The following is a 69,863-nucleotide window of genomic DNA, read 5'->3' as shown; positions in this document are numbered from 1 at the left end:
TTAAAATGGCCCAACCCACTATCACACACACAAACATCACCAAACATACATACACACCCACAGTCTCATGCTCACTGTTACACTCAGACACACATCCTGTGTGGACACACAATACCCACTGGCAACAGGCATTCACAAGTATAACATACAGTCACACACAGAACAAATACACAATACTCCATACACACAACATATCTTCACATACAACCACAGACATGGATAATATGTCATACATGAATGCATGCAAATACCCCATAAAATGCAGATACATACACACAATCACACACATACATAGCACAGATATTCATTATGTATACCACAGACATGCAACACCCACAGACACACACAACATATGCATATAATCATACCCAGATACACACACACCATACTCCCAGACACACACTCACATACACACACAGGAATCACAGACACACCAGGTGATGTGGTGCACGCCTTTTAATCCCAGCATTCAGGAGGTGGAAGCAGGCAGATCTCTGAGTTCAAGGCTAGCCTGATCTATATAGAGCGAGTTCCAGGACAGCCAGGGATATACAGAGAAACCTTGTCTTGAAAAACCAACCCAAAAAGAAGGAAGGAAGGAAAGGAGAGAGAGAGAGAGAGAGAGAGAGAGAGAGAGAGAGAGAGAGAGAGAGAGAGAGAGAGAGAGCACAGACACATACATGCATGCTTAGGCCCTCACACAGATACACAGCCCTCACACATACAAACCAGGGCAAAGCCTGAATTTGGGGGGCACCGAGAAATCTGCCTCCCAGAGTCTTGCAGGCACCGTCTCCGAGCCCCTAGATCCCTGTCTGCTCCCTCTTCCGCATGACAGCCCTGCAGATGCACGATGACAGCCCGCCCACCCCTGAGCCTCATCTGCCCCAGGCCTTCTTGTCACCAGCTCCCTCAACCATTCCTCAGATGACAATTTCCAGATCGCCAGACTCCCAGAACCCCTCTTGGTCTAACTTGAGCTTACCCGATGTCCTCTGCGGGGACAGGGCGAGATTCACACTGAGGCTGCAGGTGAGGCCTCTCTCGTGCAGACTGCTGCTCGAGAGCCCAAACACAACACAGACGCCAGCCCCTATGTCTCAGGGGGGTCCACTGACCCCCTCAGGTCGTCTGAGTTGCTGTGCAGTTGCTCAGATGGGAAAGGCTTACCTCTGGCCCCCAGGTGAATGAACTCACACGGAACTTGCTCTGGTCCGGCCAGCTAAGCCTGCCCACATCCTAAACTCCTCTTGGCTCCCCAACTAAAATCAACAGCTAACCTTCCGGGCTTTGCGGCACACTCCGAGAACTGGCAACTCCTCCTGGGACAACTGACAAGTGTCACAGCCAGCATCGTTTGTGATCACTTACAGCATGCCAGGCACCTAGTCACAACCCAGAGCAGCAAGCATAGGTGCTCTCTCCTGAAAAGAGGAAACTGAGGCATGGAGAGAAAAAAAAAATGGGTCTTTCCCAAGGTCAAAGACTGCTTAGGGGAAGAACTGGGAGGCCTATCTGTGAGTTAGGAGTTAAAATGTGGGCCAGGTGCCCCTGCCCCGTTAACGCACCTGTCCACCTGGCCCCAGACATTGTGTTTGTTTCCGGTGGTCCTTGGCCTTATGATGAATAGGAGCAAGTGAGGCTGGACCTGAATCGCCACCATTTGCACATCTCCCAGCAGGTGTCTCTGCTGATTGCTTTCCTCACTTTGCAGTAATTAGAGCTTTGGGTCTTACTCCAGCTAACAACTTGGGGTGCGGGCGGTCCCTGATGGGAGTGAGGTGGGTCCCACGAAAAGGATCGCTGGACCGGGAGTCCCAAAGCCCGGGCTGTGCCCAGCACCCCTTCCCTCTCTCCCTTTTCATCTCCACCTGTGAAAAACACGGAGGATGGTGCCTCTCTCCCTCTCAAAGCAGATAACAAATGGAGAGAGATTGGGAAAGTACCTTAACGAAAGGAAAACAGCTTCCCCCTCCGAGGCCCCATGCTAGGTACTGCAGAGACACTTCTAAGTCTAGCAAAAAAAAATCCTTTAAGGTAGAAGCATTATCCCAATTACAACAAGCTGAGCTCGCCATGCTGAGTGGCCTGCCCCTCGGAGTCCCCAATCACAGGCTCGCTTATTCCTTTCACGGCTGGGATAAAAGCCTGGGTGGGGGCACTCGGGCCTCAGCCCAGCGCTTGGTGCTCAGTAGGTCAGGCGGCACAGCAGGGGGGTGGAACAAGAGCCCAAATGTCCGTCTCAGGATGCATCACTAGCCAAGGCCAGCAGAAGGGGGACAGCTGGCCCAGGGAGGACCCTGGAGACCAAGGTCTCTTCTGATTCCAACCCCAAAGAGACACTGGCTCCAGGGCCCTCTACTCTCCCGTACACACTTCTCCTCCCTCTCTCCTGTTCAAGAGCCCCAAGTTGCCAGCACCTGCTTAGGGCGTCCAATGACCATGTGTCCAGCACCCCCATGAGTCATGCACAGCCTGGGTCTCACTCCCAGAGCACAAGAGGGTATGGAGACTTACAGCTATGTCTCCACGGTGCCCTCAGCAAGGAAGCCAGACCCTCCCTCAAGGCATGGAAGCCCCTAGAAGCCCCCATTCAGCCTGTTCTCTGCTCTCACCTCTGGGTCCTAGAGACCAGAATCAGGCCCGGCACTCAGTAGGTGCTTAATAACTCAGAAATCCGGGTTTATTGTCTTCTTGTTTCCAGCTGGCAGCTTAGGACTGGGAAGACTAGTCCTGCGTCTTTCAGATTTCAGGACCCACAGGCCTGCAGACCAGGGATCTACAGATGTTCGCACAGGAGCATGCACCCACACATCTGTGTAGTCAACGGCCCCAGCCCGGGCCTAACACTCTGGAGGACATCGGGGGGGTGAACGGAGGGTACTATGCAAGGCACACTCTGGGAACACGTGGGAAGAAAATATTCTCCAGAAAGGAGAGCGGGAGGGAAGAGATGAAGTGGGGGAAAAGAGAGAGGGAGGAGGAGGGAGAAGAGACAGAGGTACCAAGGGTGGGAAGTGGGCCTTGATTTCCCCTCCTCTGGCCCTCCACCCCCAACCCAGCGTTCACTCTTGGCAGACAGTTTTGAAGCACCCCAGACGCAGCAGCGCTGGAGAGTCAGAGAGCGAGGCAAGGGTGGGAGACCGCACAGATCAGGAAACCACACCAGCCTTGAGAACGAGCTCCGAGCTGCTGGGGGTGGGAGCGGATCTCTGCGGGTGGGGGAAGGGTAGGGCCCAGAGTCTGCCCTGGGGGCTGCACTTGGGGTGTGGGGTGAACACTGGAATTGGGCAGGTAATGGGGGTTATGATGAAGGGACTGGGGACAGGGAGGCAGAGGTGGCCAGGTTGTGTGCTCAGAGCAGGTCTCTGAGTTCAGAAGCTTCAGGCTCTGGCTTCAGGATGGTACTTGCGGTAACCGCGCCCCAGTCTCAGTGGGTGATAGGCAGGCCCTCCAGGGCCAGGTCTAGAACCAGCTACAGTGGATGAGTGAGCCGGAGGTTCCAACAGCAAAACCCCACCCACCTGCCCAAGGTCAAGGGGAGTCAACCAGCGGGGATGAAGACTTCCTGGCGCCCTCTGGCGGGCTTAGAAGATACCCTCTCTGGCCCAGCCTAGCAGGAGCTACTGATATAAAGAGACCGAAGTGGAGGAGACAGGCAAGGAGGCTAGATAGAAACTCAGGTAAGGAGGTTAAAGAACTTTGTCAAGGGAAAGAGGTCTCCAGACAGGCTTCCAGCCCCTCCCCCGAGCTGATCTGGCTGCTTGAAGAGCCTCCCGCTGGCTGGCACAGCTCTGAACAGTCAGAATGGATCCTGCAGGACAAAGTACGATGAGGCCCAGGCCTTCGAGGGTATGGAAGGTTCTCCAGTTCAGTGCCAGGCCAGCACAGTGTCCCCAGGATATTCTCTTCCTGTCTCTGCATTCACCCCTAGACTGCTGCCCCAAGCTTGGTTTCCAGCTCGGTATCTCCCTATCCCATCCTGAACTCTCTCTCACCTGCCAACACCCCTTGCCTGGGATCACCGTTGCCTAGCCCAAGGACTTAGAGCTCAAACAGAAAGTTTGTCCTGAGGGGTGGACAAGAGTTTTGAATGAGTCCTTGGAGCTGAGTGGGGATGTTAAATCAAGCGGCGATTCCCGCTTCGTGAGTAAGGACAGGGAGAAGACAGGCCTGAGCTCCCGCATCAAACCCCCTCCCCTCCACCCTGGACCCTGGACCCTTTTCTGTGTGGCATCAGCTCCTCCAGGCAGTGGCAGAGTCTGCAGGGACAAACCCCTCAGGCAGCGAGGCAAAGGACTGACAGACTGCTCAGGCCAGCCGGAGCCCTCCAGCCTAGGACACTGTTCACATGCGATTCAGACCCTGTCAGCACGCAGACACAGACAGGCTTGAGCTCAAGCTCGGTGCTTGCTCGCTCTCTCTCTCCCTCCCTCTCTCCCTCCCTCTTTCTGTATCTCATACACACACACACACACACACACACACACACACACACACACGCATACAGCCCAAAACAGATTCCAAAGGCCAGAACAAATCTCAGGGGTCTCTCCTCGGACCCCGATCTCATCCACAGCCTACGATCCTGACGAGAAAGGACACAGCACAGGAGCTGGTGGCTGTCTCAGCTGGGCCTATCCTGAGCCCCCCTCCCCCGGGCATCATGACCTCCCCCAAAAGAGACCTACCCACCCCCCTGCCAAGCCCTCTTGCCCCTTTCACCCCACACACACCACTCAACAGACAATTAAACCTCAATCAACACAAATGCTCATTATATAACCATTTCTCTGGCAGCTGAGGACTCCTCTTGGCCCCTGGAGTGCCCGCTCCAACCCGACCTGGCTTCATGCAGCGCGACCTGGGTGGGCACCCGGGGTACTGGCCAAGGAGGGGCCCTGCGCCACCCGGCCTGGAGGAAAGTTAAACCCTGCCTGGGGTTCTCGCACTCAGTCCTGCCGCGGTTCTCCCTCCCTAGCCAATGCTCCTAGCTCAGCCCTGCCGGACACTGGCACCAGCTCTGATCCAGCTGGTCGCAGAGCCGCAGCAGCAGAGGGACAGCAGGATGGACAGACAGACAGCCCCGGCCCCCGCCAGCAGCCTGACTTGTTGAATAAATTTCTGCAGCGCTGGTTCAGCCGGCTTTGGGCTTCAGTATTGGCACCAAGAGAACTTTCGTGGCCTTGGAGAGGGGCCCGGTCAAAGTTCCCTGTCCTTCCTCCCAATGCAGGGTCCCCACCCCCAAGCACAAGATGTGGCGCCCACCTGATGGGTACGCGCGGGCAGATGGGGGGGGGAGGATCAGTTCCCCAGAAATAATAAATAAATAAACGCCTCTATAAAGAAAAAGCCCGACGCGCCAAGAAAACGACCAGGGGGCTCAGCCTTTTCTTCCCTTCCGCCTCCATCCACTGCCTCACCTACCTTGGCATGGACGTGGCCGGGCAGCTGGGTCGTCCCGGGCAGAGATGTGGGGGTGACGCGTGTCCCCGAAGCCGGCGTGGAGAGGGACCCCGCGCCCCGCCGGCTCCACGCCTCTGGATTCCGGGATCAGCTGCGCCCCCGGGGCGAGGGGGGCGGCGCGCGCAGGGTGGCGGGCCCGGGGGCGCGGGCCATGGCGGGCGGGTCGCCGCGGCTCCGGGCGGGCGGGCGGCGCGGACGAGCGGCTAGCCGCGCGGAGTTGGAGCGCGCGGCGGGAGGCGGGCGCGCGGCGCTCCGGGCCGGGGGCGGGGGCGCGGGCCGCGGCGGGGCAGGTGCGGGGCGGCGGGCGCGGCGGGGCGCGGGGTCGGGCCGCCTGGGTCCCCGGCTCCGGCGCCGCTCGCGCCCCCGGCCCGTACTCGAGGCGCAAGGGGGCTGCGCTCGGCGGGGGCTGCGGAGGAGCCGGAGCGCCGGGCGGTGCGGGGACGTGCGGCGGCGGCGAGACCGAGCCGCGCCGCGTGCGAGGAAAAGCCGTCCTTATACTGACACCAAATGTCTTCGGGGAAAGCTGCAGGCTTGGGAGGCTGGAGGGGGAGGCGTGCGGGCGACAGACTGAGTGACGGCGGCGGCGAGTGAGCCCCCTCCGGAGGGGCGGGAGCCCCCGGGAGTGCTGCCACCTCCCGACAATTTAGGGTCGCGCCCCTGGAGAGGGTCCTGACCCCTTTGGCACCGGACTGCGTCATGCGTAAAAAAAAACGGGAGACCCTATGAATGAGCGGCCCAGGTGCCATTGGTCCTGTCACACTTCAGATTCTCACTGGGCTTCCCCTTGGGGTGCTTGCTCCACTACCCAGTGACCAGCTTAGCGGTGGAACTCAGCCTCACCGGTCTTCAAAGGTCCCTCAGAGACTCAAGTTCGCACCAAGCTTCGCATTCCGGCCCCTCTTCTTCCTGCCCTTCAAGACTGACTCAAAGATCACCAGTAATGGTGTTGCACGCCTGTAATTCCAGCAGAGGCAGGCGGATCTCTGTAAGCTCGAGACCAGCCTTGGTCCACAAAGCCAGTTCCAGGCTACATAATAAGATCCCCTTTTATTGATTCACTTATATATATGCAAATTAAAGGCATCAAGATCCTGCCAAATACCAATCAAATGCTCGTTTTCCTGACACTGTGACATAACACCTCACTTTCACTGTCAACAAAACTGAGGCCAGAGATGAGTGTGAAGCCAGAGGTCACTCATCTGGGAAGCAGCCACCCCATATATGAATTGGGTGCTCCCCAGTCCATACCCACTGTCCACTTGTCTTAGTTATCTTTCTACTGCTGTGAGGAACGCTAACCAACAGCAACTTGGGGAAGAAAGGATTTATTTGGCTTCCACGTTGATCATAAAGGGAAGGTAGGAACCTGGAGGTGGGAGCTGAAACAGAGGCTGTGGAAGAATGTTCCTTACTGACTTGTTCCTGGTGGCTTGCTTGGCTTGCTTTCTTATACAACCCAGGACCACTTGCCCAGGGGTAGGACCACAGCAGGCAACCGTTAATCAAGAAAATACCCCATAGATATGTCCACAGGCCAGTCTAAGGAGGCAGTTCCTCAACTGAGCGTCCCTCTTCTCAGGTGGCTCTAGTTTGTGTCAAGTTAACAAAAATAACAACTAACTAACCAGCTCCCCACCACCACCGTGCTCAGCCCTTCCGACTTCCGTGGAGGGTGTATGGCAGGGTTTCTTCACGAGGCTGGAGCTCCAGGAAAGATACAGTGACTGCCCCGGGGACCAGTTGTTCTGGCAGAGGGGTCTGACTGTGGAGGCAAGACAACCTTTCATAAAAGACTCTAATGGAGAGTCCTGTAGGTGCACACAAAGCTAAAGTTGTTCTGCAGCGTGAACTGAACCAACCAGAGAGCAGCCGCAAGGTGGATGGGTGGGCTTCAGATCATCATGGATTCCAAGGATGGCTCGTCAAAGGTGAGACACATGAACTGGGTCTCGGAGGCTATGCAAGACCGAGTTAGGAGGAGAGATGGGTGATGAGGAAAAAGGAGAGAAAAGACACTGGGGCAGGAGTAGGTGGTAAGGGCAGGATGCCCAGCTCTGGCCAGCAGGACACACAGCGGAAAAGACCAGGGCATGGAGAACAAAAGACTTCAGGGTGGGAAGAAAATCGCATCTGTTCTCTCCTGACAACACTGTTGTCACACTCCAGAGGCTCCCAGGGACTTTGAGAACCCACCAGGTAATAAGTTGAGGGTCTAGGCCCTTGGTACAACCTCCTGAAGGGCTACCCAGCCCTAGATTGCATTCCCTAGGGTGATGTACACCTCACTTCCTTCCGGGCAATTCCTTTGTTTCTCTGGGCACCTCTGATCTTCAATCCATCCAGCCTATCCTACCACATCCCCAGGACAGTGAGTGGATCCTAGAGACATGGAGAATTCAAATAGCGGCCAGGATGGAAGTGGAAATAAGAGGTGCCATCGACCTAGGGCAGGCTGGGAGTGCAACTCTCGTCTCCACAAGAAGCAAGGCTGGGGCGGTCCCTCTCAGAGGCCTCGCTGGCTGCGGGAGCTTCATTTATTCATTATTGCTATTTATATTGTGCCTGGTATTTGCAGAAGGCTGCATCAGCCGCACACACTCATTAGGCCCCACCATGCCCTGGGAACTGAGCCTGCCAAGTCCTGCCAGGAGGTGGGTGAAGCAGATGACGACCGGGGGTCCCCCAACATACCCACCTGACAGCCAGCAGGCTCCCCATTGCTTCTGCATAAGCTGGTTCCCAGGGACAAAGCCTAGCTTGTTCAGTATTCTAGTACCACTGGACAGAGTGCGCGCGCGCGCGCACACACACACGCACACACACATAGAGTCACCCTGTTGGAGAACTTTCTTACAATTGCAATAACCAGACAGTCATCTATTGCTAGAGAGCTGGAGAAAGCTGGGGAAGAATTCTGACCCTAGGATCTAAAATTAGGTCCTTTCTGGACTTAAAAATCATAAGGGCATGGAGATAGATATTTCAATATCCTCACAATCATGCTGATTTGTCTCTCAGATATTCACAGTTTAATCTATCTGTGCCTGGCTCTGATGGGAGCCCCTGGCAAGTGCTAACACTTTTAATCCTTGCCACAATCTTGCAAAATCCTTGCTTCTGTTTTACAGACGAGGGTCAATTTGGCACAGAGAGATCAGGTGACATCTTGGAGGACACATACCTAAGTGGCAGAGCTGGAACTCAAATTTGGAGCATCTGCTCTTAACTAGAATTCTAAATCCAAAGCACTGAAGAAACAGGCCAGCAAGATGTCTCAGCAGGTTAAGGCACTTGCTGCCAACTCTGACAACCTGAGTTCAATCCCCAGGACCCATATGGTGGAAGGGGACACCAATTCTCAAGAGTTGTCCTCTGACCTCTACACACATACTGTGGCGCGCGCACACACACACACACACACACACATTAAATAGACAAATAAAAATGTAACAACATTTTAAAAAACACAAAAACTCCCATAGTCAAGCTTTCCAGGACTCCAAACCAAGAGCGGCTTTGACAGCTAAAGAAGGGAAGACTCCTGGCCCAACGGGTATCAGTGTGAAGAGGGGGTGCACTGCCCAGTCCCCATCGCCCTCAGTTATCCTCCAAACAGAGATGTACCCTGACACCTAAGAGCAAGATCCAGACAGGAGCCCTGGGGCCTGCTAGTGAGACCCTGGGAGCAGCCCATTGCAGGAGCAGAGACTGGAGACATCCACAGTGGAAACTGAACTCCAACCTTCCCAAAGCTCCTGCTTGGTTCTGGGTCTGAGCCAGGGTAGAGGACACTTCAAAAGGAAAAGCTGGAAGTGCTGACTCCAGGAAACATGGGGGAAGTTTGGAGCTAGAGGCGGAGAAAGGGAGGGAGGGAGGGATGGAGGGAGGGAGGGAGGGAGGGAGGGGGGAAGGGAGAGAGGGAGGGAGAAAGCGAGGGAGAGAGAAAGGGAAGGAGGGAGGGAGGGGGGAAGGGAGGGAGGGAGGGAGGGGGAAGGGAGGGGGAAGGGAGGGGGGAAGGGAGGGAGGAAGGGAAGGAGGGAGGGAGGGAAGGGAGGGAGGGAGGGAGGAACTAGCTTCCCATACAGGATGGACAGGCTGAACCGACACCTCATGGGGCCCACAGAGGCCCTGGAGGCCTCGGAATCCGCTGTTTAGGGTAGAGAAGGAAATGAAGACACGGGAGAGGAGAGATCATAAGAAGGAGAGGGAGGTGCCCCAAGAGAACCCCAAAGGGCCCCAGGACCTCAAAGCTCCAGATGAGACTATTTATGTAGATACGGTGTTGTTCCTTCCCACAAGGGTCTGTCTGGTAGGGGTTTCTATGAGTCCCCTCCAAGCTGATATGGCCAAGAACAGCTCTGGGTGGGTCAGCCAGTGTACCCCACCTCCAAATGGCCCAGCCAGCAAGAAGCAAAGAGCCAAAGGCAGGGCCCAGAGAAGGTGGGGTGCAGTTGGCTCACCCAGCTAAGGAGTAGGGGATGCCTCCTCTCCTCTGGCAGGTACCACTTGCTTCTTTAATCCACTTAACCCCGCCCCCACGGCCCAAGGTGACAGGGTTGGGAACCTCCACATATGACAGGGAGAGCCAGAGCCCATCAAAATTAAATGAATGGCCTAGGGTCACATGGCTAATGAGCAGTAAAAAGCTGGATCCTGTGCCAGGGTGAACAAAGGTGAGTGTGTGCAGGTATGGGGAGGGGGATCCTTCTCATACCTCCTTGAGATGCAAGACAGAAGGGGCAGAGGGCAAGTGGGAGAGGGGAGCTGTAAAGGACCTCGGGTCCTGCCGGGTGGGAAACACCTGACATTCAGCCAGACATGAGAGCTGATGGCCCAGAAGCCTGCTGGAATGAGGTCTGAAACACCCAGTCTGGACACATCTAAAAGGGCTTCCTGGTACCCAGCACCTGCCACTGGCAGCGGGGAGAAGAGTGACAGGAAGGGCTGTCTGACCCCCACCTGGGCCAAAACACCAGCCTCCACCCCCCCCCCAAACTGCACCTGACAGTTGGCAGACTGTTCCTGTTTGCCTCACACTAGCCTAGGCTCCAGCATACAGTAGGCACTCAATATTGGCTGGGTGCCTCTCTCTTTTCTTTTCAAGACAGTTTCAAGTAGCTCAGGCTGGCCTCAGATTTGCTTTGTAGCTGAGGATAACCTTGAACTTAAGATTCTCCTACCTCTGCCAGCAGAAAGCTGGGATGACAGGCGTGGACACCATGTAGGGGTTTCTGCCGTACCAGGAAAATAAAAAAAAAAAAAAATAAAAAAAAAAAAAAAAAAAAAATAAAAAAAAAAAAAAAAAAAAAAAAAAAAAAAAAAAAAAAAAAAAAAAAAAAAAAAAAAAAAAAAAAAAAAAAAAAAAAAAAAAAAAAAAAAAAAAAAAAAAAAAAAAAAAAAAAAAAAAAAAAAAAAAAAAAAAAAAAAAAAAAAAAAAAAAAAAAAAAAAAAAAAAACAAAAAAAAAAAAAAAAAAAAAAAAAAAAAAAAAAAAAAAAAAAAAAAAAAAAAAAAAAAAAAAAAAAAAAAAAAAAAAAAAAAAAAAAAAAAAAAAAAAAAAAAAAAAAAAAAAAAAAAAAAAAAAAAAAAAAAAAAAAAAAAAAAAAAAAAAAAAAAAAAAAAAAAAAAAAAAAAAAAAAAAAAAAAAAAAAAAAAATAAAAAAAAAAAAAAAAAAAAAAAAAAAAAAAAAAAAAAAAAAAAAAAAAAAAAAAAAAAAAAAAAAAAAAAAAAAAAAAAAAAAAAAAGGACTGAACTCAGAGCTTTGTGTACCTAGGCACCTTCCCCAGCCCTCTGTTCGCCTTTCTTGAATACAACCCTGTAGAAGTCATTTCCAGACTTATTTATCGATAAAGAAGTGGAGAGGGGAGGCTGGTAAGATGACTCAGCTGATGCCTGAGTTCAGTTCCTGGAACCCACATCGTGGAAAGAGAGAACCAATTCCCACAAGTTTTACACACACACACACACACACACACACACACACACACACACACACTTAAAATGTTATTCAAAAAAAAACTTAAGAAATAAAACAGCAGAAGAAGTGGAGAGATGTTCTATTACAAGCCAACTGGTCACTCAATACCGTTTCTTGAATACCCGCCGCATGCCAGGTACCCGGGACACAAAGATGCAAGCCAGCAGGGAGACAGCCATGTTTATACAACCTGAATATACATTTGCAGAAGAGAGCTGGAGGGAGCCCTAGATGGGGAGGGGGGCGTCACAGCAGGCAGAAAGACATCTTGGCCTGGAGTAGAGGAAGGTCATCCCAGTAAGGTAATGGCAGAAGTTGTTGGGGCCTGAAGAGCCAAAGACACCACAGGAGAGGAGAGGGTAAGGGGCAGGACGGATGAAGCCTCAGGCTTGCCGTGGTGTGGTAAGATGAAAGATCACTCTGGGAAGACAGGTGCAAAGCAATCCCCACTTCTCTCTACCTCTTGGTCCGTCTCCTTGGCTCCGCCTTTGCCTGGCTTTGCTCTCCCTGTCCTGGGGCTGCGTGTGCGTGTGTAAGTCTCACACACAAACGTGTGGCTCCTCTCTGTCTCCTCCACGACTCCTGCTGCTTAAAGAAAGAATAATGGAACTGGCAACTCTCCCTTTTATCCTGGACGGACAAAGGCTGGCTCCATCAATTAGACCTCCAGGAAGCTGCCTCCAACGCCACCATCAAGGAGAGACAGTGTAGTGCAGTGTGGGTGGGAACAGGTCCAGGGCTGGCCATTGTCATGATCGCCGGAATGTAAGCCCTGACCCCCCGGTCCCGCAGCTTGTCCTCCTTGACAGTTCTGCTGGGCATTGTAGGCCTGCAGGCTTTGCTCAGAAACAGGGTGGCCATCACCCAGCCTCCTGGGGCTCCTGAAAGTCTCTCATCCAGGATGCTTTGTTTTAAGATTTCCGTCTTTTCTATTTTATGTGTACCAATGTTTGCGTGAATGTACATCTGTGCGCCGTGTGCATGTAGTGCCCACAGAGGCCACTGCAGGGACCAGAAGAGGGTGTTGGATCCCCCAGGACTGGAGAGTTACAGCCAGTTGTGAGCTGCCATGTGGGTGCTAGGAACGGAACCCAGATCCTCTGGAAGAGCAGCCAGTGCTCTTCACCACTGAGCCATCTCTCCAGCTCTGGTCTCATGGTGGGTAGTAAAGGCCACGCTTGAGGTTTCCACCTTGCTTCCCTTGACCCTGCTCTGACACAGCCCCAGCCAAGCTCTGACCATCAGAGTCTTCCTGGCTCCAGACCACCCACTCTGCCTTGCTGGCCCTGCCTCTACCATGCCTTACCAGGCTCAAGACCTACAAGGAGGGCTTGCTTGTCTGTTAGGGCCAGAGCTCAGCCTAGAGTCACCGCTTGGAGGTCTGCCAAATAAATGAATGCATGAGTAAATGAATGAATGAATGAATGAGCAATGATCAGCAAGGAGGAAGTGATGGGTCACCATGGGACTAAATAGGTTTTTAATGAGGGGAGCATATACCTTAATGAGGGAGTTAAAAGGGGGGGGAAAAGAAAAAAATAAGTGAGGGGTTAGAAACCTACAGATGATAAACACCTAGTGAGTCAGATGGTGGCCAGCCTGTAAGGGAAAATAAAACCAGGGGACGAGACAGGAAGTGAAGACAGGGCTGTCCTCTTTTATGTTTTAATTACCAAGTGTTCAGTTGGAGCCTCATGCTTGCTAAGCATGTACTCTACCACTGAGCCACACCCCCAGTCCCGAGGTTGTCATTTTAAATACAGTGGTCAAAGCACCAACGAAACTCTGATGTTTTAACAAAGGCCCTGACTCCTGCGAAGAGAATGGCTGAGGAGAGCATGTATGTCATCTACACACACACACACACACACACACACACACACACACACACACACACACCTGCTCTTAGGTAATTGTCAAGGGACCCCTACCACAGACAACCTTGACCAACTGAGGTATTGCCCCATCCTCCATCCCGAGACAGCCACAGGCCTGTCTCACCAAGCCCTCACCCCCACCCCCACGCACACCTTCCCTGAGACCTTTCCAGGAATCACAGAGGCACGCACAGACTGACATGAGGGGATAGAAAAGGATAGGAAACAAGCAATGCCTGGAGGAGGCCATGTGCACCCTCAGGGTGCTCTGGGCAGCGTCCTGCAGAGCAGTTTGCAGGGAGTGCTCTGTAAGCTCCAGTGAGCCCTGCTGGAAGGGAACCTGGCTGCTGACTCTGTTTGAAAGTCAGTGTATGGGCTGGAGAGAGGGCTCAGTGGTTAAGAGCACTGTCTGCTATCCCAGAGGACCCAGGTTCAATTCCCAGTGCCCACATAGCATCACAACTGTCTGTAACTCCAGTTCCAGGAGATCTGACACCCTCACACCAATGCACATTAAATAAAATTAAATAAATTTTTTTAAGTCAGTGTAAATTCTATGTAAGCAGTGGGGAATCAACATGGACCATCCCACACTAAAGCAGAAGCCAGATGAGGGACCTTACATGTTCCAGGTGGCCAGTATGTCCTCACTGCCACCCAGGTACCCACACACAACCAGGCTGGAGAGGTAAATGGGACTATCACACACCCCTGACGGATGCAAGGCAGGGGGGTGGACGGGACCAAGTTCACTCAGCAGGAAGTGTGAGGTATGAGAACAAGGTCCAAAAAGCCAAGTCCATGTCCACTCCACTTTCTGCAGCCTGCCTAGGCCCATATGACCTGGAGCCTACAAGTCACAGAAGCCCATGGGTCCTCCTGTGCCCTGACCCTCCAGAGAAAACTTCAACTTGTCCAGTGCTTGACCCAGAACAGTCACTTCTAGAACACAGAGCCATCCTTCCCAAAGGAGAAGATGTGCAGATACCAACAGTCTTCACATCCCTGTCTGTGCATACACACACACACACACACACACACACACACACACACACACTCACACAGACCATCACACGTATACTCAAACAGATACGTTCCTATGAAATGCACTCTTGGTGAGACACAAATCCACACAGGCACATTCACATACCTCTCAAGTACACACAGACACATGCGTGTTGTTAAGTTCACACTCACACAGACACAGGCGCCCATGTACCCTTCCCCAAGTGCGCTCACGAAGAGAGAGTTGTCCACAGTGAGAGACAGAGGAGGAAAGGGAGACAGAGAGAAGAGTGAGAGGAAGAATCGAGGAAAGGGTGGGGAGGGTGAGGGGCTTGGCTGGTCGGGGAACAAGCAAGTTCAGCAGAACAGAGAGGAGAGATTATGGTAGAAGGATGGGAGAGGAGAGAGGGAAAGATAAGGCGATAGGAGGCAGGCGGGAGGAGGAAGAGGAGGGAGCCGGAGGGCGCTGTGATTGGAGCCTAACTTTAGCTGCAGAGCAGGGATGACTCACGCTTGGGGGGAGCGCTGAGCCGGCTCCAGTTTTCTGTTTATATACCTTCACAAGCTAAATATACAGGCTGAGGGGTTCTTCTGTTCTGGCCCAGCAGTTCCTTGTGATCTCCTCCTGCCCTCATCTCCTCCCTCCAACACACACACACACACACACACACACACACACACACACACACACACACACGCACACACACACACACACAGCCCCTGCCTCCTGAGGCCACTGACCACATCAGCCCTCACCCATAGCTCTCCCCTCCAGGGTATCAGCTGGTAGGAGCTGACCGTGGGGTTTGGCTTCACACTCAGAAATAAACATGGTGCAAGCCGCCTCTTTCTAAAGCCAGAAGGTTGGGTGGGAGGATGCAAAGCTTGCCCAAGGTCATTCAGCAGGAAGTAGATGCTCCAGGCCAAAGTCTCCAAGGCTGCCAGACCAGAATCTCTCTGCAGGAAAAGGGACAAGGGCCTGGGGAAGTGACTGTATCCCCAAGTGCAGGCAGGCGGAAGCTGCACAAACAGACACAAGGTATCAATTGGAGTTTGGGATAGGTGACCAGGGGTCTTGAAAACAGACAATTCCATTGCAAATGCCCACCTCTGGCTCCCAGGCAGCTCCCTGAGAATTATCAGACCCAGGCCTACCCTACCCCCTGGCTTCCAGGGTGAGTGTTCAAGGCCCTCTGCCTCTGACCAGCCAGGCTGTGCGTGCGTCGCTGTCCGTGGTGCTGATCCTGCGCTGCTCTTCCAGCCCAGGATGGCGGTCATTTCTGCAATCTTGGACTCAGGGGAGAGACTGTGGTCACCGGAAAGCAGAGAAGTGACACAGGACAGGAGTGTAAGGAAGCCATAGACTTTCAAGGAGAGAGCTGACAGATGGAGCAAGCTGAGCCAGATGAGAGTCTATGAGGCCAGCTCCACAAAGCCGGTGACATGCACAAATGGATGGAGGGCAGAGGGCAGGGCGGGGCAGGCTTGAAGTAACATCCTCAGCCTCGGAGTTGAACAGAAGCGCTTCTGGTACCTGTGTTCTTGTTACCCTTCTCGAGGAAAAGGTTGTGAGTTTTCACACTGTCACGGAACAAACAGAACCGTGACTTCCGTTTCCCAGGTGCGCCGTTGTTTCGTGTACTCTTGACAGCTCCATCGCAGAGCTGACAGCTTCGAAAATTTTGTTTTTCTCTGGGAAGTAGAGAGGTGTTAGTCCCTCCCTCCCCATCACAAGCTGCACTCTGGGCCTCGCTCCCTGACCCACACCTGCCCCCCAGTGGCTCAGTTACTCTCCTGCCTCCAGGCCTCTGCAGAGTTCTTCCCCACAGCAGAGGAGCCTTCTCTGGGCCCTGTCTCCATCAAGGCTCAGCTGCTGGAAAGCGGAAACACCATAGTCACCTCAGAGCCCCACAGATGGCACGAAGATTACCTGGCCTGATCCATTGCCTTCCTTTCCAGGACTAACTGAGTCTGCCCAGCAGGTTCTCAAGTAAGAAATGTATCGCTGGTGGACCTGGGGGAAGTCCAAGTTTTTACCTAGAAACTTAGAACTTTTTTTGAGACAGTGTCTCATGTAGCCTAAGCTAGCCTGGAATTCTCTGTATAGCCAAAAATGGTGTTAGGTTTCTGATCCCCCTGCCTCTCTGCATTACAGATATGTGCCACCAGGGCTGGATTGTGCAGTACTGGTGATCCAATTCGGGGCTCCATGCATACTAAGCAAGCATTCCGCCAACTGAATGCACTATATTCATAGCCCGGAAATTGCTGCTTTAAGCCACATTAAGAAAAACATAGTGGACTCTTCCTCCCCCTTTTTGTCCCATTTTGCAGATGAGAACACTGAGACTGAGCAAGGGAGAGCCGTGTACAAGGTTGTCTGTAGAGTGAGTGGGACCTAGTAGGCACCCTAAGGCTACCCATGAGTGTAAGGAGATCTTTTGGAGGATGAAAAGGAGGAGGCAGAGGAAGAGGCAGAAGAAAGGGGTATGCAACATTCCCTCCCAGGTCCTTGGGCCAGGTCTGACCAGTCCACACACCCGGGAGAGAATCTTTGAACCCAGCTGGAAGATGGCTCCATCTTCTTCTCTTCCACCACCCCACCTGACAGAGGATCCTAGCCTCCAAATACTGAACGATTCCTAATTTAATTACATCTTTAATTCATCTGGGTCTCCAAGGAGCTGCTAGCTGGAGTCTGAGGAACGCTCAATAGTTCCCAAGAGGGAGGGAGGATTTCTTCCTCTGTTTGAGGGGAAGGGTGGGGGAAGGAATTGGTCTCTTCCACTGCGGATCCCTTGCCTGGCCTCCAAGGTGCTGGAGAGAGCCGGGGAGGCAGCTTGCAGAGGTCGAGGGGCAGCAAGGGAAGCAACCCCCCTCAGTTGTTGTGAAAAGCACAGCATCTGCACACAGCTGGGACTGGCTAGGACCTGTTTGGCCAGGTGCCAGCATGATCCCCACTGACATTTATTGGGTGGTTTTCTTCAACCTGCTACCACCTACTTTTTATTTATTTCATTTTGGTTTGGGGGGATTTTTTGTTTGTTTGTTTATTTGTTTGTTTGTTTGGGTAGGTGGGTGTTTTGTTTTGTTTTGTCTCATTTTTCAAGACAGGGTTTCTCTGTGTAGCCCTGGCTGTCCTGAACTCACTTTGTAGACCAGGCTGGCCTCCAACACAGAGATCCACCTGCCTCTGCCTCCTGAGTACAGGGGTTAAAGGTGTGTGCTCCACCACACTTGGCTTTGTTTCTTTTTTTCTTTTTTGGAAACAGAGTCTTGAGTAGCCCAGACTGACCTTGAACTCTGTGCCCAAGAATGACTTTGAAATTTTAATCCTCAAGCCTCCACTTCCCCGATGCTGAGATTACACACATGTGTCCCCTCACACCCAGTGCTGAGATTACACACGTGTGTCCCCTCACACCCAGCGCTGAGATTACACACGTGTGTCCCCTCACACCCAGCGCTGAGATTACACATGTGTCCCCTCACACCCAGTGCTGAGATTACACATGTGTCCCCTCACTCCCAGGTTATGTGGTACCAGGATCTGACCAAGAACTTCCTGGATGCTAGGCAAGCACTCTGCCAACTGAACCCTACCTCTAGCCTTTACCATCCGCTGTTACAAATGAGGAATGTGCAGCTCAGAAGACAGGACTTGTCCAAGGTCACAGGACAGGAAAGAGGTAGACCTAGATCTCCAAAGTTGTCCTCCTGGCTGGAAGCCCCCAAGTACAGGATCCACTTCAGGGGGAGCCTCTGACACCCACAGCATCTGTCAAGGAGTCCAGGACGTGTCTAGTCTAAGGACCAGCACCAACAGGCCCATGAACCTTCTAGAAGGATATGCATGTATGCAAATTTCACATAACAAAAAATGTTAGTGATGCGGATGGGGGTGGTAGTGATGGTACTAAGTAATGCCTGGGCCTTTAGAATGTTCTAGGGCTTTTCTAAGCCCTTTTTACATATGAGCTCATTTCATCCTCATAGCACCCTGCCCACCTTGCAGAAGAGGAGCCAAAGCCCAATGAGGCAAATCACCTACCAAAAGGCCCTCCAAACAGGAACAATGGGACCCCAGAACTCTGTGAAGGGATAAGGATGACCCAGTTCTAAAGAAAGGGACCTGGACCAGGTATGGTAGCACATATCTTTAATCCCAGGACTCAGGAGGCAGAAGCAGGTGGATCTCTGTGTTGGAGGCCAGCCTGGTCTACAGAGCGAGTTCCAGGAGAGCCAGGAATATTACACAGAGAAAACCCTGACTTTAAAAAACAAAAATAAAAAAGGGGGCTGGAGAGATGGCTCCGTGGATAAGAGCACTGGCTGCTCTTCCAGAGGAGCCGGGTTCAATTCCCAACATCAACATGGCAGCTCACAACTGTCTGTAACTCCAGTTCCAGGGAATCCAACACCCTCACAGAGACATACATACAGGCAAAACACCAATGCACATAAAACAAAAATAAATAAATTATTTTTAAAAAGAAAAGAAAAATCTAAGGAGGAGGATAAGGGGACCTGGTTCAGGAAGGAAGACACCCCTCAGGGACACAGCGGAGCTTGTGTTCACACCCAGTGTGACTCTCGTGCCTTAGCCTCTCTCTCCCCTGTATGGAACAGGTGCAGTGCACCATCTCCACATCGCCAGATGGCCAGACACAGTGTCCCAGAATCCAGTGAGAGTGAAGATATCAGAGGAAGACACTGAATGCATGGGCCTGGCTAGAGTTTGGGTCTAGAGTGTTCCCCTAAAGACTGTTCCCAGTGTGGCACTTTTGAGAGGTGACAGGTCTTTAGGGGATGGGATCTAGTAGGAAGTCTTCTATTTGAAGGGGTTCCTGGCACTTGCTCGATTATTACCCTCGTCTGTCTGTCTGTCTGTCTGTCTGACCCAGCCATGAGGTAAATGGTTTTGCTCCACCACACACTCCTGCTATGATGTGATGCCACCACAGGGCCCCTGGTCATGGAGCAAAGCCTCTAAAACTATGAGATAAATGAAACCTTTCTTCTTCTTAATTTGATCAGCTTGAGCATTTGTTACAGTGATAGAAAGCTGACTCCCACAGCACAGAAGACCCAAGAGCTCCCTTCAGAAGGCATGAGAATCTAGTCACTTAATCCAGGGCTGGTATCCAGGGAAGAGGCGTGGTGCCAGCAGCCAGACTCACGACAGTAGAAGAGACCGCTTATCATAGAATAAGGGAAGAGTGACGTAGAGCAGAGGACACTCTAGGGACCAAAGCCAAGTCACATCCTGCATGCCTCAGGACCAGTGAGTCCTGTCAGGCTGTGCACCCTCAGGCTTGAGGGGGTGTCCACCTAGGGCAGGAAAGGAGATGGCAGAGACCCTAAGGAAATCTGAGGGCCATCAGCTGGACAGGCAGAAGGAGTCTGTAGGCTCCTACTCCCCAGGTGGGTCTCCCAGCATTCAGGAGGCAGAGGCAGGCAGATCTCTGAGTTTGAGGCCAGCCTGGTCTACAGAGTGAGTTCCAGGATAGACAGGGCTACACAGAGAAACTCTGTCTCAAAAAAAAGGGGGGGGGCTGGAGAGATGGCTCAGCAGTTAAGAGCACTGACTGCTCTTCCAGAGGTCCTGAGTTCAATTCCCAGCACCCACATGGTGGCTCACAGCCATCTGTAATAAGATCTGGTGCCCTCTTCTGGCCTGTAAACATACATGCAGGCAGAACACTGTATACGTAATAAATTAATAATAACAAAACAAAAAAAAAAAAAGAAGCTGGGTGGGGAGGGGGGGCGTCGAGTGTCGAAGGTAACCAGGAAGTTGGACAGACAAGCCTGACAGCACAGCTGAGGGGTGGGAATGTGGAGAACAGACCCATTTCTGACTTCGGTGAGATGGAGGAGAAGAGGCAGGCATGAGGGGGTGCACAACTAGTCCCATTGTAGGGACACAGGAAGACATGTCCAGGACAGATCATTGGGGGTCAGTGAGAGGTCTAAGCAAACCTGGAAACCATTTGCCCCCAGAGTCCATGGACTCCACAGCCTCTTGGGGCCCATTTTCCAGGAGAGGGGTTAGATGGAGGTGTTCAGAACCCTCTGACAAGCTCCTGATGACATCCAGTCTCAGGCCCCAAGAGAGTGGCCATCTCAAAGTTCTCTCCTGGACCGAGGCCACCAATGTGCCCAGCTGCAGACTAGACACCTCTCAAGGACAGCACTAAGGGCTGACAACATCCTAGCTGAAGGAAGGGGGCTGTATTAAGGCCGTCTCCCGTGACAGATCACAGCCACACAGCTAAGGAACACTCCCGTCTCCCAGCCTGTTCCTCCTGACCATCTGCCCCTGAGTCGACACCCCAGTTCCTCCCTGGGAGTTGCCCGCTTTGTCCACACTGTTAGCTGGCCTCCTCAACCCACCCCATGCTGGCTTCCCAGCATTTCAAACAGTTTCTGGGACATAGTAGAAATTCAACACATTTTTCGTAAGCTAAATCCATTCAACAGTAGCGATGGGCACACAGTAGGGCGTTGACCAGACACCATTCGGTGAAGAACACGATAGGCAGGAGCCCTGAGGGTACTGCCATCCTGGAGGGGCAGGTGGAACCGGAACACAGGTAAGAAGGGTGGAGCTGATGTGCAAGGTCTGCACAGAGCATCTCTCTCTCTCTCTCTCTCTCTCTCTCTCTCTCTGTCTCTCTCTCTCTCTCTCTGTCTCTCTCTCTCTCTCTCTCTGGCATAATTGCTAGTTTATAATTCATAGGCTCAGTTATTTCTAAAGAGGATTTCTTTAAAAGTTAAAATAAAAGGCCAGAAATCATTTAAGGACCAGGAGTGAGCTGGAGGCACTGGGAAGTTGAAGGTGATGTATCTCAGGCTGAGTAACAGACTGGCATTATACAATCAAGGAATAAATTACACTTGTGACAGTGGAGAACACTTCCTGTCTGGGCTTCACAATAGCGGGGGTGGGGGGCTGCTCACCCCTTTCTGCTGCTTTTACTGGCTCTCTTCCCTTCCTAAAGTTCCTTCTCTTTACTCTTCCTTGGTTTTTAGAACTGCAGTGGACAACTCCACCCTGTTTGTTTGTTTGTTTGTTTGTTTTTCTTTTTTGTTTGTTTGGGTTTTTTGTTTGTTTGTTTGTTTGTTTTCAAGATAGAGGTTCTCTGTGTAGCCCTGGCTGTCCTGGATCTCCCTCTGTAAACCAGGCTGTCCTCGAACTCACAGAGATCCGCCTGCCTCTGCCTCCTGAGAGCTGGGATCAAAGGCGTGCGCCACCACTGCCCGGCTGACTCCACCCTTTTTTTATATCTATGTCCCCCCCTTTGCGAGGGAAAAACATTGTCAAATTAAATGGCTAGAGGATGAGTATGAATAGGGTTTGGGCCTGAAGAAGGCATTCACGGTCACTCCCACACCATCTTTGGGGCCCCTGGCTTGACCACAGCTTCCTGGGTACCTGGAAGGGCATCTGGAGGCAGGCCATTTCTGTGATGGCTCAGCATGGAGTCAGAGTTCAAGACAGGTTTAGTCATCCCTAAGTCACAAAAGGGGAAAGTGAGGCCGAGAAAGGGAGGTGGTTTGTGCAGGCTTGCCCATATCCATGTCCCTGAAATCTACCTTAGGGCAGGAGACCCTAAGCCTTGGGTGAGAGCAGGGAGGAGAGGTACTTCCAGGCAGGCCCCAATTTGTTCTGAAAGGATGTGAAGAGGGAAGATGGAGACCAGTCTCCTCTCCCCTAGTTGCTATGACAACAAGGCCTCCATTCCTGGCATTGTAGGATATTTGCATTTTAATAGAGACGTAATTAGAAGGAAAGGCTGAGGCTGGAAGAGCCTGGGCACTCCCTGCAACACCCCCAATGGGATCCAGAATCCCCCACCCAGAGCCCACTGAGGACCCGATTCAACCCATTCCCAACTTGCCCCTCTCCAAGCCTCTAGTGACACTCCACAGATCACTTGTACCCTACCTAGAGGATGCAGGACATCCCCACTGCTCAGATGGGAACACTGAGGCACATAGTAAAGGAAAGATGGACCCAGGACCCCACAGTGAGATCACATGCCCAGAGTCCAGACTCCACCCACTCTGCCTTCAGCATCTGAGCGCTCTCTGACCTCTCAGTAGCCATGCAGTCTAGCAGGAGTAGAAACCTGCCCATTTTCCCCGAGGACCACTAAGACCCAGGAAGAGAAAACACCTGCTGAAATCACAAAGCAACTCGGTGGCAGAGCTACGCCTTCAGAGGCCCACCTTTGACCCTGCCTGGGTCACTGTCCAACCCCAGATCTCCAAAGACACTTTCCACATCTTCTTCCTGACTCCCTTGATCGAAAGATGTTGAAAAGAAGTCATGGAGCTGAGTATGGCGATGCACAGCTGTAATTCCAGAACTCAGGGGGCTGAGGCAGGAGGATCACCATGAGTTGGAGACTAATCAGAGCTATATGGTGAGACTCTGTCTCAAAAATCAAAACAAGAAGAGAGAGGAAAGGGAGGAGGAAGGGAGAAGGGAACAGCAATAGTGGCCACGTGTATTACCCCTGCCCAGCCCAGACCTGGAATGGGGCGGCTGACCTAGGGCCCTACTGCAGATGGTGAGTGCCACCCGAGCCACCGAGAGCCCTGGAGTCACATACAGCCCTTCACTTGCTGAGCATGCAATAGAGTTCCTTTTTTATTTATTTATTTATTTTTGAGACAGGGTTTCTCTGTGTAATCCTGGCTGTCCTGGAACTCACTCTGTAGCCCAGGTTGTCCTGGAACTCACAGAGATCCGCCTACCTCTGCCTCCCAAGTGCTGGGATTAAAGGCGTGTGCCACAACCACCTGGCTATTTTATCTTACTGTGTATCCGTGTGTATGTGCGTGTGAATGCAATGCCCATAAAGGCCAGAAAAAGGCTAAAAAAGTATCAGAAGGACATCAGACCCCCTAAAGCTGGAGTTACAGACAGTTGGGAGCTGCCTGATGTGGGTCCTGGGAACCAATCTCAGGTCCTCTAGAAGAACAGAAAGTGACCTTAACTGCTGAGCCATCTCTCCAGCCAGTAATAGCAATCCTAACAGAGTATGAAGACAGCTGCCCTATGGGAACAGAGGTTGGGCTCCACGAATGGGCTGGGTTTAAGGAGACTATTACAGAACAAAACGAAGGAGGGGGTGGACTCAGTCTCCAGAAAGCCCAAGATGTGTATCTACCCCCACCCATCACAGCTGAACACAGCTCTTTGTCTACAACATTCCTCCCTCCTCTGTCCTGCCCGAGTACCCACCTGCCCTAGGCAGCCAGCTCCGGGATACTAAGGTTTGTTACTTAATCAACAACTAAACGCCTGCCCAGCTTTGAGTATGGTCAGGCAACCTTACATTGCACCCGTGAGGGTGGTGCCCTAGACCCCTCCCAACCCTCCCAAGAATCTCAGGTGTTAGAACCTTCCGGGCACACAGCCGGACTATCTGAGCATTGCTCTGTGAACTCTAGGCTCACAAACAGCACTGTCAGCAGCCTCAGGCCTCCCCATGTGCCGTCACAGAGCATGGAGACACAGCCGTCATCCACAGACATGTACCCAGGTCCCCCAGGACACACCACTGACCCATATAACAGCCATTCACCTACAGATGTGCGGTGCTCACACTGGGCTCAGAGGTAGTTTCAGTGCTGTGTGCATAATCCTTAGAGTAACCCTATAGTGACTGCTATTATATTTCATTCATGAATGAGGGAAACTGAGGCACACAGTTTGGGACTTGCCTTAGGTCACAAAGCCAATGCATGAGAATTCTCATATCCTGGGCCCAGATGGCAGGAGCTTGGGCGCCCCCAGCAACCCCAGAGGAGGTGAGGACATTGCTCAAAAGCCAGTTCTCAGAGGAGGCCAGAAAAAAAAAAAAAGGTGGCTTATTTGGTGAGCACACAATATGTTAATTGAGTCCCTGTGGTAGCCCCACCCCCTGGAAACCCAGTCTCCCATTAGTCCAGCTCCCTACCACAGGGTTCTCAGATCTCTGAGGAGCGATGATGGCTGGGACAGCATGGGCTGTGTAACATCTTCCAAGAATGAAAATCCCAGATGAGAGCAGAGGGTCTCAGAGGCAGGCAGGGGCCAGGCTCCCAGCAGTGCCTGGCCGCACACGTGGGTATCCAGCTAGTCAGTAGCTTCATAGCACTGACAGGCCAGATCAGAATCTGAGAGAGGGACAGGAGGATGGGCACTGATGGGAAACAGGAGACCAGGGCACTTGCAGCCGGTGGGAAAGGCAGCTGGAAATTCCATTTGGTTTTCAATTTCAAGGTGGAGAGAGGCTAGGGGCTGAGGGACTGGCAGAGGAGAAGTCAGAGCCAGAAAGGGAGAGAGAGATGGACAGAGTCAGAGACACAAAGCCAGAGACAGCAGAGATCCTGAGAGACAGAGTCAGAGACACACAGAGACAGAGGGTCGGGGACAGCCAGCAGAGACCCCAAGGGGAAAAGTCACAGACCTAGAGACAGAGTCAGGGACAGTGAGCAAAACCAGGAAAGGACGCAGTCAGAAGGAGGAAGTGAAAACACGGACATGGAAAGATGTCTGAGGAAAGTGGCAGCAGCGTGCTGGTCCTCCAAAACACAAGAGACGCACGTGTACAGATGTGTACAGATGTGCGGTGACCCCACCCACAGTTCAGTAATAGGCTTCACTAAACCATTTGCTTCATTGGGGTGGGAGTAAGTCTCACTCTAGCCTAGGCTAGCCTGGAACTCACTCTGTAGCCCAACCTGGTCTCAATCTGAAGACAACCTCCCTGCCTGAGCCTACCAAGTGCTGGGATTGCAGATGTGAGCCAGCAGGCTTAGCGCTCTCTCTCTCTCTCTCTCTCTTTCTCTCTCTCTCTCTCTCTCTTTCTCTCTCTCTCTCTCTCTCTCGTATATTACATGTACATATGAACCATCTGGGGCCCATGCCCATGCAGAGGCCGGAGGAGGATGTTGGATGTCCTGCTCATTGATCCCCAGCCTGTGCTCTTGAGACAGGGTCTCTCACTGAACCTGGAGCTGGGCAGGCACCCCGGTGATCCTCAGAGCAGCAGGTTACGGGTGTGCATACTCACACAGGCAAGGCTAATCCTGGCTTTTTAGATGGGTGCTGTGGAGACGAACTCAGGTCCTCATGATGCCCAGTGAGCACTCCTACTCACTGAGGTATCTCCCCAGACCCAATCATTATAATTTTTTAATTTAAACAAAGGCAATGGTGGCACAACACCTTTAGTCCCAGCACTTGGGAGGCAGAGGCAGGCGGACTCTGAGTTCGAAGCCAGTCTGATCTACAGAGTGAGATCCAGAACAGCCAGGGCTACAGAGAAACCCTGTCTCAAAAAAAAAGTTTTTAAATAAGTGAGGGACCCAGACATAGTGGCTCATGCCTGTAACCCCAGTACTCAGAAGGTAGAGACAGGAGGATCAGGTCAGGGTCATCCTCAGCTGTGTATCAGTTTGAGGCCAGCCTGGGCTACATAAGATTCTCAAAAAACAAAAAACAAAACAAAACAAAAAAAAAAAAAACAAGTAACCTGGAACACAGTTGAAGACTATGAGCATCTACACACAACTGTACACACACATCTGTACACACACACATTTGTATACATGCTGTGCTGGCACACATTTGTTCCTGCTCACACACTCATGCAACCGGTCCACATTCACTCATGTTCACACTAGCTCTACACTTGCAGCCCTGGCCTCTAGGCCTGGCTCTGTAGGAAATGCTGTGTGACTTTCCAGAAAATTCCTCCCTCAGAGGGAAGCCAAGGCAAAGCTAATCCCAAGATGGACCAAAGGAGTCACCGATGGGGTTCTAAGGTAGCAGGGACTAGAGAATGGCTACACAGAGAAACCCAGGGTTTCCTTTACACAGCTAGTCCCCTGCTAAGCACATTCCCAGGGGACCCAGGGATAGGGCCCTGCCAGGCAGGGATCCGGTGCAAAAACAGGCTCAGAACAATAAAGTGACCTCCCAGGGCCACATAGCCAGGACAGGAACCAACCTGAGACCTCAAGACCCGACCCACCAACTCCCATGGAGACGACCATCAGGAAGCAGCTGCCCTCCCTGAACCTAATCTTTAAGGACTCAGGACAAATGTGGCAGGAGGCAAACACCCATGGATGCCCCTGCCCACTGAAGCCACCCTGTCCATCTGTTCATGCCAGAGTGGGAGGATACAGAATGCCAGCACAGGCTGTGTCTACGAGGTCGCCCCTAAAACAGTTCCAGGCAGTAGCCCCTCTCCTTGAAAGTGCTTCAGGAATATTGTTTCATTGGTCACAGGTGGGTGCCCTCTTAGGAAGCTGCTTCCATTCCCTGTTTAACAGATGAGGAAACAGATGTAGATTTGCCTAGGGTCACACAGTCCTCTGCAGTCCCCTCAGCAGTGGACACCTATTTGCCCTTATACACTTTTCTGGAAAGAGACGTAGCCTCTATCCTGGGCAGCCCAGCTTGTTGGCTCTGCCTCAGCTTCCTCATCCAGACAAGACCAGAGAGGAACACCGGGCTGCGGCTGGGAGGAGTGCGCTATAGAGATAGCAGGGAGCAGCCCAGGAGTGCTGGACCTCACACATCCATCCCAGACCTGCATCCACACTAAGACCCAAGCAGTGGACCAGGAAGCCCAAGAAAGCTGTCCTGCAGCGCCACCTAATGGTTACATTGTTGCAATGTGGCCAACTACACTGCATGGATTCCCTCTCCCCCAGACTATTGGTAAAATGGGACACTTCCTACGCTAGTGAATGGAGTTAACACATGTGACACACAGCAGGAACTTGGCCCTTGCTAGTGTTTGTTATTAGGAGTGTCTCCCTTCTGGATTAGTTAGTAGAGTTTGGATGATGAGGGCTGTCCAGGGAGAATCGGCGGTTTCCTTGTGACCCACATTCTACAGTATCAGGTATGCAAAATCCTCAATACACGTTGGCCCAGTGAGTTCAGATGTCCTTTTTCACTCCCCATTCACTATGAGCTGGTGATGCACGGCTCCCACATGCCAAGTGCTGGTTAGGAGCCAAGAGAGAAATAAACCAGGCAGGATTTCTTCCCACTGCAAAAAGGCCCTGCATTTGATCACCAGCACAAACAAACAAACCGAAATGGTGAAGAAGAGACATTTCCAGGCTAGAGATTCTCAAAGTTTTTTTGTTTAAGAAGCCCTTTAAAAACTTCACTCTTTGCCAGGCCGCGGTGGTGCACACCTTTAAACCCAGCACTTGGGAGGCAGAGCCAATGTGGATCTCTGTGAGTTTGAGGCCAGCCTGGTCTACAGAGTGAGATTCAGGACAAGCACCAAAACTACACAGAGAAACCCCGTCTAAATTTTAAAAAAAAAACAAAACTTCACTCTTTAAAAACTCAGGGCAGGAGAGATGGCTCAAGAGTTAAGAACACTGTCTGCTCTTCTAATGGACCTGGGTTCTGTTCCCAGAACCTAAACTATGGCTCACAGCAGTCTGTAACTCCCGTTCCAGGGGATCTGATGCACACCTGTGGTACACAGACATGCATGTAGGCAAAACATTCATACACATTTTAAAAAATTAAAAACAAAACAAAAGCTCAGGTACCCAAAGAACATCTGTGTTTAATATTTATTGATGTGCTCCTTATTAAGAACTTTTCTTTCAAGATTAGGGATTAAATCCAAGCATTAGGATTAAATCCAAGCATTGTATCACCAAGCTATTAATAAATCCTAGCTCTTCAGTAGCCCAGGCTGGCCTAGAACTTGGTATGTAGCTATGTAATCTAAGCTGAGCTGAAATTTGCCATTCTTTTTTTTTTTTTTTTTTTTTTTTTTTGGTTTTTGGTTTTTCGAGACAGGGTTTCTCTGCGTAGCTTTGCGCCTTTCCTGGAGCTCACTTGGTAGCCCAGGCTGGCCTTGAACTCACAGAGATCCGCCTGGCTCTGCCTCCCGAGTGCTGGGATTAAAGGCGTGTGCCACCACCGCCCGGCGAAATTTGCCATTCTTCTGCCTCAGCCTCCCAAGTGATATTACAAGTGTTGTACCATTATGTACAACAGTATTCACTGGTTCTCTCAATGACCAATTCATTGCTTAACGACATAAACAGCATTTGCAATAGATAATTGTAATTTTCAAAACAAAGAACGTTATTTTGCATGTCTACAAATGTATTTTTTTTTTAGATTTTATTATTTATTTATGTATATGAGGGCTTTATCTCCATGTACAACTTTATACCAGAAGATGGCATCAGATCCCACTAGAGATGGTTGTGAGCCACCATGTGGTTGCCGGGAGTTGAACTCAGGACCTCTGGAAGAGCAAACAGGCAGCACTCTTAACCGCTGAACCATCTCTCCAGCCCATGTCTTTTATTTCTTTATCTATTTGGTTTTTTGAGAAAGGATCTTGCTATGCAGCCCAGGTTGGCCTGGAACTCACGGCAATACTCCTAGTTAAGTTTCCCAAGTATTAAGATTACAAGCGTGTGCCATCTTGCCTCACTGGCAAATGTCTTTAATGTGACTGGCTTAGTGGAAGCCAGCTAGATTCCTAAGGTGCACAGGATCTGTGTATTGCTTTGAAATTCATGAAAAACTGTCTAAGCCTTCCGAAAATGGCTTAGGTCTGTAATTCCAGCCCTTGGAAGGCAGAGAAAGGAGGATCAGGAGTTCAAAGTTATCCCCAGTGAATTCAAGGCCAGCCTTGGCTACCTGTGTCCTCGTCTCAAAAGAAAACAAAAAGAACTACATCTAGCCTTACAGTTTCTTTTGTAGAAACTGAGGCTATTCAATCATTGGCCCTGGACAGAACTGACCAATGGGGCTGGAAGACGAGGCTGTCGAAGAAGGCACAGCCTGGCTCACAAAAGGCCTGTCGGGCAGGAATTCGACAACAAACGTGGCTTCCGCGCCTTGGACACGCCTCCAGTTCCCGCTCCTCGGAGGCTGGAGGAAACCCGTCAAGCCTGCGTCCCAAGGGGCCACTTCCGCCCGCTGCGGAACTTTGGGGTTCCGGCTCCGGTTTCCGCCGAGGCGAGAACACCGCCAGGGCGGAAGTCGCTCGCGGCGTGTGGGCGGGGCTCGGCAGCATGTCGGCGGCGTTGCTGCGGCGCGGCCTGGAGCTCCTGGCGGCGTCGGAGGGTGAGGAGGGCTGGCCGTGGGCCGTGGCGCGGGGCCCGAGGCCCCGAGGGAAGTGACTGGGGGGGTGGGAAGGGAGCGGCGCGCGCCCTCCGACCCGGTCTTTCCCTGTCTGTCCCCACAGCCCCTCGTGCCGCGCCCGGCCAGGCCAAGGCGAGCGGGGCTCCGGTGAAGCGGACCCGGAGGGCGAGGGCGAAGGCCGCCCAGGCCCTGAAACTACGGAACTCAGCGAAGGGAAAGGTGCCCAAGTCCGCGCTGGGTGAGTTGGGGATGAGACTGCGAGTGCTTCTTCCCAGGGTTAGGGGGCAGCGCCTTCGAGGCGGGGCTCCCAACATTACCCCAGATTCAACAAGGAAAAGGCAGGGAGACTGTTAAAATGGTAGGGCACCGGTCTCGAACCCGGCAACCTAACTTCCCAAGTCTGGGCTCTCAGCTGCGTGTCTTTGCTGTTATCTACTATGTAGCTGTTAGCAGAATGAGAGAAAGAAAGAAGGAGCCTGGAGAGGTGACATACACCTGTAATCCCAGCACTTTGGAGGTGCAGGCAGGAGGACCCGGAGTTCAGGGTCATTCCTGGCTGTGTGGTTGAGTTCAAGGCAAGACGCGCCTGTGGGGGTGAATGAAACGCAAGATCCAGGTGCTTAGGAGCTATAGCCCTAGTGAGAAGAGAAGCGTTAGAAAGTCTCGAAGCTAGCCTGTAAGTTTGTGCCGAGTGTGTGAGGCTTGTGAAATAAAAAGGCTCTACGAGGGAGAATCAAAGTAACAAGCCAAATCCGCCATCTGTGAGGAAGCAGTGTTAAGGCTGAGCGCTTGAGGGACTGTAAGAGCTGCCAGGTGAAAGGAAGGGGGCATTGGCGGGAAAGGCTTGAGAATGTGGAAGACAGAAGGCTAACGGAGGAAATATGTCGTGAACAAGAGTCAAGATGGAGTATCCGTCTGGGTAAGAGGACTGACTGGCTCAGTGGTTAAGAGCGCTTGCTCTTGCAGAGGACCTGGGTTGAGTTCCTAGCAACCCACACGGTGACTCACAACCACCTGTAACTCCTTCTTCCGGCTCCACAGACACCTGCTCACTTGGGGTGTACATACACAGACACATAGAATTTTTTTTTTTTTTTTTTTTTTTTTTTTTTTTAAGAAATGGAAGGCCGGGCGGTGGCGGCGCACGCCTTTATTCCCAGCACTCGGGAGGCAGAGGCAGGTGGATCTCTGTGAGTTCGAGGCCAGCCTGGGCTACCAAGTGAGTTCCAGGAAAGGCGCAAAGCTACACAGAGAAACCCTGTCTCAAAAAAACCAAAAAAAAAAAAAAGAAATGGAGCATTGAGCCAACAGTTTACTTCTTTGTGTGCCAGATGCCCTTCTAAACCCTGAAAAAATGTTAGCTCATTTGACCCTCACAGCAGTGAGGTCAGTGATTCTGACACCCCATTTTACGGATAGAAGAACAGGCAGCTGCCCAGGTGGTGCAAGTGGGAACAGGCTGTGTGTCCCGTGGTCTTGCTCTTAATGTGCTCTGCTCAGGTGGCAGTCCCTTCCTCCATCACAGCAGAAATAGCAGAGAAGTGAGTTGATGGGCTTTTAGAGGTGCACCGTCTGCAAAGCAGGAGCCTTGTTTCTAGAACATCTTAGGGGGTGTGGCTCAGTTGGTAAGACCTATGGACCCTTCGGGAGAAGAGGACACAGGATGGTGAGCTGCTTTCTTGTCTTTGAGTCTGTGGGCTCCGCTGAATAAAAGGTGTTAAGGCACTTGGATTTTATTGTTTGTTTCTCCCAGTTCGGTTTTTGTTGTTGTTTTGTTTTGGGCAGGTCTTACTCTGTGGCTCAGGCTCAAAGCAGTCTCCTGCTTCAGCTTCCTAAATGTTGGGGTCACAGGCGTGCCCCACCACACTCAGCCTTTAAATATTTGCTAAAAGAGAGAAGGAGTCCAAGAGGAAGCACCCCAGAGCAAAGGTGGAGCTAGGAGACATGTCTGGACACGAGTGGTCTGCAGAGTCCCCATGCCAAGGTGCCTCACTGCCCATTTATTGGGGTTCCCTTCACTCCTGTCCTGGAGTGGAAGTTCCTCAATTCTCAAGGCACAGGGCTAACCTCCCATCCCAACCCTGGATTGTCTGTGCCCCGGTGGCCAGACCACAGCCTGGTACATAATGGGTGGGTAAGAATGGCAGGACAATAGCCTTTAATCCCAGCATTCAGGAGGCAGAAGCAGGCAGATCTCTTGAGTTAGAAGCCAACCTGGTCTACATAGTCTCTATTTCAAAAAATAAAGCAGCCAGTCTGGAGATAGCTCAGTGGCTGCCACCTTGATTTAAGCTACCTCATCTCAGCCTGAATCGTGCAGAAGCTCTTGACTGGTCCCCACCTCTCACATGCTCACCTCTCCCAGTGATCTTAATCTCAGCAGCAACATCATGAGCCCGGCCTCACTTCCCCACAGGGTCTTCAAGCGCACTGATTTCAGTTTCTCAGTTCTTCTTCATCGTTGTCTTTTTGTTTTTGTTTTTGTTTTAAGACAGGTTCTCTTTGTGGTAACAGCTCTTGATGTCCTGGAACTCGCTTTGTAGACCAGGCTGGCCTCAAACTCACAGAGATCGGTCTGCCTCCTGAGTGCTGGGATTGGTGTGCACCACCACCTCCCTGTCTTCCGCTTCAAGGTTTTAACACTGTTTCCATCTGTCTCCAAATGCCCTTTAGATGAGTGGTTCTCAACCTATTGATCACAACCCCTGGAGGTCAAATGACCCTTTCATGGGGATCACCTAAGATCATCAGAAACAGATATTTACACTATGATTCATAACAGTAGCAAAATTAAAATTATGAAGTAATAACAAAAATAATTTTATGATTGGGGGTCACCCCAACATGAGGAGCTGTGTTGAAGGTTGCAGTGTTAGAAAGGTTGAGAACCACTGAGCTAGATATTGACAACTCTGACCTTCCAGTCTTTACAGGGAGGCCATCTTAGGACTTTTTTCAAAATTGCAGCCCTCCACTTCTGGCACTCCCTTTTTCTGTTTGCTCAGTTTTCCTTTGTATGGTGGCTAACCCTGACTAGACTGCATTCAGGGGAACAAGGCAGGAGAATCTCTGAATTTGAGACCAACCTGGTCTACGGAGTGTACAGAGTGAGACTGCCCCTCACCCCCAAGGGAAAAAAAATGGATAGCCCTCTAAAACACTCACCATGCTTCTCAGTTCTTTTCCTGTAGAAATGAGACCAGGAGTCCATGTGTCCTGCTTCTTACAACACTTAGAGCCTGATACATAGTTGAGCTCAGGGCACACCTGTTTGTTGGTGGTAATGGGTTTTTGTTGTATTGTTTGTAAACAGTCTTGCTACATAACCCTGTTGGGTTATAAATAAATCTGGTACCTGTTGTGCAGCTAGGAGCAGTCTTCCTGTCTCAGCCTCCCAAGTGCTGGGATCACAGGTGTATGCCAGCATGCCTGGCTTAAGACATAGTTGTAAGTGATTGAGTCACATGACTAACTGAAAGCCATCCAGTAGGTGGGGGTTTCCAGCCAGACCTATGAGAAAAGTAGATTTGGCTGAAATAATCTAGGGAAGGGACCCAGAAGACTTCTAGAGTGTGATGAGTCTGAAATGACATGCCATGCCTGCCACCCACAGCCGAGTACCAGAAACGACAATGTCCAGACCACCTCAGAGCAAACCTGAAGTTTATGACCAGTGTGAGAAGCACCGTACCAGAGTCTGTGACCCAACAGGTTTGTCTGGGGAACCGAGGGGTGATACTGAGGCTGTTCTTCAGGATCTGTGTGGATCTGTCTCACTGAATACAGTGACCAGTCTGTCCAGTCCTTCCCTGAGCTGTTATCCCTGTGCTCAAGTCCCATAAGTCCCTGTGCTTCCAAAAATGGAAGTTCTATGCTCTCACTCCAGATCCTTTCCAGATTCTGCAGCAGAACCAGGGCCGCAAAGCTTGTGATCGGGTAGTGGCCAAGACACAGAAGAAGAAAAAGAAGAAGAAGGCTGAGGGCACTGTGTTCACTGAAGAGGACTTCCAGAAATTCCAGAGGGAATACTTTGGCAGCTAGGCTTCCTGGAGGAATGATGGGGACAAAAGACTAACCTTTGACTGCTGTACCTCTGCTGTCTCTGCGGCTGTGCTGGAGGCGACCAGCAGGTGGCAGTGCAAGCTAGCCTGGCTCAGGAGGCCCTAGCGCTGGCATCCCGGGGACACCTGAATAGAGCTGTGAGCACGGGGGCAAATTTGCCCTCAAATTGAAGTGGACTTCTGCTGGTTTGGTCGGAGCCATCTGTACCCTGCCAGAAAAGATTCTGACCTGTTAGCTTTGACCAGGATAGGACCCTAGGGCTATTTGCTGTGAAACGGCCAGGTACATGGCCCTCTCAGACCATACCTCCAAGAACTAGTCAGTTGTTGGGTTCAAGTAAATGTGAATTTGAGCAAATGGGTGTGTGTGTGTGTGTGTGTGTGTGAGAGAGAGAGAGAGAGAGAGAGAGAGAGAGAGAGAGAGATGACTTTCTCCCATCTCAGTGTGGATCCAGGTGCTCCATGTCAGAATCCCCCAGTTTAGGCCCAGCATAAATGCCGTCCACCAGCAATGCCCTCCTTTCTGGGCATGGCCACTAGCTGCTGGCATTGTGCCGGAAGTTGACAGTAGGTCTGGAAGTCTAGAAGTGGAGCTGCCTCTGCCCTTCTGGAGCTTGGGGTCTGCTGTGACAGCAGTAGAGAGCGGAAAGCCAGCTGGGTCCTTATGTCGCATGGGATAGGGGCATAGGTCATGATTTCAGACGTCATCCTAAGCAACCATTGACATTCAGTTCTGTACCCAAGCCAAGGACAGCAGTGAAAGCCAATGTTGTGCCACCTCAGGGCAAGCTGGACCCTTTCCAGCAGACACAGTGCCAGACACAGGTGCAAAGGAAAGGTCATCTGGAACAAACGCACTGTGGAAGGAAGGGCACCCACAGCTGCCCCGGTGGCGAAGAGATGACCTGTCACAGAGCCCAGGAGACCCTTCAGTGGAGAGATGGGTTCCTAAGGAGAAAACTGAGGGCCTTCACATAGCCATCTTCTCCCCTGAGCCTGCCTCTCCATTTTCAGCCTAGGAGTTCCTCAGATCACAAGACTCCTGAACCCAGGAACATCCCAGAGCTTCTAGTAGAGGAAGTGTATTGATGGGCCCCTGACAAGGCTAGTTGGGCTTTGTCCTCAGTAAAAAAACAGGGTTCACGGCCCCCACTCCAGGCATCTCAACATGGAGACAGAACTACCTCCAGCAGAGTAGAGTGGATCCTGCCTCCATGTGGCCTCTGATGAGACGCATGGCCGTCCATCCAGGAAGTCAGCAAGCAGGAACAGGAGGGAGGATGCTGTGACTGTATGCTAGTGATGGGAGCTCTGGGTCCTCTGTGGTGTGAGCTGTTCAAAGGCACATGGGTACTGGTCTTCAAACCAAACAACTCAATATTTATTCTTGTAGGGGGGTGATGAAGGGCTCTAGGGCCCCTTTCTAGGGAACACACACCATGATCACCTAAAGGATGCCAGCAGAGATCCTGTACCTTTCCTGGTGTAAGGCCTCCACCTGCTGCCAAGGAAAAGAACAGGCTACACACAGGATGGATTGCTGACCATTATCCCAAACCCTACCAACCAATGACCCAATAAGAGGAGACTAGTTGTTACATCCAAGCCAAGCCAAAGGCGCCTACCCTGACCAAAGCATCCCAGATAGATGCAAAGCTATGGGGAACATTTGAGTGAGTATTAAGTTTGGTGATCTACACTTGGAACCCTCCACCCCCATCCCTCATGCTTCCTGTGGCTCCTGCTGTGGGCTGTGCCATGCACTGGTCATGGGGACTCGCAGGGTCAGTCAGCCTCCAGGACACCAGCCTTGCCTAGAGTGGCCTGACTTGGGCATGGGGAAGGACTGAGTCCAAGGCGCAGCTGGAGCTGATCAGATTCTGGACAGGTGGGCCGAAGTACTCTTCCTTTTCATACACACAATTTCCCCATTCTTTTTTTTTTTTTTTTTTTTTTTTGGTTTTTCGAGACAGGGTTTCTCTGTGTAGCTTTGCGCCTTTCCTGGAACTCACTTGGTAGCCCAGGCTGGCCTCGAACTCACAGAGATCCGCCTGCCTCTGCCTCCCGAGTGCTGGGATTAAAGGCGTGCGCCACCACCGCCCGGCCCAATTTCCCCATTCTTAAAGGCCTAGTCAGGAGAGCCAGCAGTCTGCACTAAGATTCCCCCAACCTGAGCTGGCCTATCGCTGAAGTTGTCATTTTTATTTTGAGCATTTACCTTCCACCCACCATGGCCAAGACCCCATTGCCGAGTGCCTGGGGAGGTGCTCAGCACTTGGGTCTCGTTGCAGAGACTCACTCTTCCTGGACTCTTCTGTCTCCAAACCTTTCATCTACCACCTCACTGGCCAAGACAGTCCAGCTTCTGCCAGCATAAAAGGGTGAGCCCAAACACCTGCTCCTGCTTCCTCCATCTGCAGATGTGGAGCTACTGCTTCATCATCATCCTACCCCACCCCTCCAGGAGCAGGTCCTCCGCCCAGACTGCCAGTCACTTGACAGACACATCTTTGTTGTCCCTTTGTCCCCTTAGGAAAAGGAAAGGTCTACAAAAGCTGGGCTGTTGATCTTGTGTTGACTGTCTGGTCTCTGACAGTGTTTAGTGCATGATGGGCAGTCACCAATGGTAGGAAGACTGTAAGCCATCCTCTGCCGGGTGACAGGCACTCTGAGCAGGTGACAGAGATCAAGCACTACTTCCAGTCCTTTTGTCAACACCTGGCAGGGGCTGTAGGTCAGTGTGGTCGGTGGCTCCATCTTGGTTCTCCCTAGTCCTCTTGTAATGCATGTCCCAGGCTGCACCTAACAGGTCAGGTGTGGCAGTGCATGCCAATAACCCCAGCACTTGGAAAGTGGAGGCTGGGGGAGCAACAATTCAAGGTCATCCTTGGCTGCATGTCAAGTTCAAGGCCTACCTGGGTAATGAAAGACCCAGTTTAGAGCACTGCCAGGGTCATCTGGAAGGACTGACGTGACATTAGCCCGGCATAGAGGTGGAGCAGCCATGTGAAGTTCTCAGGCAGAAGGACTATCTGCCACCTGAGGGTGGGCACTGTCTCCAGGGTCTCCACCTGCTACTCTACCCCACTCCCTCTTATTGCCTTCCTCCTCCACTACCATGTCCCTAGGCGCTGAGGGCGATGGTAGGTTTTATCGTCTCATCTCAGGGCAGGGACTTGAAATAACACTGACGTGAGGGATTAGAGTAGAGCTTAAAAGCAGCTGCTCAGGGCAGTCTGCTTCACTCCCATTCTGCCACTCCAGCCCACCCCCACCAAAACGAAGCCAACTGATGCTTTTGTGTATGGCTTTTTGGGTTTTTTAGTGAGGGCCTTATAGCTCAAGCTGGCCTTGAACCTGTGATCCTGCCTTAGCCTCCCCAGACCCAAAATAGATGCATAGTCAGATACAGCTATTTTCAACATGTACACACAAAGGCATCCAGCGGTCTGCCTTTACTGGTCCACACAGGGCATGTTCTCAGTTTTAGCTTTAGACAAGTTGTTGCACCCCTAACAAGAAAGCTTTGTGCCCTGACTTAAATCCTCAATTTGCTCCGCAGTGTCCCATATCTTATATTAGCACTAAGGATCTCGAGTTTGAAACCAGCCTGGTCCACCTAGTTGAGTTCTATCTAGTCAAAACTCAAAGTATCAAGTGCAAGTCAAATAACGACATTTGTAACATCTGTTTAAAGAGCACTTGTGTAGAATTTACCAGTTCAGATGGGGTGGTGATCAGGCTGGGCTTTTAAAGAAGCATTAACATAATGGCAGTGGGACAGAAAATATGGGGAAGGACTCCCAGGGTCACAGCCCAAAGTGGAAACAAGTCAAGGTGTTTCTAGAACTTCCTCCACTCTTGGCCAAAGACTATGTATGGGTGGATCCCTATTTAGTATGAGGCTGGAAGGCCCATGGTCTTTGGAATTCCAGCTCTCAGATCAGACCCAACAGCTGGCACTGGGAAGGCTGGTCACAGAAACCACTCTTAACCCTGCAGGCCTTATCCACTTTACAGCCCAGCATCTTGGTGAGCAATGCCTATCCCATTCCTCAGTGATCCCTCTGCCAACAGGTTTCCTAAGGTCTCTGAATTGTATGAGCTTAAAGAAATCTAATCAGCTTGTGTGCCCCAAGTACCATACAACCTTATCTAGGTGCCTACATGGCAGATGTCTGGCACAAAGCCAATTACGAACAGATGGTGTTCAGGCGGTTCCTCTCAGTAACCCAGATCCTCCAGCTAATCTATATACCTGTCTCATTACCTAAATAGCTCAGATCTGTGCTGAAGTACCCAGTCAACTGCACCTGCCACTCAGAAAGTAGAAAGAATTAACACAGCAAACCTGCACTGGTACTTTACTACAAAATAATTTATTACAGCAAACACAGCTTCATCACAAGACTATGTACAAGCACAAAGCCCCCCGACTACCCTACTAGGGAACTCTTCTTCCCCCTTGCCTTACGGACCTCTTCTATCAAATCTTTTAGATACTGAATCTCTTTGGCAAGAGAATCTGCCTTCTCTTTCAGGGCTTCGTTCTTCTTTTCTAGCTCCTTACACTCGCCAGTGAGGGCTTCCTGCTCAGCCCGCTTCTTCTGACGGTATCTAGTGGCTGCTGTCTTGTTTTGCTCCATTTTTTTCAGCTTCTTATCCAACTTTTCAATTTTTACCTTAGCTGTCAAAGTAACTCCAGGGGGGTCATAAGGTTTGGGTCGAGGAGACCCACGGGGAACACCTGGAGAAGGCAGACTGCTTGGTGATCCCCTGGAGATGGAGGGGCTGTGCTGGGGAGAACCCAGGTAGGACTCAGGGCTCATACAGATGCCACTGTCATTATCTGAGGGGGTGTCTTCATCCTTTACACACTGAGGGATTAGAGTAATGTAAGAAGCTGAGTCAGGCTTCCGATCTCCTTCAGAGATATCAACTTCACTGCCTAGCTCTAGACTGAAGGAATGATCTGGAGTGGAAGACAGAACCCCTGGGGAACAGGGGAAAGGAGGCAAGAATGCAAAGGGGGCAACCTGGTCGGTTTTTGTTGCACTTTCTGGGAGATGGCCAATTGGGTTCGCTGTCATGGGCTCCTTATTAGTCTCTTGGACTAGAGGGGCAAAAATATCACATGTGTCATCCAACGTGGCCAAAAGCTCATCTGGCATGGTTTCCAGGTCATCCATACGAAACAGAGCATCAAAGTCAAACTCTTTAAGATCCATTTTCTCCAACATCCAATCTGTCCCGGAGAAAGCATCCTCTGCAAAAAAAAAAAAAAAAAAAGAGTGAATGGCTCAGGCCACATACTTAAGGCAGAAAAAAATCATCAGAACACCAGGCCCAATAAAAAGAACACTCGGGAGCAGGTGTCTCACTCACCCTTGCCGGTGTCTGAGGCACTGACCAACCCATCCACAGCCAGCCATTCGGAGGAGCCCGCCTTAGCCTTGTCGCTGGAGAACCCATGAGGTTTGAAGTGCTTGGCCACCTCCAGGTAGTCATCTAAGAGACCTAGGCTTTCTTCAGCCCCCAAACCCGACTGGTCGAAGGGGGACATCAAGTCCCCCGCCAACACTTCGCTGTTCAGGAAGCTCATCTCGGTCATGTTGTAGGGCTTTGCTGGAATCGAGGAATGTGCTTAAATCGAAGGTATCTTTGTCCGTTACAGCAACGCTGCTGCTGGATTTCGTGAAGAGCCTGCATAAGAATCCAAGAGCAAGTCCCATCATCTTTCTATCTAAAATGCATAATGGCCAAATCCCAGAAGCCTCTGAATAGGGAGCACGAGGGCCCAAGGCCATTGTGTAAGCTCCCCCAGCCGCCGGCTCAGGTTGCACAAGATGGAGGCTCAGCCTTGCTCCACCGGCCACCCAGAGGAAGCAGTTGTCCTCGCCTCCTAATACGGCCATCGACGCCGCGCCCCGCCCCGCCCCTGTGACTCACACCCCTGCCCCGCCGCCATCTTGGCAGCGCCACGTTCGCAGGATGTCACTGGGACCCCGGCGACCTCGGGGTCGTTGAGCTACGAGACGACGAAAGGGAAGCAGCAGCGTTGGAAGTTGTAGCGTTGAAAAAAGCAGTGCTTCCCCACCCCACCCCATCCCCACCCCCGCCGCCAGCCAGCGCCGGCGTCTCGGGGCCACGCAAACAAGACCGACGCGTCCAGTCGCTCGTAAAGCCGCGTACGGTGGTCAGGGCGCCCCGGCCACAGGCCGCGCCCAGCCCCAGCAAAGCCCACGCCCTGCAAAGCCGGCCCAGTACTCACGCCATGGCTTAAGCCGGTGGGGGCTGCCGCTGCAGAGCCTGGTGCTGCTGCCGCCGCTGCAAAGGCCAACGCTGCCGCAGGCACTGCTGCCTCTAATACGCCATGGTGGCCGCAATCCCTGCGGGAGGGGGAGAGGAAAGGCGCAGCAACGTAGAGAACCTCATGAGTCGGAGAGAAAGGAGAAATGGCCGCGACACGCCCTGCACACCCTCTTATATACTGCACGGGACGCAGCACACCGCGCATCCTCCCGCCGTGATCACATGACCCTGCCGCAGACCCACCCAACCGCGTCCCGTTGACGTCTTGGCCCTCCCCAGCCCTCCTCCACTGTGCTGGGGAGTAGCTGTGGAGCTAACAGACTATCCTGAAGGCCCCATGAAAAGAGAAAAGTGCACAACTTTACAGGTTTACGGCTAGCCGAAGTCACGTGTCGCCGCGGAGGGATCTCTCGATACAGAACTTCCGGTGTTGGCTCACCAGGCGGGGAGTACTTAGCCAAAGCTATTACGGTCAAAGCCGAGGCGGCCTGCCGGTTATCACGCGAGACGCCGATCGAGCGCGCGTCGAGCTGATTGGCCCCAGCGTGGCGAGTCATGTAAATCTCAAGTTCCTATTGGCTCCCAACATGCCGCTGTACGGGCACTAGGTCTGTGCGGGAAGGGCGGAGCCACCAGAGATTCCCGCCGCCAAACTGTCATACTTTCCGGCTCTTGTTAGGGGTGACCCTGCTCCAGTGGCTCTCTCATGCATCGTTCCTGGGCAGCTTTGGTCTAGCACGCAGCAAAAAATTCTCCAAGCGTGACCCTTGCGCTAGAAGCCCTCCTTCCCCATATTTGGTGTTCCCGAGACCGAATGGGCGGGCAGGTTTTCGGCCGCCTGTAGAGGCCCTCCGAAGTTACCTGGTCCGACCTCTCAGACTCCTGATCTGTCCAAGGACCGCCCTTTGGGGGAGGGACAGAGCAGGGCGCTCATGTTGGAGCCGCATTGGGAGATATTCTAGTTCCTGTAGCTCGCATCTCTGAACTGTGTACTGGGAATATATGCCTAACCTCGGGCCTAAACATGCCCATCCTGCCATCATAGCCCCAGGGTAGTTTTGATTAACTCCTAAGTCTAACTTCAGGCATAACTTCCCAAGAAGTCATCCAGATGTGCGAGCAGTCGCTTGGTACGTGGTAAGTGATGTATGTAGCTCCAAGTCCTGATCAGAGCCAACCCTCCATAAAGGGTGCTGTTTCGGGAGTGCTGAGAGTCCCTCTTCTACACTCCAGCCCCTTAAAGGCAGAAATCTTGAGTTTCCACTTCTGTTGAAGTGACTCACACAAATACCACTTCTAAGAGGGCTGGCTCAGTCGTTTATTGGCTGGGGCATTTGGCTAAGTGACATCCACTCTGAGCCTGTTTCCTTATCTGCAAAAGGAAGCTGTTCCTCCTAGTCCCAAGAAATATGTAAAACAACTGGCACAATACCTGCCACTTATCAGCTCACTAATGACTGGCAAGCCATGTACTCTAGCACACACAATCCTGGCACTCAGGCCTCAAGAGTACCATAGTTCAAGGTCATCCTTCACTACATGGCTGAGGTCAACCTGAACTACTTGAGACTGGGAGGGTGGAGTGGGGGCGGTAATGATTGCTATTGTTATTGAAACTCAGAACTTCTGACCCTGACCTAATTTCCAAGTCCCTATCTCCATGATTCATCCTGCTTCTTCCAAGGATGTTTTACTTTTATTGACTTTTAAGCCAAGTATAAACAACCAGAATTTGTAGCTGGAGAGATGGCTCAGGGGCTAAGAGCACTTGCTGCTCTTCCAGAGGACCCAGGTCCAGACCTAGCATCATTTGATGGCTCTGGGTGACTCACAACCATCCCTAACTCCAGTTTCAGGGTATATGATGCCCTTTTTTGACCTCTGTGGGCACCAGGCAAGCACATGTGGGACACATGCATACATGCAGGCAAGGCACTCATAGACATAGAATAAAATATTTAAAAATATTAGAAAATATTTTAAAATAAAAATATTTTAAGATAAAATATTTAAAAATTTAGAAAAATTAAAAAAAAAAAAATTAAAAAGCCAGGCAGTGGTGGTGCCCATCTTTAATCTCAGCACTCAGGAGGCAGAGGCAGGCAGATCTCTGAGTTCGAGGCCAGCCTGGTCTACAGAGTGAGTTTCAGGATAGCCAGAGCTACAAAATAAAACCCTGTCTCAATAAACAAAACAAAACAAAAAATACAACAACCGGAATGCACAAGGCCTGCATAATGGGGTTGTTTCTTATCCCCAAAGAAATCTCAAGTGCATGTGCAGACACACAGAAGTTGTTTAGTCCCTTCATGCAAAGGCACCAAAAGCTTAACTGTCTTCCCTTTGCTCTAGGAAGGCTCCTGACACAAGGCCATGCAGAAGGTTAAGAAACACTGACCCTGATTGACACTACAGAGGACAATGTCTGGTGGCTTCTTTTTCCCCATCCTACTACAGAGATCCAAGTTAAATGCTTTAAGCTGAAAACAGAGCTAGCTTAGCAACCATGTAAGGAAATACTTCATACCACATACACACATCAGAGCTGTTGGAAAGGAGATTTTTATTTTCTTCTTCCCATGCTGCAGAAGATGCTGTTTTCCCCAGGTGAATTTCCTCCTTCAAGGAGAAAAAGGAATAAAGGTCTGGGCCTCAAAGCTAAGCTGCTCCTATATGGACCCAACCCAGACAGGACACAACGATTCATGACTGGTTCCATTCTACCAGCTTACCACACTGAAACCTTGGCAGGGCAGGCACCAAGGCAAGGTGTGGACCTGGCCTCAGACCAAGAGTTTAAAGACTAGAAGGTGATCAAAATAAAAGTTAACACCCATCTCACCCCCAGTCTGCAGTTAAATACTGAACCTACATCCTGGTATTTTGGCCATTTATAAGTCTAAGAGGCTTACAACCTCCCAACCTAGTACAAGGGTAAACTCTAGTCCCAAGTGCCTATTCATTTACCTTAGCCTTGAGCTTTTAAGGAAAAAAAAAAAAAAAAAATGCTAGACTTGTAGCAGATGCTCTCAGTCTTACCAAGTCGTAATCCCAAGGAAGTGTACCTTGGCAGAAGGCTCTGAACACATGGAGCACCCCTGCTCTCAGGGTCCCTCAGGGCCTTGTTCCTGAAGCTGATTCACCTTAACCATCTGAGCTCCTTTAAGGGAGGGTTACGGTAGAGTAAAATCAGCCAGGGCCTTGCCCAAGGAGATGAGGAGTCTTCAACAGCTTTTCCGTTTTATTTTTTAAAAAGTCTCAACTGTTAATGTGAAGAAAAATACTGCTATCCTGAATTCCGTGTTTGAGAGAAAGGGCAACAGAGAAGAACCAGAAGAAACTTGGGATTTGCTTGGTTACCTAGGTACTGAGTGCAGCTTCAGGCATCAAGGATGGAGTCTGGGAGGCACTGGAGAGAAAGGCAGGGTGGAGGCACAGCCACTGGGTCTTCCAACAGTGGGGGGGAGGGGGGCGCAGAAGATTTCCTTCTCCATCCAAGCGTCCCAGAGCATCTGCCGCCTCCCATACATATGACAAAGAAAGTGACAGCAAAGAGGAAGGCCCACCCAGCTAAGAACAACCCCCAGGGCAGAGCTGTTCCCCTCTCCTTGTTCTGAGGCCTTCTAAGAGTCTCTTGCTTATAAGATGGCCAAGTCAAAGCACAGTCCAAAGTCAAAGCTGCTCCTAGAGATAATTCACTGTTTGCCTAGATTCACAATGACGTATGGCTGTAATGATTTGGGATATTTAAAATCTCAAGCATCTTCAAATCTGGGGGTTTGTTTGCACTCTTTCCGGCATCTTAAATGGAGTCAGTTCAGAGAAGACAGCTTGGGAAAGTCTTAGAATACTTACAGCAGCAAATCCAACTCTATCTAAACAAACGCTGGTTTTGCAGCAGTCTATCAACACCCCCCCCCAAACAGGCACCAGCTAGAACCTTGGACCCCTCAATGTCAGCCCTTCTATACCTACTTAGTCCAACCTAGGCAACACATGTCTTCAAATCCCATTTCATTATTAACAGCCAGGGGCACGTTTCATTTAAGGTTCTTAAAGTTCTTGGCTTTCTCTTTTTCAAGTTTCTCATACTATCCTACATGGGAGAAGAGGCAAAAACTAAACAGAGCCTGGCTCAACCTCCTAACCTATGGATGGGGGGGCAGGTACCTATCTCTACCCTAATTTCAAGTGGGTTGCCGCAGGGTCAGTGCTATTTATAGCCACTCAGTTCCCCCTCGTTAGGAAGGGCCAACACAGCTGCAGAATCACACTGCTGGAGAGGTAGTAACAGGTGAAACAGAAAGACTTGATGGAGAACAAATGCTAGACGGGCGAATAGAACCAGATACTGTCAGCCTCTTGTCAGGAACAGAAGAAAAAGACACACTGACATGATATATTAACACCTCCCTTCCCCCAACCCGTAGGATACGATTACATGGCCATAAACGTGGATCTTAGCAGCAATGTGGGAAGCCCCACTCTTTCCTGTACGTCTCATCTATGTGCTATCCTCCTAGGTAGCACCAGTCTCCCCAGGAGACAGGCGAGGGACGAGGGACGAGGGCTGGCGTGTCCGTGTGCCCTCTGGCCTGTGGAGGTACCTACGGTGCTCAGCAAACACTCTCTCAGATCGCTGAGGACAGGGGTCAGGTGAGAGGCATTGGCCCTGGGTATGTTCTTGCTCTAAGGCAACATTTAAGAAAGGTAGAGCCTGTCAAGAAGAAAACATGGTCACTGGGTTTCAGCTGATACTCTGCTTCCTGTTGCCATCCCTTGGCCTCTACTGCTAAAGCAAGGCCTTCTTCTGTTGGCAATAAAGGAAACCAGCATCCTTGGAGGTGGTGCCTGTGAAGCCCCCCAGCCTTCCCTGTCTGTGTGACTTTAGTGACCACAGACAGAAACAGACAGTGGGAACACAGAGCCCCTCCCCAGTGCTCCCATAAAACAGCACAAACTCCAGTAAAACAACTGTATCCGGCTCCTGCTGTGGGCTCAGAGCACCATCCCCAGGTGAAAAAGTCTTAGCACAAATAAACAGGAGTTGCTTGGGAGAGGGAGGGAAAAGGGAAGAGCTTGCTTTCCAGGAAGCAGAGTCAAAGCTGATTTGCCAGGGCAGAGACTGCCAGCCTCCCCCCAGAAATCTAAACACTGTCTCATTCCTCGGCAGAGCTCAGCTTGAAAACATGCAATCAGCTCTTGTGTACAGACCTCAGGCGACATCTTCCTTAGGCAGACGTGCTCCGGGGGCAGAGCAAACAGGTGTGACCAAGAAAGGGAAAGACAGGGAAGAACAAGTAAGAGGCCAAAGGGCAGAAGAATGCAGAGAAGACAGAAACGCAAGAAATCTGGGGCAAAAAAAATGAAACACCCAACAGCTGAGGCCAGCACTCCACCTTCTCTGTTCGTTCCAGAAAGATCAGCCTAGAGCAAGGCGGCAGTAGGGAGCACAGTGTTTGGTAACAAAAATAGGGAAGGGTGGGGAAACCAAAGGGATGTCATTCTAATCAGCATGAAGTGACCAGGACAACAACCAGCAAAACAGGAGGCACCTAGGGACCCTGTGAGGCACCAACCATGTAGCCAAGTGTTTCTAACGGAGACTCTGGGTCTGATCACCCGATGCCCACTCCGGCCTTCACCTGCCCTACGTCTGCAGCAGCACCTCCGGCTCAGACAACGAGCAGTAGAGAGTATATCCCAATTCGTCTATTTCTTGAGGGGTGAGCTCTGCAAATAGGTTCACCTTGGGGTTCAGGGCACTGGGCAAGACTCCAGCCTCCAAGTAGCTAATGAGTCCCCTCAGAGCCTGCAGAAAACGGTCGGCTAGCATGTCTGGAGACCAGTCAGCCTCCTCCTGGGCCAAGTGGAGGATGACATTGGTTAGCTGGCTGGCAGTGAGGTGGCCCAGAGCTGGAGTGGACTTGCATATGGCCTTGAGGATCTTGAGGCACAGAGACCGACAGCCTGAGTCAGCCTGGTCCAAAGCCCGTAAGCGTGCCGTCTCAGCAGGGCGCAAGCTCAGCCGCCAGAGGTTGTCATGCTGAGCTAGCCGGTGCGGCCTGGCCACCAGGACAGTGTCACCGAGGGTCACTGATGGCAGGAAGTCAATGACAAGATGTTTGTCCTTCTCGTACTGCACTTCTAGCGTCAGGGCCTCTGGGGGGGGTGCTGGTCGGATCACGTAGTCCAAGAGGGACCCTATGGCTGGCCAGTTGATAGAGCCTGCCACTACCTTCTCAAATGTGTCTGCCACTGTCTTTGGGGAGAGGTAGCCACCTACAACACAGCGGTCCCAGTAACTGCTACCACGAGGAAAGTACTCTGGGTTCTCCCGACGGACCAGGAAGAATCCAGGTGTGTTCATGATGGTGTCCTCGCCAGGTATGCACGACCACAGGTTCTGCTCCAGCACAAGGGGGACAATGAGTTGGATGTGATCAGCCGTCACCACCTGCCAGAGCAAATTAAAAAGGGTCGGTTTGGTTTTTAATTTTTTATTATAGTTGAGTGTGTGCATGTCTCAGAGCATGTGGAGGTCAGAGGTAACTTAGAAGTCAGTTCTCTCCTTCCACCATGTGGGACTCAGGGACTGAACTCGGGTCATCAGATTTGGTGGCAAGCACCTTTACCTGCTGAGTCATCTCACTGGCCCCAGAATTCCAAAGGTTTTTAAGGGCTTTGCTACTTACAGCACAGATCTTCACACCCTGCACTTGCCACAGTAACGGAGACCAGTGATCCAATTAGCACACAGGAAACAGGACAAGAAGACAATAAAGGACAGGTTGTGTACGGCCACCCTGGTTCGGGGTTTGGGGGATTTTGTTTATTTTTGAGGCAGGATGTCATATAACCCAGGCTGGTCTCAAACTACATGGCTAAGGATGACCCTAACCTTCTGACCCCTCGGCCTCCTGAGTGCTGAGATGACAGGCCTGGGTCACTATGCCTGTTTTCTGCAATGCTGCGGACTGAACCCAGGGCATAACACAACTCAGCTATACCAACTGAGCCCCATCCTCAGCCCCCATAGCTTCTTAAAAAGTAGAAGTATGACTTAAAAAGTGAGACAGGATGGAGCAGAGAAAAAATACTGCTGTCGGGCAGAATTTACAACAAGAGGCTTTCCAGCTGAGGCCCAGACACAACGACTTTCTTGAGCAACCACAATACTGAGAAGTATCTATCTGTCTGTGCCCAGTCCCACCCTTCCTAAGAACTCTGTTACCTGCAGATCGTCATAGAGGCTGCCACTCAAGTACATGTCCCGAAGTGGCATGTCAGGCAGCTTGGCCCGCAGGAAGCTCCGGAGCTCTGCACATATGTCCACCGCAGCTTGCTTGGCCCGAGCCTGCTCTCCAGCAGGGATGGCTGCCCGGTTCCGGTAGTAAGAAAGAAGTTTCTCCTGCAGGGACATGCGGAGTCGTGACTTCTTCAAGTCTACCTGGCCCCTCCTGGCCAATGGTTTGGGCCGGGGTGGGCAGAATGTATCTGCCAAGGCAAGAGAGAGAGGCATGTGAGCTCTGCCCAAGCTTGCTCAGTCCACAGAAGTCCTGGTCCCAGGAAGGAAAAGGACTGGGCACGAAGGGCAAGTTGCCTGACATTCCGCGCTGAGAAATGTCTCCCCGTGTCTAAGTGCAGAGCAGGCCCAGAGAGTTGAAGGAGTCTCTCACCTGTGTCAAAGGCAGCGGAGTCTGTGGGAAGAGTCTGCAGAGACCGACTCAGGCCTGTCTTCATGTCCTTGTTCAGCAGTCGAGGGGAGCCCATCCAGTTTGGCTCTTCCCAGCTCCTCTTCCCTGAATGGCTCAGGCGGGTGGGGCTGGTAGGGGCACTGATTGCCCGATCATACATCTGTAATACCAGAGAGGACCCAGGACATACACCAGCCCTCCTCCTCCCCCGGACTCTTTGCCCTACTAAGTTCTAGAAGTTTTTTATTGCTTTTGTTGATAGTGGTACTGGGCATGGAACCCAGATCCTTGTGCTTGCTGGGTAAACACTCTACCATTGAATTACATCTCCAGACAATTATTTTTTCCACTTTACTACAAGTCAATTTTACTTAAATCAGGATTGTCCAACAAAATCATAGCCATTCGTGATCTGAATTCTGGTATATGAATTAAATTATGATAAACATGCCAGGTGGTAGTGGCGCATGCCTTTAATTCCAGCCCTTGAGAGGCAGAGGCAAGCAGATCTCTGTGAGTTCAAGGCCAGCCTACTCTACCAAAATAAATAAAATTATGGTATACATAAAAAAAAAACGTATTTTATAATCAATAAGGCAGTAGTGTTACTCATTAATCACCTTTTTAAGAATAAACTATCAGTCTGCCCTTCCTCCCTTCTTCTTAATTCCAGCAAAGGTCACTTTTGTTCCAGTTATGTACTTTTGGGGATTCTCCAAATACTCCATCATGGTGTCCTCTCCCCAAATGATGCCTTTGCTCTTGTTGGCATCTGTGCCAGAGAAGCCCGTGGCTGACCTGTCTTCCGCCCAAGCAGACCATGAAGATTTGGTCCATTCTTATGCTTGTCTCCCTTTTCTACAGCGTGGCACTGGGCACACTTCTAAAGAAAACTCTTCTTGCCTTTTGATACATCACCTATTTTTGCTGAGCAGTGGTGGCACACAATTTTAATCCCAGCACTGGAGTCAGGTAGATCTCTGTGAGTTCGAGGCCAGCCTGGTCTACAGAGCAAGTTCCAGGATAGCCAGTGTTACACAGAAAAACAGTCTCAAAAACAAAACACAACAAATAAACAAACAAACAAAAAAGAATCACCCATTTTTAATTTGATCCTGGCTGGTAAACACCACAAATGTTAGGATCCAAGAACAGACATCCCACTCTCTCCTCAGCCACCTTTTTTTTAATAATTTTGTTTTAGTCTAGACTGTAAAGTATAGTGCTCCATGCAGAAAAGCTCAAGAAATATTAAATGCTACAAGAAATAATTTACCCACAATGCCACAACCCACAGGAAACTGCAAATATGTGTTATATTTCTTTCTGGAGATATTTATGCCATCTAGATCAGACATCTTTTTCTAGATCAGATTTTTTTTATTTTGTACATGGGTATATGTGTGTACATGTGCACATACCCCAACGTGTGTGTGAATGGACGACTTTGGGGAGTCACTTCTTTCCTTCCACCATGTGGGTCCCCGGGATCAAACTCTGGTTGTCTGGCTTGGAGCAAGCACCTTTACCTAGACTTCTGAAATCACATTTCCCCTTTTTGGTCATTTCTTCCAATCACTAAAGATGCTTCAATATTTTCTAGCTATACAACATTATTCCTTAAGAATATTCCCTGTTGAACAATTCTTCACAGACTTGGAAAGAAAAATACTCAACTTCATATAGAAAAACAAGACCCAGGATAGCTAAAAGAATCCTATATAATAAAGCAACTTCTGGAGGCATCACCATCCCTGACCTCAAACTCTACTATAGAGCTATAGTAATAAAAACAGCTTGGTACTGGCATAAAAACCGACATACAGACCAATGGAATCGAATTAAAGACCCTGACATTAATCCACACACATATGAACACCTGATTTTTGACAAAGAAGCCAAAACTATACAATGGAAAATAAGAAAGCATCTTCAACAAATGGTGCTGGCATAACTGGATGTCGATATGTAAAAGATTACAAATAGATCCATATCTGTCACCATGCACAAAACTCAAGTCCAAGTGGATCAAAGACCTGAACATAAATCCAGTTACACTGAACTTAATAGAAGAGAAAGTAGGAAGTACTCTTTAACATATTGGCACCAGAGACCATTTCCTAAATATAACACTAGCAGCACAGACACTGAGCACAACAATTAATAAATGGGACCTCTTGAAACTAAGAATATTCCCTGTTGAAAGAGTTGGGATGTTGTTCAGTAGCAGAGTGCTTACCTAACACTCCATGGTGAACATTGATTTATTCCACAAGTAGTTACCAACTGTTCCTCAGTATCACCAGAGGGTTAGTCCCAGGACACTCCAAGCATATCACAATCCTTAGATGTCTCAGGTCCCTACAGGAAATGGCACTGTAGCTGAGTATAATGGTCCATGCCTAAAGTCTCAGTCAGGAGGCCAAGCAGGAAAATTTGAAGTTCAAGGCTACATAGTGAATTCCCAGCTAGGCAGGCTACAGAGTAAGATCTTATCTCAAAACAAACAACGGGACAGTGAGAAGACTCATTTGCTCCCCACTAATGCAAGTCTGAGTCCAATCCCCAAAACAAATATAAAGGTACAAGGTGAAAATTGACTCCACAAAGTTGTCCTCTGATCTCCACTGTGCATCTGCACACAAGTACTACACACCAATAAAATACTTTTTTTAAAAAGTCATTGTACTTAAATATAACCTGTGCACAGCTTTATATGTATTTTAAATTTTATATTATCTAATACAATGTAAACGCTATGTAAATAATTATCCCGATTGCTTAAGGAATGATCCAAAAAAATTCTGTACCTATTCAGTGTAAATATAATTTTTTTGTTTGTTTTCTAGTCAGGGTTCCTCTGTGTAGCCCTGGCTTTCCTGGAACTCACTCTGTAGCCCAGGCTGGCCTCGAACTCAAGAGACCATCCTGACTCTGCCTCCCAAGTGCCAGGATTAAAGGTGTAAGCCATCACACCCAGCCATGCAAATACAATTTTTAAAAAAGTATTTTCAGTCTGGGTAACTGCAGCTGTGATATGGAGCTCACAGACTCAAAGGGCTGTCAGTACTTCAGAGATCCTACATGCTAAGAACTGTTCTGAGCTTCTAGGTGTGTCCAGTCTACCCGGAGGGTGAAGTTCAACACAAAGTATGCAGATAGAGATAAATGTTTTAAAAATAAGAGTAAGATCCCCCTCTGCCCCCGGGGCGGTAAGTTAAGTTTGAGGAGGAGGGACGAGGGCAACATGGACATGAAGAAGAGGATCCACCTGGAGCTGAGGAACCGGACCCCGGCAGCAGTTCGAGAACTTGTCTTGAGTAATTGCAAAGCAAATGAAGGAAAAATTGAGGGGTTAACAGATGAGTTTGTGAACCTAGAGTTCCTCACTTTAATAAGTGTAGGCTTGTTTTCAGTGTCCGATCTCCCCAAGCTACTGAAATTGAAAAAGCTTGAGCTCAGCGATAATAGGATCTTTAGAGGTCTGGACAGACTAGCAGAAGAACTTCCAAGCATCACACATCTGAACCTGAGTGGAAATAAGCTGAAAGACATCAGTACCTTGGAACCTTTGAAAAAGCTGGATTGTCTGAAAAGCCTGGATCTGTTTGGCTGTGAGGTCACTAACCTGAACGATTACCCAGAGAGTGTTTTCAAGCTCCTGCCCCAGCTGTCCTGTCTGGATGGCTATGAATGAAAGGACCAGGAAGCCCCTGACTCAGACATGGAGGTGGATGGTGTAAAGGAAGCTCCTGACTCAGATGCAGAGGTGGATGGTGTGGACAAAGAAGAGGAAGATGAAGGAGAAGAGGAAGATGAGGACAGTGAAGAGGATGATGTAGAAGAGGATGAAGATGAAGTCAGTGGGGAGGAAGAAGAATTTGGACATGATGGAGAAGTTGATGAAGATGAAGAAGATGAGGATGAAGAGGAGGAAGAAAGTGGGAAAGGTGAAAAGAGGAAGAGAGAGACAGACGATGAAGGAGAAGATGATTAAGACCCGAAACAATCTGCAGGAAACAGAACTGTTGAGTACTGGTTGGACTGCTCATGGATCTGGTAGCTGTTTTTAAAAGGTAGCTATGGTACAAGCCCCAGGACACCCCACCCAGAGAGCCAAAGAATAGTTCCCGAGACATTCCACCTTCCTCCGTTAGCCCCTTGTTATCCACCACCAAGCCTGGGGACTTCGCCCCAACAAAATTGTAAACGTTGTTAGGTTTTCGTGTAAGACTCTTGCTGTATCGTGACAGCTGTGATTGGTGAGTTGACCGTCCTGGCTGCCAGTTACACTTCGATTGTAAGAACATTTTTACTTTCTGTACAACAAGGAAAAGCTTTGTAAATAAAATCTTAACATTTTGAAAAAAAAAAAAAAGAGTAAGAAAAGGAAACAGAAGTATACATGTGGCTAGCATTTTAATTCAGGTCATGGGGAAGGAAGGGTAGTTGGGTTAGTTGCTGTTTTACTTGCTAGGATACATTTCTTTACATCTCAGTGATCTCTTTATGGCAGAAGCCTAGAAGCAGACTGCCAGAGGAGTAAATTATACTCGCATTAGAGTGTCAGAGGTAGAGGCAACTCACCACCTCCCATCCTGGGACCAGGCTGCAAGCACTTACCCGCTTAACTGCCAGGGTGGCGATGCCCAACATGGCTGCTCCACCAACACCCAGCACCAGCCGGGCATTGGAAAGCACAAAATCAATGGCTGTGCCGATGCCATTGTCGTCCTTCTTGCCTTTGCGCTCACCAGCACCTGCCATTGCTCACCTGAGAATGAAGACAACACAGCCATCACCAATCGGGACCACAAGAACCATTCCTTTCTGTCCCTCCGCACCACAATCAAGGTTACCGCACGCAAAATCTAGGACTGCGTACTCTGGGGCCCAGAGGAGAGGCCCCGTGTCCCGTGACTCACCTGGACACACAGGAAAAGAAATGCTAACCTATACCACATAAAAGTCTGTCTACAGACCTGAGACTAGAGCAAACGTTCAGTTCATTATCAATCCTATTTCTGTGCTGCAGGAAAGTATCCCACCATATAGCCTCCCTACTCCTTTACAATGTGGTGTTGCTAGGAAGACAAGGTCTTCCTTCTTTAGCCGTTGCTTTGGGAATGTTAGGATTAAGAAACAGACAGCCATGGTGACACATGCTTATAACCCCACACAACAGGAGCCACATTAAAAAAACAAGACTCACCAGGCAGTGGTGGCACATGCCTTTAATCCCAGCACTCAGGAGACAGAGCCAGGCGAACCTCTGTGAGTTCAAGGCCAACCTGGTCTACTGAGCGAGATCCAGGACAGGCACCAAAGCTACACAGAGAAACCCTGTCTCGAAAAAAACCAAAAGGGAAAAAAAAAAAGACTCACTGTCAAATCCAAAATACTCTTTCCCACTATACTCACACTACGGCACTTCCCTTTTCTCTACCTTTGACTTTCAATTAAAATATATTCCTACTTCAAATGCACAGAGAATCAGGCAAAGAAGTGTTAAACACAGTAAGTACATGTGGAGTCAGAGAGCTATTCACCATCCTTCCAGCTACCACTGCGACAGAGATGGGACAGGAAACCCAGCGGAGGCAGAGGATTCTCATCAGCAAAGGCAGGTCACTCACACTGCCACACAACTAGCAATGACCTCTGTTTGTTTTATTTATTTGTTTGTTTATCTATTTATTTATTTTTTTTTGGTTTTTCGAGAAAGGGTTTCTCTGTGTAGCTGTGGTGCCTCTGCTGGATCTCGCTCTGTAGACCAGGCTGGCTTCGAACTCACAGAGATCTGCCTGGCTCTGCCTCCCGAGTGCTGGGATTAAAGGTGTGCACCACTGTTGTTGTTTTTTTAATAATTTTTTTATTCTATGTACATCAGTGCTTTGCCTGTAAGCATGTCTGTGTGAGGGTGTCAGATCTTGGAGTTACAGACAGTTGTTAGCTGCCCTGTGGGTGCTGGGAATTGAACCCAGGTCCTCTGAAAGAACAATCAGTGCCTTTAACCACTGAGCCATCTCTCCAGCCACCAAAACTCTATTTTAAGAAAAACCTTTACAGGGGCTGGAGAGATAGCTCAGAGGTTAAGAGCACTGGCTGTTCTTCCAAAGGTTCTGAGTTCAATTCCCAGCAACCACATGGTGGCTCACAACCATTTATAATGAGATCTGGTGCGCTCTTCTGGCCTGCAGGGCATGCAGGCAGAATACTGTATACATAATAAATATATAAATAAATAAATCTTTAAAAAAAAAAGAAAAAGAAAAACCTTTACAAATAGATTTACAAGGTACACACCTTTAATCCCAGCACTGGGGAGGAAGAGGCAGGCATGTCTCTAAGTTCCAGTTCCAGGACAGCAGGGATATACAGAGAAACCCAATTTCAAAAAACAAAGAAAGAGAGAGAGACTGATTTCTAACAGGGAGAAGCACTGGATGCAGAGCCCTCTAAACCATCCTTTAAAGAGGGTACCTCTTCCTTCTAAGTCGAAGCCAGCAGAGGCCTCACTGAACCTGTCAGGCCTTGGCCCTGCTGATGACTGAAAGATCAAGGTAGGCACAGCATAACAGTACATGGGTTTTAGAGTACATGGTTTTTGAAATTCTGAGATCTGAGCACTGGCCTTGAGCCTGAGCTAATTTGTTGGGTGACCCAAATGAGTCCCTTAGTCCCTCAGCTATGAAATGGGGATAATGATTGCTTCATGGGCCCAAACCACAGGGTTGTAGTGAGGAAAAGCACTGGTTGCAACACCGAGTCCAAGTATTTCATCTGCTATAAACCCAGCCTACAAGTGACAGCATCATTAAGTCAAGATTTCCATCCACCAGAGAAGGGCTGCAACAGACTGTCCAGTTACACTGCATGTTTCAAGATAAAGTTCAAACAGCCTCAAAAACACACTGAAATTCTCCTGTGCTTGAGCTCAGAACTGGTACGCAGAGCAGGCTTGCTAAAGGCTTCCCTGGTAATCTACGTCAATACTCTCATCCCACCCCAAGGACCCAGTAGCATCACACACCTGAGGACCTGGAAGAGAGTACCCACAAGCTCCAACAGGGAGACAGGTCCTTATTCTAAACCTTCCTTATTCAGGTTACTGTCCCTCCATTATCTACCGATTCCGCTGCCTTCAACCTCCAGGAGACGAGCTCCCCTGGCAAGGAGAGTCAGGCTTGGTCCCTCAGGACAAGCAAGGAGGAACACTGTGTTTAACAGGTACAGTTTCAGATTAGCCAGATAAAAGTTCTGAAAACCTGTTGCATAATACTACCGACCTGTTCACTTAAACCACCTAAGATGGCTGGGGTTTTTTTGTTTTGTTTTGTTTTAAGATTTATTTATTTATTTAAAAATACATTAAAATAATAATTTAATGTATATTTGGGGTGTGCCTGCATGTATGTCTTTATGAAGGTATCAGATCCCCTGGAAGGGGAGTTATAGACAGTTGTGAACTGCCATGCGGGTGCTAGGAATTGAACCCAGGCCCTTTGGAGGAACAGCCAGTGCTCTTAACTGCTGAGCCTCCTCTCCAGCCCCTAAGATGGCTTTAAAAAAATTTTTTTTAAAATAGAAAGAAAACACTGACCTGCCAGAAGGCTGGAAAGAATTGCACTCTGTGAACACTTGAAGCAAATTTTATTTAAACTATTTCCCCTAGACACAAAAATAAGAAACCCTGTCTTACCACTGTGGAAATCAGTATGGCGGTTTCTCAGAAAACTGGGAATCGATCTACCCCAAGACCCAGCCATACCACTCTTGGGCATATACTCAAGGAATGCTCAATCATACCACAAAGATACATGCTCAACTATGTTCAGAGCAGCACTATTCATAATAGCCAGAACCTGGAAACAACCTAGATGCCCATCAACTGAAGAATGGATTAAGAAAATGTGGTGCATATACACAATGGAGTACTACTCAGCAGAGAAAAACAATGACAGCATGAGGTTTGCAGGCAAATAGATGGAACTAGAAAAAATCATCCTGAGTGAGGTAATCCAAACCCTGAAGGACCAACATGACATATACTCACTCACAGGTGGATTCTAGATATAAAGCAAAGAATAATCAGACTACAACCCACAGAACCAGGGAAGCTATATAGCAGGGGGGACCCTAGGATGACTGTGGCTTATAATAAATTTGGTTTTGCCCAATCACTGGGCAAGCTTTAGTGAAACATTTCACTATTAGGATAAGAATTTGTACCCTATCAAGCTGATGAAAGAATATGCTGGCCGTACTTTCAGGAGGAGAGGCTAAAATCTTTTTAGATATAGATTAACCTATAAAAAAAATGTCTGCCATAAATCAAACAGTGAAGGGGAAGATGAATAGGAATCTCACTTACACAACTTAAGTAAAACATAGTTCTCTGAACAGATGAAGATAAGTTTCTTCTGTATCCCATAATCTAATCAATATTTATATGGATAATTCAGCTATCATTTGGCTTAAAAGGGTTTATTGGGAAATGTTATCATTTTTATTATTTTCTACAGAGAAAATATTTTCCAGTTTCAAATAACTCTGGACTTTAGAATTATAACCTGTTTTTATAATGATTGTAAATGTTTGTTTAAATAAACAAACAAACAAACAAATAAATAAATAAATAAATAAATAAATAAATAAATAAAAGGAACCCTGTCTCACATGGCCTTCAATTGTTCAGATCCTATGGTCTTGTCTGTTTGGTGGTTCTGAATAGCTAGGGTAGCCAAGACCTGAGAGCCATAGATTCAGCATCAGTTGAGGATTCTTGCTCCATGCTTCCAAGATGGTGCTGTTGTGGGATATTAGTACACTGTTGTAGTAGGACAGGCCCAGAGGGTCAAAGAAATTGGCTCAAACCAGTTGCCAAGGCATGTACATAATGTACTTCCTTATGAGCCAACCTGGAGTCTGCCTGAGGTCCTAGCAGCAGGCACTGTCAGTTTCTGAGCGTGCCCAGCCAATGAGAGATGACCACGAAATGCCACCAGTTTGGGACACAGCTTAGGTGCTGGGAGGAGGGTATATAAGGCCTTCCCCATTATTGAATAAACGAGTCTGCTGTTTGCCTTCAAAAGAAAAGAAACCCTGTCTCAAAAAACAAAAACAAACAAAACAAAACGACAACAACAAAAAAACCTATTCCAGAAAAGGTCGTGCCCCATACCTGACAGGAAGAAATGACAACTCAGGGGCCAGAAGGACCCGCACAGGAAGGCAGGCCTTGCTGAACTTCCCTCTCTCTCCATCCTTATTAGATTATACACTAGTCCAGTCTATATCTACACAACTGTCAATTACTGAACCTAATATAAAAACGAGCAACTCATCCCCAGTCTTTGGGCCTTCATTCTAAGTGCTCCACAGAGGTGGTAACTTGTCATTTCTTACAGGGGATCAACCATGAGTCCTTCCCTAGAACCATGTCACCCAAGCTGGCCTCCAACTCCACAGGTAGCCTCGAATTCATAATCCTCCTGCCTCCTCCTAAGTGCTGTGATTACAGGCACGTATGATCATATCTAGCTCTTATCTCCAATTTAAAGATGAAGAAACTGGCCAGACGGTGGTGGCACATGCATTTAATCCCAGCACTCGGGAGGCAGAGCCAGGTAGATCTCTGTGAGTTCAAGGCTAGCCTGGGCTACAAAGTACATTCCAGGAAAGGCGCAAAGATACACAGAAAAACCCTGTCTCGGAAAACCAAAAGAAAAAAAAGGAAACTGAAGTACATGTTCTGTCACTAGCCTAGAGTAACTTACACATCAGTTAAGTGTGCAGCCAGGGTTTGAATCTAGAGCTTATGCTGTGGGAGAACTAATCCATGAGTCCCAACCAGCCTGCAACACCACCCCACCGCTGGTCTCTAACCACTAGACCTCCAGCCACTATAGCTTCATGGGAGCATTCTGGCACACTCACTGCTGCAAGAACGTAATGTTTGATATATTAAGTATCTACTGTAATGAATGAACTACCCCTATGGCACTAGAGGGGTTTTGTTTCGTTGATTTCTTCCTAAGACACAGGTAGTTCTTTAGCCCACGCTGAAGAAATTTACTACCTGTCCTAGGCCTTTCCAGACATAAGCTGCTGTATATCCCAGGCTGACCTAAAATTTACTACCTGCCCCAGGCTACCTTTGTGGTCCTCTGGCCTCAGCTTCCTGAGTACTAGGATTACAGGTTTATACCATCATACCTAGCTTTTCATTTTCCCTTGATGGCAAGGTTTAATTTAATACAATTCACAATCAAAACATTAGAATGCATTTCAGTAACTCCCCACTTCTTCAGACCCACTGCCCTTCCCCGAGCATGCAGGATTCCATGCACACCACCCAACCCCGGTCCTGTACTGCAAAAGATGGGTCTACTGACCGATGGAAGTGTGACTGAGAACTCAGAGTCATCACCTAAGGTTTCTGCTTTCTGTCTCAGTAAGCATTAGCCTCTACCCAACTGGCAAGCCTTAGACCACAGTCATACTTGATTTATGTGTATGTATTTTCCTCCTTTTGGAACACCTATGTTGCCCAGGCTAGCTTCAAACTAAAGCCCTCCTCTCCCTCAGTTTTCTGAGTGCTGGAATTACCAGAACGTATGATCATGGTCAAGCTTTATGTCTCAGCCTGTCCCCTTTTCTCAGTGGTCACAAGCCTACTGTTGTCTACACTGTCATTTACACGTGAGCACCTCAGTACCTCCATCATCTGACCAAATTCACCTCCTCTAGTGTCTCTCACCAACTTAGCCTCCACACTACCCTGGCATACTCAGAAACACAAATGTCCCCATCGTTCCCTTCTTAGAGAGCTGTGACAGTCCCCAGCCAGCTATCGCTCCTAAGAGGACACTCAATGTCCTTCCACCCCTGGCCCGACTTCAACTCCAGTCACTCCTTGTACCGTTCTAACCACAGCAGACCTGCTTCCCAGCTACCGAGTGCAGTCCCCACCTCCAGACAGCCATTTGTTTTCTCCCCACCGCAGCAAGTTTCTGCTTCTCAAGGGAGGCAGACCTCAAATGTCTTCCCTGTAACCATAATTCTCCCCTACCACCCAAACTAAGTGCGAGCTGTCTTCATCCCTGTCTCCATAACTTTTTATGCAGTGCCCGCACAGCACTCTTCATACCAGAATTACTTCCCACTCAGCTCCTCCTTAGGCTGGTTGTTGTTGTTTTTAAGATTTATTTATGTATATGTATTTTGTTTGCAATATAATATCTGTGGCCCATGTGTATGCCTGCTGTCCACGGAAGTCAGAAGAGGTCACCAGATCCCTTGGAACTGAAGTTATGGATAGTTATGAGCCATTTTCTGGGTGCTGGAAATCAAACCTGGATCTTCTGCAAAAACAAGTGCTCATAACCCTAGTCTAAAGTTTAATGGAGCCATCTTTCTTCTCTAGCCCCAGAGTCTAGGCATATAAAGGGACCTCTGAAAGGTTCCTGAATTAAACATGGCCATTATGCCGCAGTGGAGCTTCCTGACGGCAATGTCTCCAAGAATAAAAAGAGCCAGGGCCAGGGAGATGGCTCAGTAGATAAACACACTTGCCAACAAGCCTAAAGACCAGAGTTTAATTGCCAAGACCCCCAAAATAGACAGAGAGAACCAACTCCCATAAGTCTTATGACCTCCACAAGCATGCTATGGCACATGCGCCCACACTCGTGATAAAAATGTAACTAAGAGAATACAGGGCTAACACTCCAGCTGCCAAGTATCATTTCAGCACTCTCTGTCCACTGTCCAGTCGATTCAAGAGAACCCAGAGAGATTAAGTACTATCACTTCCATTTCACAGGCAATGAAATGAAGGCCTGGGGAGGCTTAGAGACTTAGCTACTAGTTAGCAGTGCCAATATTTGAAAGCAGGTACTGAATATTATGATTGCTATACCAGTTATGCAGTAATGACAAACTCCTGTTTCAGGAAGTAAAGTGCAATACAATATAAGCTGAGCAGCAGCTGGCTGGGAACTGAACTCTAACGACTTTAACCACTATCTTTTCTAATATTCTATTGACGCATCTGTATTTTATCTGGTGAGTTTTAGAGAGTGAAGGACATACTTGGATGACAAAGGAAAGGCCGTCCCTTTCCTAGCATCTTACATCAGAAAAAAGGAAACCTCCAGGATCAAGGGTCTACCTACCTGCGGTTTCCTAAAGCATCTGTGAGGTGGGGTGGGGGGAGCCAGGAGTCTCTACTGAAGGCACCCTTGTCCTCTTCTTGGAATCAGGGTAGGAAGGGAAGAGAGAGGCTCCTAAATAAGGCCTCCTAGTCTGCTACGGAGGAAGACCAGGCCCTTCTCCAGCTGCTTCTCCCGAGACTCTAGGTCCTCAAGCTTCTGGTTTTTTCTGAATTCACGGCGGATGGAAGCAAAGTAGAAGTCTCGATCGGTGTAGCGAAGCTCTCGGCCTTGGCGCAGCAGAGCCCGGTACAGACTCAGGACCGCCTCTCGGCTCCACGGGGCCATGGGGGACAACAAGCACCACACTCTAAACAGAAGACACACAAGTCCAGAATCAGAATTGATGACGGCTGGTCCTTCGGCACCGGGTCAGGGAACCTTAATGACAGAGACTTCCAAGGACTTCATGGCAGAGCTAGGATCAGACGCCTACCTCTCAACAGCCCCTCCTGGGGAAGGGCGGCTTATGGCTCACCAGAGCTCAAGAAGTAGACTGCCTGAGCCTGAGTAAAAAGTACATAAGCCCACTGAGTATCCCCTTCCTCACTGTAAAACAGAGATAACGATGACATCATGAGAATACCTACTACATAAGGTTATTTTGAGAACTCCTCCTGCAAAGCACCTGTAATGGAACTTTACCAGAAGGTATGGCCTAGAGTGATTAAAGACAAGGATTCAGCCATATCTGCACCCTGGCACCACCATATGAGGAGCATTACCTTGAGAGGTGTTCTTCGTTGTTGTTGTTGTTGTTTTAGTTACTTTTTTATTGTTTATGTGTATGGGCATTTGCTTGAATGCTTGTCTGCACACCACCGTATATCTGGTGCCTTCCGAATCTATTCTCAAGACTGGAGTAATAGATGGTTGTGAGCCAACATGTAAGTGCTGAGAATTGAAATCGGGTCCTCTGGAAAAGCCGTCCCTCTACCCCTTTGTTTTTTTATTTTTGCTTTTGTTTATTTTGGGGTTTTTTTTGTTTTGTTTTGTTTTGTTTTGTTTTGTTTTCTTGAGACTGGGTCTCTCTACAGAGCCCTGGCAGTCCTGGAACTCACCATGTAGACCAGGCTGGCCTCGAACTGAGATCTGCCTGCCTCTGCCTCCTAAGAGCTGAGATTAAAGATGTTCGACAAGTAACTGACGACGTTCCCAAAAGAAGTAATCTGCCCACCTGCCACAACAATCCAGACCCTAACTGGATGGAATGGGTGCAGCACTTCCGGGTGTTCAGCAAACTTTCCCAGCCAGGGCCCAGGGCACACAACAGGCTCACAACTAGACTAGGAGGATGGATCCTCCCAAAATCCCTACGTGGAAGAAACGATCGTTGGAGGAGCCGAAATGTGTTTGTTGGAGGAGTGAAGGAGTATTTAGTTGGAAAAGAAAAAAACGATCTGGACTTTGGGCCCCAAGACAGGAGCCTCCGACCTCTCTGAAACTTCCAGCGCGCACCTGGGCAGGCCACCGTCTCCGTCTCCTTCCCCCAAACTGCAGGGCAGCTCCCCTCGACCCCAAGGGTCTCCGGTGATGCAAGAGACGCGGGAAAACAACGGAGGGCTAGGACAGCGTCACGCACGGGCTGGAACAAGGTCGCTGAGTGACCGGCTACAGGTCCGGGTCAGGGCACAGCTCCCGGAGGGCGGGGACCGAGACCCCGGGGCCAGTCAGGCTGGAGATCGGATCCCCGGTCAGAGGCGGGGCGGGACGAGGCCTGGAGGCCCCAGAGGGAGCCGGTAGCCTCGGTCGGCCCGAGCGCAAGAGGCCGATCCCCGGCCGCCCTGATTCGCTCCCTCACTCACCCGCGGGCCACGCGCTACCTCTCCTCAGGACTCTCCACTCGCCCAGTACCTCTCTCGGGGTCACCCATCAACATGGCCCCTTTACTTCCGGGGCACGACCTCGCTCGCCGGGCCGACGGAGACGAGGCAAGGAGCACGGAGGCGGGCGGAGGCGGAAGGACTTCCGGTCTGCCCCTCCGCAGCCTCCCTCCGGGGGCGGAGCCGGGGACTCAGTCGGGCCCTGACCATCTCGGGGCTCCGCCCATAGACGCAGCCCCGCCTCCTTGCGTGACGTCACCTAAACCCCGCCTCCTAACGCATCGCTGTGCAGTCTCCGCGTAGGCACTGCGCTGGGTGGGTTTAGGATGAGGGGGGCGCCGCGAGTCCTCGAGATCTCGCCCTCCACCTGCTGCCAGCCTCTAGCCTGCGAGAAGCTCGGACCCGATGTGGATGCGGAGTTCGGGTGTTTAGGAATCTGGCCCCGGCCCAGCTTGAATGGTGAGGTGACAGGCAGGTAGTTCAGCAACGACCAAACTCAAACTGGACTAACACCCAGAGATGCCTTCATGAGACACCTACTGTGTTCCAGACACTGGACTGGATACCTCACACTGCATTTTGTCCAACCCAGCCTCCCTGTTGGGCAGGCATCATTACTCCAGTTTTACGGATGGGAAAATCAAGGCCTAGAGAGGCTGGGTCATTTGTACTGAGGGCTGAGCCATGCAGAGGCTCACGGTGGATCCCGAACTCAGTCTTCCTCCAAAGTATGTGTCCTTTTGTTCCTCTAGGCTGCCCTACTTTGCCTTTTAGAGAAATAATTTTGTGACCCAGATAATTCTAATTAGTGGCATTTCCAGCTGGAAGACCAGGTAACATTTATATCCTCCAGATGACTCATCATTAGAATAGTTTTCTAATAGCAAAGGACAGGGAGATCTTAGGGATTACCCATACACACACTGAGTCATCTTGAATGTCAGGGTCTTCATTTCCAGGTTCACCAGGCTTCCCACACCCACCCCACACCTGCCCCATGCTCCCAGTGTGATGGGGGATGGGTATTAAAGTGTCGTGTAACACCCACATGTATCTACGGTGTTTGTAGGCCAGAGACCCACAGCAAAGGCACTGATGCAAACCTCAGGGTTCTTCTGGGTTTCGTAGAACATGAGCGATCTGGGATCCCCTGGACATAGTACAGGGTTGATAAAACCATCAATTTACATCATGAGGAATGTAGCCAGTTCTTCCAGGGATTGTGGCTCCAGAGGAGCATTCATTTACTCAGGGTAAATTTCACTGGAGAATGAGTAAATGGACATATTGCAGAAGGTCAAAGGTCCTGGGTCAAGGTGATGAAGTCTGTCAGATTTGGGAGGGACCCTTTGGGCTGGTAGTCGGCAATGAGTTAAGTCTCCTGAGCCTTGTTTTACTCATCTATGAAATCTAGAAGATGAGAAAAGTATCACTTCAGCCCGGCGATGGTGGCCCATGCCTTTAATCCCAGCCCTTGGGAGGCAGAGGCAGGCAAATCTCTGAGTTCAAGGCCAAGCCTGGTCTACAGAGTGAGTTCCAGGACAGCCAGGGCTACAGAAAAAAATCCTGTCAAAAAAATAAATAAATAAATAAATAAAAAATAAAAAGAAATAAATGAGTCTTCCCTTGTTGCTGAGTGATGGTGGTACATGTCTTTAATCCCAACACTCTGGGTTCAGAGGCAGGTAAATCAAAAAACTAAACCCCCCCCCCCAAAAAATTCATTCTTTCTCATGCATGATTGGCACAGGGGATACTGGGCCAGGAAAAAAGATTTTGGAAATCCAGGACACCAGTTCCAGGGCAGGACCTCAGGGAGAGTCCCAATCTGAGGGCCTTTAGAAAGCCTCTGTGACCGTGGGTCTGGGTCTGGAGGGCTAAGGGAGGATGTTGGGGAAAAATGAGCACAACAGTACTGGGTGGATGACTCAGTGGGTGAAGCACCCGCCTGAGGACCTGAGTTTGAATTCCCAGAACCCATGTAAAGCCTGATGCGGTAGCTTTAATTCCAGTGTTCCTGCAGCGAGATGGGAGGAGGAAACAGAAAGAGAAAAAAGGCCCCGTTTCAAACGAGGTAGAAGGTGAGGACAGACACCCTACATGGATACTGTGGCTCCTGCATTCACACAAGTGTCACACACACACACACACACACACACACACACACACACACACACACACACGTTTTTAAAGTGAACAAGAGCCAGGTGTGGTGGCACACACCTTTAATCGCAGCACTCAGGAGGCAGAGGCAAGTGGATCTCTGAGTTCAAGGCCAGCCTGGGCTACAGAGCAAGTTCCAGGTCAGCCAGAGCTACAGTGAGACCCTGTCTCAAAAAAACAAATACATATGTTTAAATGAACGAACATTTTCCCTGAATGGCCCATGAGCGCTAACACTATTTTTGTTTAGTGTAGTTTTGCTCTTTTTTGTTTTGTTTTGGTGGATGGGTGTGTTTGGTTAGTTTCAGTGGGGGGGGGGGTCTTTTGATTTTTCAAGACAGGGTTTCTCTGTATAACAACCCTGGCTGTCTGGAACTCACTAAGTAGACCAGGCTGACCTCAAACTCACAGAGATCCACCTGCCTCTGCCTCGGGAGTGCTGGGATTAAAGGCATGCACCACCATGCCCTAACACTATTGTCTCTGACCTATTCAATGCTAGCTCTGAAGCAAGTGGAAATGCAGAAATCAAATCTGCATTCTCTGTCCTCCTGAAGGTCGGGGTCAAAAGGCAAAGATAGATAGGTGTGTGGACCACTGCTATAAAAATCCTTCATGAGTTCCACAGAAGAGCAATGTGGCCGGGCGGTGGCAGCCCACACCTTTAATCCCAGCACTCGGGAGGCAGAGCCAGGTGGATTGTTGCAAGTTCGAGGCCAGCCTGGTCTACAGAGCGAGATCCAGGAAAGGTGCAAAGCTACACAGAGAAACCCTGTCTCAAAAAACCAAAAAAAAAAAAAAAAGAGCAATGTGGTAAGTATAGGGTGGGTGATGAGGGGTGAGACATGGGCTTGGACATCTTCCTGGGCTAAGGTTGTTCAGGGAGGGATCAATAACTAGTTAGGAATGCTTTGGCTCATTCTGGATCAGTCTTGGAGATGAACCCTGCTAGGTGACATCAGCAGAGTCCTCAATATCTCTGCCTCAGCTTCTACACTTTTAAGAAGAGCTTGGTAGACTTACCTGTACTCCAAATACTCAGGAAGTGATGGCATCAGGCTCGGGGATTCAGGGTCATCTTTGGCTACATATTGAGACCAAAACCAGCCTGAGCTACATCAGACCCTGCCTCAAAACAATGACAAAATACCCAAGTCATCAGAACTTGAAATTGACTCATGTCAACTAAAGAGGAAGAGGTGACCAGGTCAAGTGGACTATCTGCAAGGCAAATGACACCTGTGGCCTGAGCAAGGGGTTCCAGTACTGGCATGGTCAGTGCCGGCATGGACTCTGCATGGCCTGGCCAGACCATAGCCCCAATCCTGGCCCTGGACCCAACAACAGTGAGAAGTTCCTGCCATGACCAGACTTGAGTCTAGAAAAGACCACCCTTGGCTGCTTTGTGAGGACTGGATAGGTGGGCAGGCCCTGAGGGAGCCCAGCCCCTAGGACTTGAGTGACAACAGCCCACTTGACCTGTGATTGGCACTCATGGGCACCAGTTTGCCTAGTCCCCAACACATCTGCAAGCAGAACTGGCATCACCCCCACAGACTTCCAGGAAACAGGACCTTTAAATTTTTATGTAAGACAATATCTTCTTATGTAGCCTCATGTGTATATATGCATGTGTTGGTGGGGAGGGGTTGTGTTCAGTTGCAAACGCACACGTGTGTGGAGAGGCCAGAGGTCAATGTCAGATGTCTTCAACTGTTCTCTATTTTGAAACAGGGTTCCTCACTGAACCTGAAGCTTAGCTATTCCACTGGATTGGCTGCCAGCAAGCCCCGATCTGACCCTTCTGCCTCCTCAGCACCGGGATTACAAGCGTGCTCCAGAGTGCTGGGCCCTTACATGGGTACCAGGGATCCAAAGGCAGGTCCTTCATGTGTCAAACACTTTACCAACTGAACCAACTCGCCAGCTCAGCCTCAGACTCCTGCTCTTCCTGCCTCAGCCTCCCCACTACTGGAAGTACAATGCTGGCATTAAGGAGCCCTGAACAGTAGGTGGAAGATTTGAACTCAGAGCCAGGCAGTGGTGGAGCACACCTTTAATCCTAGAACTCAGGAGGCAGAGCCAGGTGGATCTCTGCGAGTTTGAGGCCAGCCTAGTCTACAGAGCGAGATCCAGGACAGGCACCAAAACTATACAGAGAAACCCTGTCTTGAAAAACCAAAAAAAAAAAAGAGTTGAACTCAGATCTGGAGCTCTGAACTATCCACAGGATAGATGAAGTCACTGAGGACTGGGAAGAACAAGAAGAGAGGTCCCTGAGGACACTAAAAATCTAACACTGAAAAGATGAACTGAGAAGGGACAATCAGAATCCTGATCCTCTAAGGATGGAGGATGGAGGGAGGGCATCGTCACAAAGGGAGGCATGCATGGTCTCCAAGGGAGAGGTGGATGTGGTCACAAAGGCAAGCGCCCCTGTGAGTTGGACATTGTCCTCCCCGCTTAGTCTGTGGCTAGCTGACTCAGAGAGGAATGGGGCAGAAGCCTGGGGGCTGGAGAATGAATGGGAAGTCCAAGGGGAATTGGAGATTTTGTTGGGAAGTGAAAGGACAAGATGTGCTGTGCCCCGCTGAGTTTGGCTTGGGGTTGGTGGTACTTGTTCTAGCCTGCTGCGGGGAGGGGCCAGGGAGCCAGTTTTGGGAGGGAAGTTTGAATAAGCTAGGATGAGGGGACCTTCTGTGGCCCACAGGGGACAGGGGAAGGTGAAAGAATAGCCAGGTCCCTTTCCTAGAAGAGCAGTCCTGTTCCCAGGGGGGCAGGGGCGGGGGCAAGAGTCTTGTGGTTTAAATGTCACATTCCTTTACTTTGCGAAGTAGGTTCTCTTATGAAATTGAGCCCGTCGGTAAATGCCTGTTGACCTAAAACATCGGGAAATTGGGAGATACGAGTGAAGGACAAGGCAGAACATTCATTCAGTCCAGCCCACCTCCTTACCCCTCTCAGAAGATGCCCCACGCTGGTGGAAGGGTGGAGGAAATGACTATAAGCAGAATAGTGATCCAGGGAGTGAGTCAACCTAGGACCCAGATATCACTGCCACAGAGAGAGCCACCTGCTGTCATTAGAGCTAGCTCATCAACTCCAGTCACTCGATCAGCATCCACTGATGGAGAGAGAGAAATCACCGCTGCCTACGCTGTGTTGTCCCAGCCAGGTTGGGACAAGCAGATGGAAGATAAACCTGGACTCTGCAGCAATGAAGGGCGTGGGCAGAGGTGCAGGCTCTGGACCCAGACCCCAGACCCCCAGGTCCTAGCTGTGCAACTCCCGTGAGATTCAGGGGCTGTAATAGTGCGGGGACCACACTGTTGCTACATGAATGACAGATGGTTTTCTTTTCTTTTTTCTTTTTTTTTAAGATTTATATATACACCAGAATAAGGAATCTGATCCAATTCCAGATGGTTGTAAGCTACCATGTGGTTGCTGGGAATTGAACTCAGGACCTCTGGAAGAGCAATCAATGCTCTTAACCACTAAGCCATCTCTCCAGCCCACCCCACACACACCCCACACCCCCACACTCCTGACAGATGGTTTTCTTATCCCTTCTCCATGCCCTCTGTCCCCACTGTCGTCCTGAGAGAACCAAGTATCAGTGTACATATTTTATAGATGAGGCCTTACCATACTTCCTCCTCCAGAGGGCAAACCAGACACCTTAGTTAGAATTTCTGTTGTTGCAAAGAAACAGCATGACCAAAAGCAAGTTGGGAAAGAAATGGTTTATTTGGCTTACACTTCCAGATCATAGTTTGAGGAAGTCAGAACAAGAACTCAAGCAGGGCAGGAACCTGGAGGCAGAAGCTGATGCAGAGGCCATAGAGGGGTGCTGCTTACTGGCTTGCTTCCCCTGGCTTGCTCAGCCTGCTTTCTTATAGAACCCAGGACCACCAACTCAGGGATGGTACCACCCACCATGGGCTGGGCCCTCCCCTACTAATCACTAATTGAGAAAATGCCATAGAGCTGGATCTCATGGAGGCGTTTCCTCAGCTGAGGCTCCTTCCTCTCCGGTGACTCTAGCTTGTGTCAAGTTAACACTCAAGACCAGCCAGTACAGCACCTGTAGGCTAGGATGCTCTGAGACTGTGCCATTGGTAATGCAATTGGTTAGACACAGAGTAATAACCTGAGACAGTGTTCCAGGTTCATTAAAGTCACTAGAGCAGTGTTTCCTAGTGCTGTGACCCTTTAATTCAGTTCCTCATGCTGTGCTGACCCCCAACCACAAGACTATTTCATTGCTACTTCATAAGTGTAATTTTGCTGCTGTTATGAATTGTAATGTAAATATCTAATATGCAGGATGTCTGGAAAGTAATCCCCAAAGAGGTAGACCCCCAGGTTGAGAACTGCTACACTAGAAGGTTTGGTATCCTTGGGCTCCCTACACCTTTGACAGAAACATCTTACCTTTCTAAGCTCCCCTCAGGGGATGCTCACTCCTTTTTTTATTTCTCTTCCCCACCCCTCGAGAGGGGGTTTCTCTGTCCTGGATCTCGCTCTGTAGACCAGGCTGGCCTCAAATGGAGATCTGCCTGGATCTGCCTCCAAAGTGCTGGGATTAAAGGCGTGTGCCACCACTACCTGACTTTTTTCTTTTTCTTTCTTTTTTTTTTCCCCCTCTCAAGATGTGGTCTCTCTATGTAGGCCTGGCTGTCCTGGAACTCACTGTGTAGACCAGGATGGCCTTGAACTCAGAGATCCACCTGCCTCTGCCTCCCGAGTACTGGGATTAAAGGCATGCACCACCATTACCCAGCTGATGCTCACTCTTTAATGTAGCGTGGAACTCTTGTAACCATTCAAGATCTTGTAAGGTTTCTCCAAGGCAAGGGAACCAGAGTGGTGGCCACCAGTGTCTGTCATAAAGTACTAGGCCTTCGCATAAGGACTGGCAGAATTATTGCCAAGTATAGAGAGGCACACATGCAATCCCATCATTCAGGAAGCTGAGGCAGGAGGATGGTAGGTTCAAGGCCAACCTGGGCTACATAGATCTTATCTAAAGAGAGAGAGAGAGAGTGAGAGAGAAAGGAAGGAAGGAAGGAAGGAAGGGAGGGAGGGAGGGAGGGAGGGAGGGAGGGAGGGAGGAAGGAAGGAAGGAAGGAAGGAAGGAAGGAAGGAAGGAAGGAAGGAAGGAGGGGGGAGGAAGGGGTAAGAACTAGGGATGTAAGTCGGGCGGTGGTGGCGCACGCCTTTAATCCCAGCACTCGGGAGGTAGAGGCAGGTGGATCTCTGTGAGTTGAAGGCCAGCCTGGTCTCCAAAGCGAGTTCCAGGAAAGGCGCAAAACTACACAGAGAAACCGTGTCTTGAAAAATAAAAAAAAAAAGAAAGCAAGAACTAGGGATGTAGCACCATGGTAAGGCCCTGGGTTCAATCCCATACAGCAATACTAACAATTCTAATATTGATACTTCAGAATATTTTTTTTTTCCAAGATGGTTTCTCCATGTATTTTGGTGCCTGTCCTGGAACTCACTCTGTAGACCAGGCTGGCCTCAAACTCACAGAGATCTGCCTGGCTCTGCCTCCCCAGTGCTGGGATTAAAGGTGTGCACCACACTGCCCAGCCAGAAGTACAAATTTTAGGCTAGCCTACTCTATACAGTGAGTTTCAAGCTAGCCAGAACTACATATAAGAAAAGAAAATTAAGCCAGCGGTGGTAGCACACGCCTTTAATCCCAGCACTGGGGAGGCAGAGGCAGGCAGATCTCTGTGAGTTCGAGGCCAGCCTAGGCTACAGAGTGAGTTCCAGGAAAGACACAAAGCTACACAGAAACCCTGTCTTGAAAAAAAAAAAAAAAGAAAAGAAAAAAAAAGAAAGAAAATTAAAAGGTTAATGGAATTTTCCCTAGTCCCTGCCCTGAGAAAATCCCTCCCAGAGTCCTGGGGAAGATGCTACATCCGGCGTGGGGGTATCTGAGGGAAAAGAACCTAAGTACACCATGCTTGTCTGTTTCCTTTATTCCTCTATGACAAAATTCTATCCACACAGCTTCAGTTCCGTCCTGACATTCAGCTCCTCTCTGTGCTCACTCTTCCTGTCCTCGTAGTTTTAGTAAACTCCTATGCTTCTGACCTCATCTT

At 49.9% G+C, this 69,863-nt stretch overlaps 4 protein-coding genes and 1 pseudogene across 5 annotated transcripts in view; 2 read left to right on the top strand and 3 right to left on the bottom strand.

The window, feature by feature from the left end:
* Cacna1i (calcium voltage-gated channel subunit alpha1 I) overlaps positions 1-5,624 on the bottom strand; it is a 115,606-nt gene extending 109,982 nt beyond the window's left edge. Inside the window, exon 1 of the mRNA XM_037197681.1 lies at positions 5,428-5,624. The gene's annotated coding sequence lies outside the window, so the exon portion shown is untranslated. The remainder of the gene's footprint in view (positions 1-5,427) is intronic.
* A 23,749-nt stretch (positions 5,625-29,373) lies between these two features.
* Rps19bp1 (ribosomal protein S19 binding protein 1) lies at positions 29,374-33,895 on the top strand. The gene is made up of 4 exons (XM_028871184.2): positions 29,374-29,458; positions 29,580-29,714; positions 33,090-33,187; positions 33,374-33,895. The coding sequence occupies exons 1-4, from the start codon at positions 29,407-29,409 to the stop codon at positions 33,515-33,517; spliced, it is 429 nt and encodes a 142-aa protein (XP_028727017.1). The 5' UTR covers positions 29,374-29,406; the 3' UTR covers positions 33,518-33,895.
* A 3,999-nt stretch (positions 33,896-37,894) lies between these two features.
* Atf4 (activating transcription factor 4) lies at positions 37,895-40,303 on the bottom strand. Its single transcript, XM_028871183.1, has 3 exons — positions 39,809-40,303; positions 38,923-39,240; positions 37,895-38,803 (listed from the first exon to the last, which is right to left on the bottom strand). The coding sequence occupies exons 2-3, from the start codon at positions 39,146-39,148 to the stop codon at positions 37,974-37,976; spliced, it is 1,056 nt and encodes a 351-aa protein (XP_028727016.1). The 5' UTR covers positions 39,149-39,240; positions 39,809-40,303; the 3' UTR covers positions 37,895-37,973.
* A 2,092-nt stretch (positions 40,304-42,395) lies between these two features.
* On the bottom strand, positions 42,396-59,813 carry Mief1 (mitochondrial elongation factor 1). 2 transcript variants are annotated; one of them, XM_028871180.2, is made up of 5 exons: positions 59,726-59,813; positions 52,170-52,320; positions 47,529-47,706; positions 47,084-47,346; positions 42,396-46,306 (listed from the first exon to the last, which is right to left on the bottom strand). In XM_028871180.2, the coding sequence occupies exons 2-5, from the start codon at positions 52,311-52,313 to the stop codon at positions 45,500-45,502; spliced, it is 1,392 nt and encodes a 463-aa protein (XP_028727013.1). In that variant the 5' UTR covers positions 52,314-52,320; positions 59,726-59,813; the 3' UTR covers positions 42,396-45,499. The 2 variants fall into 2 exon arrangements, with proteins under 2 accessions (XP_028727013.1, XP_028727015.1); XM_028871182.1 differs by lacking the exons at positions 52,170-52,320; positions 59,726-59,813 and having other exon boundaries at positions 47,084-47,260; positions 47,529-47,620.
* LOC114694284 lies at positions 50,489-51,561 on the top strand (annotated as a pseudogene).
* Positions 59,814-69,863: the final 10,050 nt, after the last annotated feature.

The sequence above is a fragment of the Peromyscus leucopus genome, chromosome 20 (genome assembly GCF_004664715.2).
Source record: "Peromyscus leucopus breed LL Stock chromosome 20, UCI_PerLeu_2.1, whole genome shotgun sequence".
Classification (NCBI taxonomy): Eukaryota; Metazoa; Chordata; class Mammalia; order Rodentia; family Cricetidae; genus Peromyscus; species Peromyscus leucopus.
This window is presented reverse-complemented; position numbering and strand designations above follow the sequence as displayed.

Bases quoted from the DNA above. Each gene is read 5' to 3' on its own strand.
- Atf4 (XM_028871183.1), bottom strand. From the start codon at position 39,148: ATGACCGAGATGAGCTTCCTGAACAGCGAAGTGTTGGCGGGGGACTTG. The intron at 38,804-38,922 runs GTGAGTGAGACA...TTTTTTTTGCAG, and splicing joins TGCCTCAGACACCGGCAAGG to AGGATGCTTTCTCCGGGACA.
- Rps19bp1 (XM_028871184.2), top strand. From the start codon at position 29,407: ATGTCGGCGGCGTTGCTGCGGCGCGGCCTGGAGCTCCTGGCGGCGTCG. The intron at 29,715-33,089 runs GTGAGTTGGGGA...TGCCACCCACAG, and splicing joins GGTGCCCAAGTCCGCGCTGG to CCGAGTACCAGAAACGACAA. The intron at 33,188-33,373 runs GTTTGTCTGGGG...GATCCTTTCCAG, and splicing joins CAGAGTCTGTGACCCAACAG to ATTCTGCAGCAGAACCAGGG.
- Mief1 (XM_028871180.2), bottom strand. From the start codon at position 52,313: ATGGCAGGTGCTGGTGAGCGCAAAGGCAAGAAGGACGACAATGGCATC. The intron at 47,707-52,169 runs GTAAGTGCTTGC...CTGGTATTACAG, and splicing joins CCACCCTGGCAGTTAAGCGG to ATGTATGATCGGGCAATCAG. The intron at 47,347-47,528 runs GTGAGAGACTCC...TTGCCTTGGCAG, and splicing joins CTCCGCTGCCTTTGACACAG to ATACATTCTGCCCACCCCGG.